Below are 67,925 nucleotides of genomic sequence, written 5' to 3'. Positions count from 1 at the left end.
CATAACTGCCCAACTCGCTAACTGATGAGTTAGGAGGATACTGATCGATAATGGGAGTTCGGTGAACCTGATATTTCGGTTTACGCTGGAGAAGATGGGGTTATCAGTCACCGAGTTGAAGGCCACCTCCATGATGCTGTATGGATTTTCTGGAGAAGGGTCGGCAGCGATAGGAACAATCAAGCTAGTAATTACCTTGGGGGAGGGGCCCGAACTGTCTCCAAACTCCTCGAATTCGTGGTCATCGATTGTCCCACCGCATACAACGCCATTCTGGGCCGACCTACATTGATAGCATTTGAGGCCATAACCTTCATCCTCCATCTCGCAGTCAAATTCCCCTCCTCCACGAGAATATGCACGGTCTGAGGTGATCAGTTCGCTGCCAGGGAATGCTATAGCATTTCCATGAAGGGAAAGTCACGACCCGGGGAACAGACGATGACCATTCAGGGCGGGGATGAGGAATCTCAGGAAGTAGGACCTATTCCTGAGATAGAAAAACCTCAGAATGCCAATGGGGAGGGTATCACCTTGAATGATGATATCGACCCCAGGATAGGCGAAGATAGATTCGAGCTCCAGGCCATCGAAGAGCTCGAGGAGGTGAACATCGACCCACAAGACCCCTCGAAGGTGGTGAAGCTCGAAAAAAACCTGTGTAGTAAAATGAAGACGGAGCTACTGATATTTCTACAAGAGAATCTAGATGTGTTCGCCTGGTCTCATGAGGACATGATAGGGATCAGCTCGGGCGTCATCATGCACACCATCAACTTGGACAAGAACGTGCCTGCAAAATCCTAGAAACAAAGGCGCTTGGGCACGACCTAAGCTGAGGCCCTAGAGGAGGAAGTAGCTCGGCTCTTAAAGTGCGGCATTATTCGTGAGGCAAAGTACCCGATCTGGGTCGCCAATCCTGTTTTGGTCCCGAAACCCAACAGGAAGTGGCGGACATGCATTGACTTTTCCGATCTGAATAAAGCCTGCCCCAAAGATTGCTTCCCCTTACCAAGGATTGATCAATTGGTAGATGCCACGGTGGGGCACGAGCTCATGTCCTTTATGGATGCATACTCGGGCTACAACCAGATCGCCATGAACTCGGCCGACCAGGAACACACTAGCTTCATGACCCCAACTAACGTTTATTGTTACAAGGTCATGCCCTTCGGGCTGAAGAATGCAGGAGCTACATACCAGAGGTTGGTCAACAGGATGTTTACTAATCAGATCAGGAAAAACATGAAAGTGTATGTTGACGACATGTTGGTCAAGTAAAAAACTGCCGATAACCATGTCCCCGATCTGAAGGAATGCTTTAAGATTTTAAGACAGTACGACATGAGGCTAAATCCCCAAAAGTGTACTTTCGGCGTTGCGTCAGGAAAATTTCTGGGTTTCATAGTCAACACCAGAGGAATAGAGGCGAACCCCGATAAAATCAAGTCGCTACTCGAGATGCCATCACCCCGGTCACAAAAAGACGTCCAAAGTCTGACAGGAGGGGTGGCAGCCCTTAATCGGTTCATTTCCAAATCTACCGACAAGTGTTTGCCATTCTACAACTTGCTTTGGGGAAATAAAAAATTCGAGTGGACCGAAGAATGCGAATGTGCCTTCCTCGACCTGAAAGCACATTTAGCCGAGCCGCCCGTGTTGTCCAAGCCAATAGCAGGAGAGCCTCTTTTTCTTTACCTGGCTGTCACAGAAGATGTGGCTAGCGCAGTACTGGTCCGGGAAGAAGACCGGTCTCAGAAGCCAGTCTATTACATTAGCAAGAGGCTTCTCGGAGCTGAATCTCGATACCCGTTGATAAAAAAATGGCTTTCTGCCTTATTACGGCCTCCAGAAAGCTCAGGCCGTGTTTCTAGTCCCATTCAATCCACGTCATAACCAATGAACCTTTAAGACAGGTTTTGCAGAAACCTAAGGCATCAGGGCGTCTTTTGAAATGGGCTATCGAGCTCAGCCAATTTGAGAAAATGTACGCGCCATGAACTGCAATCAAAAGCCAAGCTCTGGCTGATTTTGTGGCAAAGTGCACGGGATTCCAAGAAGAACTAGTGGAAAAACCGGTGCAAGCCTCGTGGAAAGTCTTTGTAGACGGCTCATCTAACGAGAATGGATTCGGGGCTGGGATCATCTTGATATCCTCGAAGGGACATCGTTTGCACTCCGCGTTCCGATTCGGATTCGAAGCATCCAACAACGAAGCCGAATACGAAGCTTTATTGGCTGGGCTAAGGGTAGCCCATGAGCTGAAGGCCAGCTCCATCCAGTGCTACAACGATTCCCAACTCGTGGTAAACCAAGTATCAGGATAATACCAAGCGCGGGGAACCAAGATGGCTGCCTACCTTGCCAAGGTAAAGGAGGAGCTGCCTGCATTTGAGCACAACCTAGTTGAACAGATACCTCAGGGGCAGAATGCCAATGATGACGCCCTAGCAAAGCTCACCACCTCCAGGGAGGCTGAAACTTTGGGCCTGGTACCGGTAGAATTCTTGGAAAGGCCAAGCATAGAGGAATCCGAGAAGGAGGTCAAAATGATCGGCACCAGGCCGACTTGGATGACTCCCATAATTGAGTACCTCGCAACAGGAAAGTTACCGAAAGAGCAAAACGACGCAAGGAGGGTACTTTACCAAGCTTCGAGGTACACAATGATAGACGGGATGTTGTACCGGCGTGGTCTCTCTTTACCTCTTTTGCGGTGTGTTCTGCCAGGCGAAGCATAAGCCATTCTACAGGAGGTGCATGAGGGATTTTGTGGAGATCACACTTGGGGGCAAAACCTGGCCTTGAAGGTATTGAGGCAAGGATATTATTGGCCCACTCTATCGAAGGACTCGATCTCTTATGTCAAAAAGTGTGACAGGTGCCAACGGTTCGCCACGGTCACCCGAGTTTCTCCAGTCGAGCTAAAGATGATCTCGTCCCTGTGGTCGTTCGCGGTCTGGGGGATTGATTTAGTTGGTGCCCTTCCCACGGGAAAAAGGAGAAGTTTGCTATGCGGTGGTGGCTATTGACTACTTCCCAAAATGGGCAGAAGTAGAGCCCCTAGTGATGATTACATCAAAGAGGGTCCTCGACTTTACGATCAAGAATATTATCTACAGATTCGGGCTGCTGAAGAAGATTGTGTCGGATAACGGAACCCAGTTCGATAGCAATCTCTTCGCTGAATTCTGCGAGAAGCACGACATAGTTAAAAGCTTTTCCTCTGTGGCCTACCCCCAAGCTAATGGACAAGTCGAGGCTGTGAACAAGACACTAAAAGCAAGCCTTAAGAAGAGGTTGGATGAAGCCAAGGGAGTTTGTCCTGAACAGCTCCCCCAGGTGTTGTGGGTGTACCAGACCTCGCACCGAACTTCAACGGGTCACACTCCTTTCTCCCTGGCTTTCGGGAGCGAGGCCGTCCTTCCTGTCGAAACAAAGATAGCCTCACATAGAGTCCGGGCATTTGACCAAGACCAGAATGATAAATTGCTCTGCGCGTCCCTCGACCTAATTGACGAAAAACGAGAAGCTTCACAGCTGCAACTCACGCATTATCAACAAAAAATCACTCGTTATTTCAACTCAAAGGTCAAGAGACACACCTTTAACTTAGGCGATCTGGTGATTCGAAGAGTCTTCTTAGCCGGTAAGGACCCCAAGGACAGAGTGTTGGGACCAAACTGGGAAGGACCCTATCAAATAATAGAGGTTGTGAAGGAAGGGTCCTTTAAACTAGCTCGGCCTAATGGAGAGGAAGTCCCACGGACTTGGAACGCTATACACCTAAAGAAATATTATCAGTAATACTTTTGTAAGGCTTAGTTATGAAAGCCGCCTTGTTTTATTAAATAATGAGAAGTAGATTATTCGTATCATTGAATGTTTTCGTGAGTGTAATGTTAGAAGAGCATGTTCCAAGTAACCAAGAAAGATCCCTTCCTGGTTACTTGGGGGGCATATATCCTAGATACAACCAGGTCCTAAAACTTAGAAGTTGGGTTAAATTGACTAACCAGTGTTTTTCTTAAAAAGCGCGAGGTGTCAATAAAACCAACATGAACTAAGTTTTTAAAATCAATGTCCTAGATACAACCAGGTCCTAAAACTTAGAAGTTGATTTAAATTAACTAACCGGTGTTTTTCTTAAAAAGCGCGAGGTGTCAATAAAACCAACACGAACTAAGTTTTTAAAATCAATGTCCTAGATACAACCAGGTCCTAAAACTTAGAAGTTGATTTAAATTGACTAACCGATGTTTTTCTTAAAAAGCGCGAGGTGTCAATAAAACCAACACGAACTAAGTTTTTAAAATCAATGTCCTGGATACAACCAGGTCCTAAAACTTAGAAGTTGATTCAAATGGGTTAATCGATGTTTTTCTTAAAAAGCACGAGATATCAATAAAAAAATCAACGCGAACTAAGTTTTTAAAATCAATGTCCTGGATACAACCAGGTCCTAAAACTTAGAAGTTGATTCAAATTGGTTAATCGATGTTTTTCTTAAAAAGCACGAGATGTCAATAAAAAATTAACGCGAACTAAGTTTTTAGAAAGTTAACCGTCTTGGATACAACCAGGTCCGAAACTTAGAAGTTAGTTAAAATTGACTGGCAGTGCTTGGTGGTTTTGAAGAAAAAAGTCAATAAACTAACGCAAACTAAGTTTTTACCAAACACGCTGAAAATAAATAACAACAACAATAATAAAAATAGATTAAAATGAAGTTCAGGGAAACCAATTGTCTCGAGGAGAAAAAACCTCATGGTAAAAGATTACAAGTAAATAAAAAAAAATAACAAAAGTCCTAGGCCCCCCCAGGCTGCTCCGATGAGGTCACCCCTTCGGTCTCCTGCTTGCCTGCAATGGAAGTCTCCCCAGTCTCAGAGGGAGGCTCCTGTTGAAGACGAACCTTGAACTTCTCGAGGAAGGGATCCCACACCTCAGGCGCCAGGAAGGAGAAGTCGCCATCTTGGTTTAAGGCCCAGCAGTGATAAAGCATGGCCTCCATGGAGGAGCCGGAAGATGCCCTCTCTGCCACGAGGGCGGCCTTGGCCTCCTTGAGCTCGGTCTTCGCAGCGGCCAAGGCGACCTGTGCAGCCTCGGCCTCCAGTTGCTTGACCCTGGCCGCCTCCAGTTCAGTCTTCGCCGCGGCTAAGGCAACCTGTGCGGCCTGTTTGTTTTCTTTGGCAGCCGTCAGGGCAGCCTTGGCACTTTGCTCTTGCTGTTGGGCAGATGCGAGAGCGGCCTGGGCAGCCTGGAGCTCACTCTTGAGCTCACCTATCCTGGCCCTGGACCGACCTATGCTACGGTGTAGTCGCCTGCAAAGACATAGATAGTAAGGCATGTGCCAGAGAGAAAGCAAAGAAAGTTAACTAAGTAAACTTACCATGAGGGTCATCCCCAGCGAAAACTCCATGACATTCTCGGGGCTCCTCGTATCGATATCCCGCAAGTCCTTCGGGGTGGCGTTGTAATAATACTCCATCGTATAGCTCGCGGTCTCGTAGACCGTCCCTCGGAAGGCCTTGGGGAGTTTCTCCAGAGCCTGAGTGTTAACCAGTATACGCACAGTGGGAGTGGGAGCTGGAGGGGTTCCAGCTGGTGCCTCCTGTTCCCGAGTAGGGACCGGAGGTCGCGAAGGAGGTGGAGGCATGTTCTTTGTGGCTGCAGGGACTTGGCCCCTCCCCTTAGCGGGAGACTTGGAGATAGTCCCGGGGAGGAGTCTTCTTGGTCAGCCGGGGTTTCTTGACTAGTGGCCCGGACGATTCAGAGGGAGGATTCCCCCCCCCCCCCCCTAGAAGATGGATCGCAGGACGTTGTCTCTGGGCTGTGCCATCTCTTCGCCTGAAACAAAAAGAAGGGAGCGTTAGTATGCATGTAAGGTTACTTGATCACAAGAAAAATCTAAAGGTGTATTGAAAAGGTCCTACCTTCCGAGCTGGAGGAGGAATCTATTGCCACGACCTCCGGCCTCAGAGCTTCTATAGGGGAGTCTAAGTTTATAACTTCGCGAATGAGAGGGGGCTCTGGGTCCGGATCCGCCTCAAGACTGGACTCCTCTACATACTGCCTAAGCCCCAGAGCGACTACACCCTCCAGAAGGGAGGGCCATGACCTAAGGTTGGTCCCGTACTCCTAAAAAAAGGCCGACCTAAAAGCCAGGGTGTCGTCTACTACTACAGTGCCCCTAGGGCAGCCCATGTCATGGCGCAACACTAGTTGATCTACACATTTGAGTAGGGTTATGTTGAGGTTTGGGTCAATTTGATGACGATGTATGAGCTGGCTTAGGTTAAACCTAACAAGCCTTAGGTCTGCGGCAGCCTTGTCTAAGTCCCTAAATAGGTATGGGTTACCTTGGCCGGAGGGGCTGGCTGCTGCCTCGGACTGGATCCGATCCGCATTGAGGCCCTGAGCAACCTCAAGAGCCCACTTCCGTCGCACGAGTGGCACCTCATCTTCTTCGTCCTGCTCGTCATTATCCGCAGCATCCCCCTCGGGGATGGGCACCAGCTCGCGAGCTACTAGGATAGTCCACAACCTTCTTAAGGCCAGGGTCTGGCCCGAAGAAATTAATTTGCACGCCAGCATCGGCTCATCAGATACGAGCTGGCGGTAGTCTTTTTTCACTTGGTGGGAGCCTCGCCAAGGTATCGTATTGACCCCCGAGGGTCACCGATTTGGCCGTCCTCGCAAAAATGGCTGCACGATGATATCAAGTTAATACGCATGAAAAGAAATAAAGCAATGTGGCGATTTTACGAGCTGAGAATAGAAAGAACTTGCAGGGACAGTTGAAGTAGTGGTGATCACAGTTGCAAAACCTCGTCGACATGAAGAACTGGTCCTTGAAGTCGTTAAGGTGGCTGTGCAGCTCGATGACTGGAGGAGAGTTGGGAAAATGGGTCAGATAGTAGAACCCGTTGCCTCGCCCCCGTTGATCCGGGTTGGCATTGAGGCAGAAGAAGAAAAGGATGTCCGCTGGTGTAGGGACCTCCCACTCATGCCTCAGGAAGAGGTACCTCAGCCCCGCTAGTAGACGGTAGGAGTTAGGAGGCAGTTGGAAGGGAGCCAGCTTCACGTAATTAAGAAAATCCACGAAGTACTGGTCCAGAGGTAGGAAGGCCCCGGCCTTGAGGTGTTTGTCGCTCCAAGCCACGAACTCCTCGTCGAGGGGCGTGCAGCTCCTCTCGCCCTTGAGGGGAGGTCAGGCAACAAGAGCGCCTGTCCCAATTTTGATGTTATGGGACAGCAGGATCTTGTTGACCCTCCCTTGGGTTGTAATCTTCGAGACTATCCTCTCTGCCTCGAAGAAGGCGTCAGGTCCCACCTCAACCTCTTTTTCCACTGTGGGACCGAAGTGGGGGATGGGAGATTCTGCAACTATCTTTTTCCCCTTGCTGGTCTGCTAGGATGATGAGCCGGCAATGCCCTTCTAAGGTATGTTCTTCCTGGGCCCCATCTGGTCGCCTAACGAACAAAGATGAAGAAAAGTTTAAATAGGTGACCTAAAAATAGAAAAGGGAATATAGCGTGAGAAGTGATTTTCGTACACAGGCTGAGGTAATCTCAGCCCGCGGTGTGTGAAGCCATGCGTTGCCACGGTCACGCACCCACGTTTCCAACAGATCCCCGATTGCTCGGGATCTATGTGTCAGGAAGGTCAGGATAATGCTTGCCTTGGAGGGAAAGTTTTAAAAAGCAAAACCGCCTAGGAAGCGTGACCCCTAAGCTACCCGGTTTTGCACCCTAGAAACCTCTCACCTTCCCTTCTCCAAACAGGCATTCCCTAAAGCTACCTAGAAAAGCTACCCAGAATAATTACCCAGAAATTATCTTGTCCTATGCATTACGCTCCTAGACATATTCTCGTATGGTCGATATTCCTAGGATAAAAACCTATGCACCAGAAACCAGTCAAAAACAACCTACAGTGTGCGACTAAGAAAGAAGTTTACCTAACAGAGAAATGGAAATATCAAAACGTGCAACAGGCAGAGGACTTACAGTGTTTTTGCTGTGTGAAAGTTGCAAAAAGCGTAGGAATCGGAGTCCTGGTGGAGCCTTTAGAACTGGATTCACGAAGAAACTCTTGTGGCAAGAGCATAGGGATCTTTGGGATGATAACCGAAAGAAGAAAGACTTCTGAGGCTAAAATGGAGAAAAGATGAGGAAAAAAATTTCAAATAAAGGGTGGCTAATGCGGAAGATGGCCAACCTTATATATACGTAAGAGACAAAGGAACGACGACCGTTCGATCGAATTAATGCGAGGTACGAGGGTCATAACTCGAGAGGCGAAACGATGGCCGAAGATAGGCTAGGCCATTTAATGCAATTCTCGGAAGCCGGACAGTTGCCAACCACGGCGCTCCACATGTCCGATACTTACGCAGTTGACGAGATGTGAAGAGTCAAATGGGAAACTTAAAAGCCCCCGCTGTGAAGGTCACATATGACGTCATGGGTCATGAGCAGGAGCTTGGGGGAAAATGTACGCCCTAAATATCCGCGCACTATTGGCGAGCTGGAACAGAGCCTAATTCGATCTGCCACGTGTAAATCGTCCACCTGGAGCTGTTGTTACGGGCTTCCATCTGTCCAGCCCGAGCTGATTAGAGAGTTAGCAGTTTACTCGAAGGCAGCGGGTGAGTGGTATGGATATCACGAGCTGGCGCTACATCAAGCTCATGATGTGGCAGAGTTCTGACACCCGAATCCTTGTAAAGACAACCACACAATATAAATGTGCATGTATCAGACATCATGTGTCAATTCCATTCCTGAATTCTCGGACACGCAGTATAAACGTGCGTATTCAGATATCCCACGCCTGGATTGGGCCATGTGGCCCACTATCCCTACTTACTTATTTATTAGACCACACTTCACTGTCGTCAGGTTTTAGGAATTAATCATCAGTGTCATAGAGATGACGTGAAGGGTAAAGAGATCACGGGATGACCCCCTTTGCCAACCCAGGTATCCTCTCCCTATAAATACCAAGACCTTGGCATTGCGAGGGGTTGGAGATTTTTTGTAAAGAAGTACTTTGTAAGGATTAACCGAGAGATATCAATAATATCGACTGGTGGGCTAGAGGGATTTTAACCTTCGAACCACCTAAAAAGAAAGGAGTGATCACCTTCCCATGTTATTAATTTCTCAAGTCTAGAATTAAACTATTTTCATATTACGGTTCACCAATCCATCCTATTTATTCGTATAATTATCTGTTGGTGAAGAACCGCATCAACAGGGGGCTATGCTGCGACATGGGTGGCTTGAGCCGCCGCCCTTAAGGGATTTTGGGATTTTAAGCATGGGAATTTTACCTAGGGTGCTTGGGATTTATTCTACTACCTTGTTTGGTGGAATTCAAGGTTCCGGAGACTAGAACTTTATCTAGAAGCCCTTTTACGATTATTAATGGTATCCTCTATCTTGGTTGTGACTAGGTATAAGCTAGGGGCTCGGGAAAAAGATCATGCTCAAGAGGCATCTCGCACAATTAGTACACTTGGAAACTAAAGGCAAGAAAACTGCACTCGATTGTGGATTTATAACGGGACTGAGAGTTCCATGTTTGTATGCTTTATGAAGGATGGTATTATGCCATGTAAATAGTAAACAAATGGCTTAAGAGTGCCGAAGTTTACACTAGCGTACAAGGCGTGGCTCGGCCACTGGTAGCTGAGGACAGCTTATTGTGCACTGAGCTTGGTTTAAGCGGGCTGGAGTTAGTGGGGTAAACAGAGGGCGCGGCCGAAGGTGTCGGCCCTAATTATCATGTGACTTGACTGTTATTAATGATTGGTGAATTTGTCATGCTGAATAACTGGGTGTTGATTGGTTGAATCTTTGGTTATGTTTACATGCTATGTGATTAATGTGGAATGTTAAGTATGCAATCCTGCTTTAAGGGTTACTCAACTTTTATCATTGTTTGTTGTGTAATGCTTAGTTTTCTTGCTGGGCCTTGGCTCATGGGTGCTACGTGGTGCAGGTAAAGGCAAGGGCAAGCTGGATCAGCCTTGATTTGGAGAGCTCTGTGAGCAGAATGTACATGATCAACTGCTCAGCCGCCACGGTTGAGGGGAGACAGGGACGGGAGAACCATAAACATCTGTTTTGCCTTTAGAATGGCTAGTGGTTGTCTGTACACTGGAATTTTGTAAATAGACTTTTAAATACTGTTTCTTTTGGGATCCCATGTATAAAATGTTTTGTATAAAAAGTATCTTTTGAGGCCAAAACCTTTTAACCCTGGCGCGTTAATGAGTTTAGCAAACATGTATTTAACTAAATGACTTGATTAGCAAGTCCTGCACCTTTATAAGTACACAGTGTAGCAGTCTTGGCTATCCAGGGTGTTACAACAATATCTAGAATCTACACAAAATTATGCTTGACAGAGACCAAAGAAAGATTGAGAAAGATGATTCAAACCCCAATTGTAGAACAATCTTCTTAAACCTTGATGAACCTTCAAAACCCTTGTTGAAACACCACTTTGAACTTCTTATTCTTCAATACAAAAACACAACAAAAGAATTACACACGACTTGTATCGTTGTCCTAATTCTCTATTTCCTAGCCCACCATTGATGCTTGAGGATTTTTCTAAGAGGAAATGAGAATTGAGATTGAACAAGAGTTAAACTCACAAAGTCAAACACTTTCTTTATGAGTTTTTTTTTGGAGAAAACTTGATTTCTTGAAAGCTAGAGAGAGAAAGAGAGAGGTTCGAGAGAGATTTGAGAGAGTGATCAAGTCTTCCAAAACTCTATGATGACCCTTTTATAGTGTAGGCACCGTCATTAGGTCTAACCAATAGTATTAGAGCCAAAGATCTCATCATTTGGAGCTTCAAACTTGTGTCTGTACAGATACGTCAGATGAAGCATCACCTGCCTGTAGGCGATGCGTCGCCTACTAGGGCTTTTGAGCCCTTTTGTGTTTAGGCGATACAATGCCTCCTAATAGACGATACATCACCTCCCCCTCTGACTTGCGATGCCTCCAATGGGCCTAAAATTGCTACAATGCTACCAAACTTTTTGGGTACCCTTATATACCTCCATGTATCACTTTTGACCCAAAAACACAATTTTTAAGCGCCAATAATTGAAACTCAAATTTCACATCTTCACTATGTGAAATTCATTAAGTTTTTATACCTAGCTTGTATAACAACACTTATTCCTTGTATTTAACCGATCATAACATTCCCCCACTTGGTTAAATACAAGCCTTAACCTTTAGCTCAAACATTTTTGGTGCCTAAAATAAAGTTTCTTTCGACTTGAACTTTACCGTAGTGAAAATACCAATAAATTCTTATCGAAATCATTGGTAGCTTAAAAGCTTGAACCAAGTATTCCTTGTGATAAAACCAGTAATACCTCACACACCTCCACTAGATCTTTTGTTTTTCCACTTTCTCTCTTCGCACTCATATGGTCATGTGCTCATCCCTTCATGAACATTCCAGGGAGAAACTCCAATTCCCATGAGAGGCGGCACCAACTCTAACTTCTTACAACATCTTTGCTAGATTCTTGTTGCCCTCAACCGGACCTCATTAAAAGCCCTAGGATTAACCCTTACTTGGTAGCAACCAACACTAACAATCTTGGATGGAACTCACAAAAGTTTTAGTGTTGACCATTCACTTATCAATGACTTGTTCTTACCCATTGAACTCTTTCCCTTGATGTTCACAAGTTTAGAGTTGGGTTGCCATCATCGATGAATTTTTTGTTCTAGGAGTTTTAGTCTCATCCCTTTTGAAGTGGAACTCACTAACCTCTTCACAAGAGGTTTTGAAAATGAATCTGCTAAGTTCTCACTTGTCTTCTCATATGAGATCGATATGATTCCATCTTGAATCAATTGTCTCACATATTCATGTCTTAGACTAACATGTGTAGACTTTCCATTATACACACTATTATATGCTCTAGCAAGTGCGGATTGGCTATCATAATGTATTGAAATTGTTGATACAATATCCGTGGTAAAAGTGATATCCAACATGAGATCCCTAAGCCATTCGACCTCTTTTCCGATTGTCGCTAGAGATATAAATTATGCTTCCATGGTTGAGTGTGATATACAAGTTTGCTTCTTGGAACCCCATGAGATTGCACCTCCACCAAGAGTAAATACCCATCCAGTGGTGGAGAGATTATCTCCAGCTCCCGATATCCAACTTGCGTCAGAATATCCTTCAAGTATCCTTGGGAAGTTTGTATAGTGAAGGCTATATTCTCTGGTACTCTTAAAGCAACCAAGACTCCTCTCAATAGCCTTCAAATGCTTGATAATTGGATTGCTAGTAAACCTACTAAGTTTACTAACCACATATGCAATATCTGCTCCTTCGCAATGAGTAGCACACATTAGGCTTCCTATTGCACTTGCATATTCCAATTGAGCCACTGCGCTTCCCTCGTTCTTTTCAAACTTCATGTTTTAATTGAATGGTGTATTTGCCTCCTTGATTTTGAGATGACTAAATTTGTCAAGTACTTTCTTAACATAGTGGGTTTGACTCAATACAAAACCCCTACTATTCATTCTAACTTTGATACCTAGAATGGTATCCACCTCTCCAAAGTCTTTCATTTTAAAGTTAGAAGATAGAAACCTCTTCATTTCTATAATTCCTCTCATGTCATTACTCAAAATAAACATAACATCTACATATAGACACACTAATATGACATTGTCATCACAAGTGTTAGAGTATAAGCATGTCTGCATTATTTTGTCTAAATCCATTTGAAACAATGACTCTATCAAACTTCTGATGTCATTTTTTTGGAGCTTGTTTCAGACCATATAATGATTTGACAAGTCTACACAATTTATGTTCACTTCCTTAAAGAACAAAGCCCTTCAGTTGTTCCATATAGACCTCATCCTCGAGATCCCCATTTAGGAATATCGTTTTGACATCCATTTGGTGAACATAAAGGTTATATATAGATGATAAGACAAATAACAATCTTATAGGAGTAGTTCTTGCTACCAGAGCCTAAGTGTCAAAATAATCTATTCCCTTCTATATACACATTTACACCCAATTGTTTTAGACCATTTTGGAAGGTCAACCAATTCCCAAGTGTGGTTTGACATACTCGAATCCATTTCATCATTAATTTCCTCCTTCCAAAAAGCAGAGTCCCTTGAGGACATAGCTTCTTTGAAAGTTTTGGGATCATCCTTTATTTGAATTACTATTGGATATTGCAAAGTGACTTCCTTATTATTACATTCTACAAGGTACAATATCTCTATTTGAGAACACTTCTCACTTGATCCCAAGTCTTTGAGTCTTTGTATCCCTCTAGGCAATTGAGGCTGCTCACCAACCATTTTAGAAGACTCCTCTTGAGGCTCTCTAATTTGAGTTGTAACTATTAACTTGTTGTCATTGCATGGCATGTTCTCAATTATTACATTAGACTCCAAGTATAATAATCTATAAGCTTTCTTATTTTGGGCATAACCCACAAATGCACATCTTATAGCCATTCAGCCCAACTTGTTCCTTTTGGGATCAGTGTTCTTGTAATAATCAAGATGCCCCCACACTTTAAGATAACCAATGGTTGGTTTATTTCCTTTCCATAAATCAGATGCAAAGATATTGTTTTTCTTCATGGGAATATGATTCAAAATATGTCAAGCGGATAGCAAGGCTTCACCCCACAACTAAAACTCAATTTTGAATGTAATAGAATAATATTAATCACCTAAAGAACTGTTCTATTTTCCTTTATGCTATACCATTTTGTTGTGGAGTATAAGGGGTTGTACATTCATGTGTTATTCCATACTCTTTGTTGACCCTGGTTTTGGTCAACGATACGAAGTCTAGAAAATGACAGGAAAGTAATATAAAGCTTGAGAAAATGATATAACAGAAAAATAAAGAACATAGATATTTATAGTGGTTCGGCCCCAGTGATTGGTAATGACCTACGTCCACTTGATACTATTATTAGTATTGAGCTCCAAAGGTGTGATCAAAGAACTTGGGTTCCTGAGTTTCACAGACCTTGGAAGAAGAAAGCAATACAAATGATGGATAATAGTACTATAATTCCGAAAGAAAAAGATTGATCCCCCTCCTTGAGCTATTTCGTTTGTATTTATAGGCTCAAGAAGGATTACATGAATTAGGAAATAATATCTATCCTTAATAAATGGATCTGCAGGTCATAATGAAGAGATATTCTCGGATATCATTACAACTATACAGATCTTTACACAAATGAACGGAGTATACGACCAGGCTGGTCGTATGTAAAACTTGATCTTTTCATGTGGAAATAATGCTGGTCGATAGGCGAGCCATATCTCTGCTACGTGTCTGCCACGTGTCGAAAATCCTTGCCACGTCATCAGCAGCTGATTTATGGATAAACACTCTTCACAAAACAAGTTGAAATCATTTGAAAAATACTCACCACCCCTATCACTTCTAAGCACTTTAATTTTCCTTTCCAATTGATTTCAACTTTTGTTTTATAAGCTTTAAATACATTAAATTCTTCATCTTTATTCTTAAGCAAATATACATGTGTAAACCTAGAGTAATCATCTATGAAAGTAATAAAATATCTACTTCCTCCTTTAGTCAACATTCTATTTAGTTCATGTAAGTCACTATGTATTAAATCTAACAACTTAGAATACTTTCAACACTTGGAAAAGATTTCTTTACCATCTTATATTTAACACACAATTCACATATATCAAGCTCAACATTATTGCAATCAATCAATCCACATTTAAATTCTTTTTTAATTGTGCTAAATCATAAATGTGCAAGTCTAACATGCCACAAATTAATAGAATTTGAGTCAAGCATATAATAAAAAAAAGAGGAAGCTTTATTGTTCATATTATCAATAGATGTACAAAGTTTGAACATGCCATCACAAGCATATCCCTTTCCCACAAATACATCCCCCTTGGACAAAGTAAACTTGTCGAAATCTTTCACAACCTTGATTCTCAGTTTGCCAAGCAAATTACCACTCACTAGGTTTCTACTCATTTCTGGTACGTACAAAACATTTGTGAGTAGAACATCCTTTCTAGATGTGAAGAACAAATCAATAGTCCCCTTTCCTTCAACATTGGACCTTTTCTCATTGCCCATTTGAATCTTATGCCCTTTGTTTGATGCTTCAAAGGTCTTGAAAATATCTATCATAGGTAACACGAATGGTGACACAAGTATCATACCACCACTCATTCACCTTTCCATGAATGGCATTGACTTCGCTTAGTTTTGCCACTAGCTCTTCTTTGGTTTAGTTAACCCTTGCTTCATTGTTATGGTTCCACTTGAACCTACAATCTCTAGCAAAATGGTAATTCTTGCCACACATAAAGCAAGGTCCCTTGGAAATTTTGAATTTTCCCTCTTTCTTCTTGGGTCCTAAGGGTATTTTACCCTTGCCCTTGTTCTTCCCAATTCCTTTGCCCTTGTTAGGAGGATTGGCCACCACATTGGCCTTTGAAGTTTCTCCATTAGATTCCTCCTCATTCTTATCTCAAGAATGAGATTCTTCCTCAATCCTCAAGTGTTTGAGTATTTCCTCCAATGAAATTTCCTCATTCTTATGGATGCTCTTCTTCTTATAGCCCCTCCATGATGGAGGCAACTTGGCTATTATGACACCCACAAGCAGTTGTTCCGGCAACACAATATTAAGTGCAGACAACTTATTTACAATAATTGGAAACTCATGTATTTGGGGGAGAAGGGGTTTCATATCATAAAACTTAAATTCCATATTTTTATTAATAAGGAATTTCTTTGTACCTTATTCTTCCGCTTTGTACTTTTTCTCCAAAGCTTCGCATATCTCCTTGACAGTCTTGGTGTTGGTGTAGAGATTATACAATCGTTCTGATAGCACATTAAGGATGTGACCTATACATATTAGCTCATCTTATTTGTGCCTTTTCCTTTCTTTAATGACTTCTTGGGTGTCATCTTCCTTGGTGGGTTCCATGGGCTTTAGGTCTAACAAAGTCTTGGGTCATGAACGTCAAAGATAGAAATGAGTTAGATTCTTCCATGATATTGTATCTCAGATAATAGAGAATTATAATGTTGGGGGAGAATGAGATTACACCACCACAATATCTAGAATCTACACAAATTTATGCTTGACAGAGACCAAAGAAAGATTGAGAAAGATGATGCAAGCCCTAGTTGTAGAACAATCTTCTTCAATCTTGATGAACCTTCATAACCGTTGTTGAACCACCACTTTGAACTTTTTCTTCTTCAATGAAAAAACACAACCAAAGGCTTATACATGATTTGTATCGCTGTCTTAATTCTCTATTTCCTAGCCCACCATTGATGCTTGAGGCTTTTTCTAAAAGGAAATGGGAACTGGGAATGAACAAGCCTTAAACTCACAAAGTCAAGCACTTTCTTTATGAGTTTTTTGGAGAAAACTTAAAATTCTTAACGGCTAGAGAGAGTTTTGAGAGAGTGATAAGTCTTCCAAAACTCTATGATGACCCTTTTTGTAACACCCTGGATAGCCAAGACCATTACACTGTGTATTTAAAATAGTGTTGGACTTGCTAATCAAGTCGTTTGAATATAAACGTGTTACTAAGAACAATTAATGGATTAGGGTTAAAAGATGTTGATCATAAGAATAGTTTTTTTCCATTAAAAACTGTGAGGTTGTACATGGGATCCAAAAAAAACTATTTACAAGGATTTTACAACCCTCAAAATAATTACAACTGAAGCCACCGTAAGTGGCAAAATAAAATTTGGCTCTAGCCCCTGTTGATCCCTCGGCCGGCCTTGTTGATCCAACTCACGGATAGTCAAGCTTTCACTTTCACTTTCCCTTACCTGCACCACACAGCACCCGTGAGCCAAGGCTCAGCAAGAAAACTTAAATCAACGAATACGATAAGCAACAACATATAAGCAGTAAACTTGAATCAACAATTCAAAAAATAATGGGATATATGCAACAAGCTTTGCAGTGATAATCTACACAATCAATTACTCATTTCAATCTCGACAATCAATACAGTTAGTTAAGTGCAATCGACACTTCTATTTATTTAAGTGACATTCAGACCTGGAGTCCTTAGGCCGAGTCCTCTGGTATTATGGCCGACCTCGACTCGCTTAGGCCGGGCTGCGTTCTGCACGCTTAATGTCAACCCCGACTCCCTTAGGCAAGACTTTCAGCATAGATATAACCACAAATATATATATATATCATAATATGAAGCCAAATACAGCATATGCAAGCATGCCTAATTGAGCAATCCCAATTATAATCATAGTTAAATCCATTTACAGGGGGTCCAAGCCCCGATCGCTACCAGGGTGCAGTTTTCTTACCTCGAGTTCTGTGAGATAGACTATATGGCCTTAAGTGGGATCCTAACCCCGAGCCTTACAATAATCTAGTCACAACGTAAATTGTGACAGTCAGAATCCCGTGATACGCAGGGGAAAGACTGGGTAAAAGTTGTACAATCCCACATCGCCTGGGTAAGGTCAAGTGTGATGATTATAAGACTGTGTAGGTATGGGACTACATAGTTGAAGATGGCTTAAATGAATTGATGAGTACTACCTATGCCAACAAGATGCATCTTCTCATCGGTAGCCCATCACTTGAGAACTCCAAAGTTAAGCGTGCTTGACCTGGAGTAGTCTCATGATGGGTGACCTCCTGGGAAGTTTTTCCAGGAAACGTGTGAGTGAAGACAAAGCACGCTGGAAAGACTCGTGTTTGTTTGTAGGGCCAGTCATCATTCCAGGAAGCAACCATAGTGATGTGGGCCATAATAAATGGTATTAGAGCCTTGACCTAGTTGGAAGTGTGGCCAACAGGGACGTCAGACCCTTAAGGGTGGGTGATTGTGACAGTCACAATCCCATGATCCACAGGGGGAAAGACCGGGTAAAAGCTGTGCAATCCCACATTGCCTGGGGAAGGTCTAGTGTGATGATTCTAAGACTGTGTAGGTATGGGACTACACAGTTGAAGATGGCTTAAATGGATTGATGGGAACTACCTATGCCAACAAGATGCATCTTCTTTTCGGTAGCCCATCACTTGAGAAATCCAAAGTTAAGCATGCTTGACCTGGAGTAGTCTCATGATGGGTGACCTCCTGGGAAGTTTTTCCAGGAAGCGTGCGAGTGAGGACAAAGCATGCTGCAAAGACTCGTGTTGGTTTGTAGGGCTAGTAGTCATTCCAGGAAGCAGCCATAGTGATGTGGGGTGTCACATAAACATATTCTTATTAATGATTGACTTTAAATCCTGAGCCTCACTCTAAATCCTATCCTTTGATTACTATTCTCAATTGTCGGGATGTTAGAAACTCTCATCGAGTCCCCAAGTGGGCCACCAAATGAATTCCCGGAATCCATGAGCCCTAATTCTAAAACCAGAAAAACCGTGATTCGAGGCACCTAGCGTGGTTGCGCCTGTAGAAAGTTTAGGCTTTCTGGAGTACTGGCGCGGTCGCACCACAACCAAGCCGGTCACGCTAGGTCACCTAAAACCCAAAAATTACCCAGAAACTAACATGTTCTTCCCCAAAGCCAAAACTGCGATTCTTCTGCATACCAGAGCCAAAAATTCGACCCTAAACAGATTCTACAGCTAGTTTACAACCACAAAACACCCCATACAACCCCAACAACCCAATACCAAATTGAATATACCACAAAAACTCATTCAAACTCATCAAAACAACAAAGCACCAAAGATTGGACAAATTGAGCTAAAGGTTTAAAAACTTACCCAAATTCGAAAATTCAAGCCTGAAAATGTGAAATCTAAGTGCAATCCAAGCTTTGTTCGGCCACCAACACAAAACTCTTCAATAATAATAGCCTCAAATCACCAAGAAACCCCAAACCACACAATTCAAATCAAGAGTTTATAAACTTCAAAACATGGGGAACACCTAAGTAAACCTGAGAATTCCTCACCTTAGTTGCACCAAAATTCAAAAGTCAAGGTGCATTCCTAGTTGGTTATTGCTTCAAGTCTCTGCACCTTCCCACTTTGCATTTGAATCCTTCAAAGATAGCCTTCCAATTCACAAAATCTCCTTCACTTCAAGGGTTCTCCTTAGAATACAAGAGTAATTAGAGCAAGGGAAGCGAGAGTGTAGCGTCCCAAATTACCTAATAAGGCTTAGGACCTTGATTAGGGGGCCAGTATGGAAAATTATGTGTTTATGTGATATATATGTGTATCATTATATGATTATGTGAGTTATATTATAATATGACTTGATATGCATGTTTAGGTGTATTAAATGTGCACGTGGGCCTATTTCTGATTAAAAGGGAAATTTTCGTAATTTGGCCCGTTACGGATATATTTGGATTATATGTGCATACATGTGATATATGTGCTAGACCATATTATTATGTGGATATATTTGGGTTACTCGGCACGAGGCAATCTTAGGGAGAAAGTTAGTGGGAAAGTCACAACGTGGTCAAATAGCGGGCTCGGGGTGAGCCTAGAGGTAATTTGGTAATTTAGTACATTACCGAGATTGATTGGGTAATGGGGAATTATTTGAAGATATTGGAAGTAAAGGGAGTTATAAGGCATTAATTATGATTAATGGGATGTGTGGCAAATGAAAAATTTGCCCTTGGGGGCATAAGGACACAAGCCAAGGGCAAGGGGCATTTTAGTCAATTTCAGCCTAAGGAGAGATATACTCAGCCTTACCCTCAATAGTAGGAAACCAAAACAGAGTATCCACTTAACTTTCAAGCAACTCTCTCTCTCTCTCTCACTCGGTTCCTGTCTCTCTCATATACCTCGGGGGATTTTTTTTATTTTGGAGGAAGGTTGAAACAAGAGTTTGGCTAAGGGACAACTTAGGCTTGCAGAGCAATAGTTTGAGGTAAGAATTCTTTGTGTTCCCCTATAATTCTTCATATTTTATAGTGATAACCCAAAAACAGACTACCTGATGACATGGCAGGATTGGTCTACACGTGGGATGCATGTGGCAGTTTTAAGTGAGTATAATCTGCTCGACCCTCGACCAGAAGATCATTGGCTTATCAGGCATCATAATTGTGCACGACCAGCCTGATCGCATATATTCATTTATTTCCTTTAGATATGTGATCTTGTAATTACATATTGATTGTAATTTCCATTATTATTTAGATACGTCTGCATTATATGTAATTAAGGCCCATTGGCCCATGTTGAACTCTTTGAGCCTATAAATAAGAATGGAAGGGCTTAAGAGAGGGGACTTTTGGACCATTGGCTTTAGTACGCTTAAGCTTAGAGATTCTAAGAGAGAAAAAGAGTGTTGTTATCCACGACAATTGTATTCATCTGAGAGCTAGTGAAACTCGTGAACCCTAGTTCATTGATCATTGTTCTTGGAATTCTACATTAATAAGAACACTAAGTGGACGTAGGTCATTACCATTCAATTGGGGCCGAACCACTATAAATTATTTGTGTCGTTTATCTTTTCATCTTGATTTTCATCTCATTTTCATCTTATTTTCAATCGTTTTATCTGACTCCGTGTCGTTGACCATTTCGAGGGTCAACATTTTGGTGCTTTCATTGAGAGCGAAACTCAAGACTTCCAATAAGATCAGATGGCGAAAACATCCAGAAAAATGGGACAAACTTCTGGTGCCGCACCAACCCAGTCTCTTCCACCAAACGTGGCTAAGGATGAGCCACAAATGGAGTTTGAAGAGGAGGAAATGGATTTTGAGACCATGAGGACAACACTGATTGTGTTGAAGGAGGAGTTAGCCAATCTGACGGCTAATCAAGAGAATGTGGGAGAAACAATGGCGTTGCAGCAGAGAGAAATTGACTGGCAATGTCAGGAGTTGAATAGCGGCAGGCCGACATGGACCGCCGACAGAGAGATGCCACTGCTGCCCTGGAGGCAGCCATTCAATTAGCACGAGGACAACCTGCGCCAACCTCTCAACCGGATCAGCCACCAAGTGCACCACCATAACAAGGTCCACATCCAAATCATCCACAACATCACCACACTCCACCTCAACCGGCAAGCCTTCAGAGGCCGGAGCAACCTCCTCCTGCTCAACAGGATATGCCATTTCAAGATCCTGAGCAGCAGCCACCTTCTCGTGCTGGTCGAGATAATCCCCAGCATCAAAGGCAGAATAAGGCCGGGCAGCCTCCCTAAAGCCCTAGACGCCAAATTGGATAGGAGCATAGTCCACCGAACAGGGGACAACATCCTTCTGCTAGCAGAAGACAAGTCGAGTCAGGCTCTGCGGTCAGGGGACCCCCACAACATAATAATGCTCGGGGACCCACCAACCAATGCAGGCCTCCCCCTGATGCTCGAGACATGCCAGCAAGAGGAGGAAATAATGCGATTAGTCGGTCGCGCCATAGCCAGTCACATTTTAAGGACGGCCATGACTACAATGAAGTCGATTCGGGCAGAGGAAATGCTGGTCGAAGGCAAGGAGAGAGTGGTGGAGAAAACTCTCCCACCAAGAGAAAATAGGTTGACGAGCCAGAATTTTGGGAGGCAGCCTAGGCAACCTAACGTCTTTGATCGACTGGTCGCTAGCAAGCAAAGGCATAGGGATGACGACCTGAGGGACGTGCTCAATGATAGGTGAGAAAGGCATGACAAGTACACTCCTCCAGCACCGATCGCCCCAACGATACCAGATGCTGTACATGCCTAGATCGATGCGCTGAATCAAGTCGTCCAGCAGTTAGTGGGGAGCCGAACATCCAACATTGAATATGATCGGAGAAGAGGCACTTCGTTCATACAAAGAATAGCGATGGCCGAAACCCCAAGCAAATTTAAAATGCCGGTCTTGCCCAACTTCGATGGATTTGGAGACCCAGTATCTTATGTGAATAAATTCGAGATACAAATGGACATCCAGAAAGTGTCGGATGATGCCCGCTGTAGGATCTTTCCCGCCACCTTATCTGATACTACTCAGGAGTGGTTTTTCAAATTCCCTCCTGCTAGCATAGTGTCATGTGAAATGCTCGTGAAAGAGTTCTACGGGCAGTTTTACGCTGGTCGAATACATCCGACCGAAGCCAACCAACTGGTCGAGATACGCCAGAAGGAGGGAGAATCCTTGAAGGAATATGTCCAACATTTCATGTGAGCCGTAGCTGGAGCTAAGATAGTTGGTGATGAAGGGAAAATGATGGCACTTACTACTGGAGTACGGCGCCACTCACCTCTCTGGAACAATTTAAGGAAGAATGGGGTGAAGAGCACCCAAGAATTTCTGGACCGAGCAAACCGGTACATCAAGCTCGAAGAGGCGATTGCTAATGAAGGGAAGGCGCCTGCAGACGACAAGGGGCTGAAGGAAGTTCCTGCCAAAGCCGCCAATGGGTCGGATAAACCTAATGGCAACAATAAAAACAACGGGAAAAACAGTGGAAAAATGGCGAACCACGAGCCGTCGACGTCTGAGAATAAACGCTCTAAAAGTAACAAATACGAGCCAAGGTTCACCAACTACATGACCCTAGTCAAAAGCAGAGCAGAAGTGTACTAGGCGACCAACACCACTGTACCTTACAAGCGACCAACGCCGATCAGGAAAGATATCTCCAAGAGAGATACAACCAAGTTTTGTCGTTTTCACAACGACTATGGTCATGACACCAACGAGTGCATCCAGCTTAAAGATGAGATTGAGTTCCTTATTAGACAAGGACACCTGAGAAGATATGTACAAGCCACTGGATGTTCTCAGCGAGAGGCTCAAGGAGGCAACGAGCAAGAACCTGTACGCCAACGCTCTCCCCTTTTACAGCTAGCTCCAGTGGCGGGTACATTGCTGACCATCTGTAGCGGCCCACACCTAGCAGGTGATAGTGGGAAGGCAAGGGAGTGATACGCCCGAACCTTACGCCATGACCAAGATATTGAAATGTTGAATGTAGAGGAGTGAAGTCCCAAGAAAGCTCGAACATAAGAAGAAATGATAACTTTCTCTGAGCTTGACGCTCAGCATGTCCGGTTTCCTTATTCAGACCCTCTGGTCGTGGACGTCCAAATCGCCAATATGATGGTTAAGCGGGTGTTAGTGGGCATAGGGAGCTCTGTAAAAATTTTGTACAAGTTTTGGCTGGAAAGGATGAAGAAGTCAGTGAAGGATTTGGAGCCATGCAACCAAACCATTTATGGTTTTTCTGGTGAAGGGCTCGCGCCAACGGGATCGATCAGACATCCAGTCACAGCAGGAACTGAACCTGTGAGCAAGACATTACTCACTACTTTTTTAGTAGTTGATTTTCCTTCTGCATATAATGTTGTGATTGAAGGCCTATTCTAGTCGACCTACGAGCGGTAACCTCGGTCTGACACCTCGCCATGAAGTTTCCAACTGACGCAGGGGTAAGATGCATGTTGGGAAACCAATGAGAAGGGTAGGAATGCTATAATTCCTCGATTACCAAGGCGAAAAGGGGTGGATCGAGAGAATGAGACGAAATAGGGTTGCTATTGGCCAATGAAATACAAGCCCAATCAGGTGAGCAGGTCACCAAATAGGGTGTTGCCCAAAGTGAGGATAGGGATTTAGATCCTCGCTTTGGGGATTTTGAGGAAGATGTAGGACCAGTCGAGGACCTCGAGGAGGTCTAACTTGATGAGGAAGATCTGACCAGGGTTGTGAAAGTCGGTAAAAACTTAGAGACAACAACAAAACAAAAACTGGTGGAATTTTTGAAGAAGAGCCAGGAGGTGTTTTCTTGGTTGCATAAAGATATGGTTGGGATTGACCCAGCAGTTATCAGCCATGTCTTGAACATACATAAAAGTTTTCCACCAATACACCAAAAGAGGAGGCTACTCGACAAAGATAGATCAAAAGCATTAAAAGAAGAAGTCGAGAAGCTAAAGGAGAATGGGTTCATCAAGGTAGTGCTTTATCCATCTTGGGTCTCTAATCCTGTGCTGGTTCCCAAGTTGAATGGCAAGTGGAGAACATGTGTAGATTTCACAGACCTCAATAAAGTCTGGCCAAAGGATTGTTTCCCACTCCCAAGGATCGACCAGTTGGTTAATGCCACCTCGGGGCATGAGATTCTATCATTCACGGATGCATACTCTGGATACAATTAGATCAATGTGCACCCACCTGATGAGGATCACACTAGCTTTCAGACTGATACAGGGCTTTACTATTACAAAGTAATGCCTTTCGATGAGGATCACACTAGCTTTCAGACTGATACAGGGCTTTACTGTTACAAAGTAATGCCTTTCGGTTTGAAAAACGCTGCTGCAACATACTAGCGATTAGCCAATCACATGTTCATAGATCTGATCGGTGTAAACATGGAGGTATATGTGGATGACATGCTGGTTAAGTCGAAGAAGGCAGAAGAGCACATCGGGGACCTGCAAGAATGCTTCAACATCTTAAATAAATATCACATGAAGCTGAATCCCCTTAAGTGTTCCTTTTGACTTGGATCAAGGAAATTTTTGGGATTTATAGTAAACTCATGAGGTATCGAAGCTAATCCCAAAAATATCAAGGCCCTGATCGAGATGAAGTCACCAAAAAAAAAAAAAAAAGATGTTCAAAGTTTAACTGGGAGGATTGCTGCTTTAAGTAGATTTATCTCCAAAGAACCGGACAAATGCGTGGCAATAAGAAATTGGAGTGGACGGAAGAGTGCGAGCAGGCTTTTCAGGCTCTAAAGTCTCATATGTCGCAACCACCAATTTTGTCCAAGCCGGTCGAGAAATAAACTTTGTTCATCTATTTGGCAGTCACCGAGTATGCTGCTAGTGGTGTCCTGATTAGAGAGGAGGAACATGTGCAAAAGGTTCTGTATTATATAAGCAAGAGGCTAATAGGAGTAGAACTGCGATATCCGTCCATTGAGAAATTAGCCTATTGCTTGATCTTAGCCTCCAGAAAGCTACGACCATACTTCCTAGCTCACCCCATTGTAGTACTCTCCGATCAACCACTACGGCAAGTCCTACAGAAACCAGAAGCCGCCGGTCGATTGTTGAAATGGGTAGTTGAACTTGGACAGTTCGATATTTCTTACTCACCACAAGCAGCTATGAAGGGACGGGCTCTAGCAGACTTTGTCACAGAACTTACTGGGCTCCGGGATACCAAGCCGATAGAAGAGCTTGAACTCCAAAGCCAAACTCCTTCCTGGAAGTTGTTTGTAGATGGCTCTTCCAATGAACATAATGCTGGAGCAAGGTTGATCTTAGTCACGCCTGAAGGACATCGATTCCACTACGCAATCAGATTCGACTTCACAGCGTCCAATAATGAAGCTGAATACAAAGCTCTTCTTGCAGGATTAAGATTAGCCAAGGACATGGATATAAAGTCACTTGAAATCTACAGCGACTCTTAGTTAGTGGTTAATCAAATCATTGGAGAATATCAAGCCCGGGGTCAGAAGATGGTTGCTTATTTAAACAAAGCAAAGGACTTATTGGAACAGTTTGAAAAATATACTCTCCAGCAAGTACCTCGCAACCAGAACTCAAACGCTGATGCTTTGGCCAAATTAGCAAGTGCGAATGATGTTGACACCTTAAATATAGTGCCTGTTGAATGTTTTTCCACACCAAGCATCCAAGCAGAAGAGTCCTCCCTGGTAATTCAAGCAACAAATACAGGGATGACACCTTTCATTGAATACTTTGAGCATGGAGTACTGTCAATGGACATAAACAAAGCAAGAGCCCTCCAGAGGCAATCAGCTCGGTTCATCCTGGTTGACAAAGCTTTATACAGAAGGGGGTACTCAATGCCACTTCTAAGGTGTGTTTCAAAGGAAAAGGCCAAAGAATTAATGTGAGAAGTCCATGAAGGCTTCTGCGGGGATCATGCTAGGGGGAAGAGTTTATCGAAAAAGATCCTAAGGCAAAAATACTTCTGGCCAACGATGAATGAAGACTCTGTGGATTTTGTTTGAAAGTGCGACAAGTGCCAAAGATTTTCCAAAATACCACGAGCAGCCCCCCAATGAGCTAAAACAAATGCAAAGCTCGTGGCCATTCACAGTATGGGGGATAGATTTGATCGGGTCTTTGCCCACGGGAAAAGGCAACGTCAAGTATGATGTGGTTTCTATTGACTACTTCACAAAGTGAGCCTAAGCTGAGCCACTTGCAACAATAACGAACAAGAAAGTGTTGGATTTTGTGGTCAAGAACATCGTGTGTCGCTATGGGTTGCCAAGAAAGATCGTCTCAGATAATGGCACACAGTTTGACAGCGATCTGTTCACAGATTTTTGCGAAAGGCACAGGATTGTCAAGAGTTTTTCTTCAGTAGCTCATCCACAGGCAAACGGACAGGTTGAAGCTATCAACAAGACATTGAAGGATACCCTGAAGAAAAGGCTTGAAGAAGCAAATAGGGCATGGCCAGAACAGCTACCTGAAGTACTTTTCTCGTATAGAGCATTCCATCGAACATCAACGGGCCATACTCCATTTTCTTTGGCATATGGATATGAAGCCATGTTGCCTGTTGAATTAGATCCACCATCGCATAGAAGGTTTGCATACGATTAGAGTGTTAATAGAAATTTATTAATGGAATCTTTGGATTTGGTCGATGAAAGGCGCGAGCAAGCTCAACTCCGAGTAGCAGCTTATCAGCAAAAGGTCGCTCGGTATTTCAACTCTAAAGTACGCGAAAGAAAATTTAGCGTGGGAGATTTGGTACTTAGAAGAGTTTTTCTTAACACCCGCGATCAAGCTGCTGGAGTGCTCGGACCTAACTGGGAAGGTCCGTACCAAATCGATGAAGTCCTTCAACCAGGCACCTATAAACTTGCTTGCTTAAGTGGAGATCTCATTCCTCGCTATTGGAATGGAGAACACCTGCACAAGTATTATCATTAAACAGTTATTTTTAAAGAATTGGCTTGTATTAATTTTACTTTCTACAAGTTTATGAACAAGGGTTAGTCAGTCATATGACTAATCGCTTATAAGTGTAAGATCAAATCTTTGATCACTCGTATAGACACGATTGTCCATTTATTATGGGAAATAAAAGGAACTGTGCGCAGCTAGTTATTCTTGCCAATTATTGAATTATTACAAGTATTCGCACGTTACGTGTGTTGTTTTGCTATATTTTTATAAGTATTTATCACAAGCAGTAATGTTCGAACAGGTCTTGGTCAAGGCAAGTTACCGAGGACCTTAAGCTCCTCAATCACTTGGGGGGCATATAAGGTACTAAGTAAGCAAAGCATATCATCAAGTATATGTAAACACACGAGCAAAATAAGGGAAAGCATACTACGGTACTTAGAGTATTTTTCAAAATTTTGTTTAAATTTTGCAAATCAAAACAAAGTGCTATGCTAAGTTCGGTCATGCGAACAAGATGTTATAATAAATTGAAAATATTATAATATCAAAAGAAAATTGTTTTACACCGCAAGCAGTTGCTGCTCAGATGTAATTGTTAATTAAAAGGAAAAGCTGCTCACACAGCAAAAAATTGTCTTGACATCACGAACTGTGGTTCGTGTGTCCTAAGTTACAAAATAAAATAGTTAAAATTATGGAGCAGTCGGAGGATCTCGTGGGATCTGCTGGTCGATGGAGGCCCCAACCTCTTCGTCGACGTCGTCGATACCCGTTGCCAAAGAGATTTCAGGAGATTTTCTCCTCCTCTTCAAGGCGAGCAATGCATCTGGTCAGCTCAAACTGTTTCATATGCTCTGGTAAATAGTCAAAGTTTGCCTCGCGGTTGTGTTTCCAGAACATATAAAAGTAGTTAAATGTTGCTCCCCTGAACCTCTCTAAGTCACTGCCGTTGGTTTCTTCGAGCAATTTAACTCGCTCCTCCAACTCTGCAGCTTCTTTCCTGCTGATAACCAACTCATCTTGGAGTTTGGAGGCCTCTTTATAGTTCAACAATGAAGACTCCTTGTACCTCTCTTTAGATTCCGTGACATTGACCAGGGTCTTCTTATGTTATTTTAGCTCCTTGCCTAGATTCGCAATCTTCTCCTCAACAACTCTTAGTTGTTCGACATTTTTCTCCTCGGCTGCCTTGAGCTACTCGACGTATTTTTCCTCGGCTGCTTTGAGCTGCTCACCAAGTTTCTCCTCAAACTCTTTGGCATATTTAGCAGCCATCGCCTCCGAACGGCGCCAACCAGTACTCATGGTTAGAACTCCCTACGATAAAAAAAAAGATAAAGTTGTTAGTGGAAATAAAAGGACAAGGCAAACAAATAAAGCACAACAAAAATGGTAACTTACGCTGAGTACTTCGTTCAGCGCACGACTGAAGATTTGGTTAACTTTCAGGGAGCTAGTGTTGCTGATGGCTTCTCGGTTGCGCCGGTGACTTGATAGCTTCTTCAGCTTATCGTTGGCTAAGTTGAAAGCTATGTTCATGAAGGCCTCTCCTTGAGTATTTCCTGTCTAATCAGGAAGAGTCTGGTCGGCGGGAGATGGGGGAGGATTCTGGTCGACGGGTGTTGGCGGAGAAGTCTGGTCGACGGGAGCTGGAGGAGATGTCGTTTCCTTGGAAGGAATAGGAATAGGAGGATCCTCGGTCCGAGTCCTTTTCCTTGAGGGATTGCTGCTGCTTTCCCCAGGGTGCTGCCTGCTCTCCTTCTTTCTGCTCGCAGGAGCAGTAGTTTTGGGCTGGCTGTACAGATGAAATGGGTCTTCGGCAGACATGACTACAGGATAGAAACAAACAATCAAGCAATATAAATTGAGGCACTTACTACAGCAAGGAAGTAAGAGTAAGGAAAATTCTAAGTAATATACCCGAGCACTTATTACTGGTCGATACATTATCTATACAACTGCTACACTCACTCTCTGCCTTGAAGAAGTCTGAATTTAAACTAGTTGCGTATTTAAAGTTGTCGTCCCTGTCAAATAAATGACAGGGAATTTGGAAACTATCTAAGAGTGAGAATTTAGTACTGTTGTCATCCGAGGACTCAAGTATGGGCTTGGGGTGTTCAGGAAGCTTCTGCTTGCCCTTCCCATGTTGAACAAGGACAGCAGCTACTCACGGAGTGCTAGAAGGTTCCCTGATGGTCACTCATGTGGCTCGCCTCCTCGGGGGATGGGGTACATCCTGGTGCTGCTCAGGGATCTCTCCCCCAGTAGCACTTCCCGATGTTGATTCCCTCACATCTTGGTGAGGTGCAAGAAGGCCGACCAGCCTTAGGTTGTTCTCCGTGACCAGCTCTTTGACACTCTTCTTAATGTTTGTCATGCTCGCTAGGGCTGCTGCCCTTATCTCCATTTCTGGAGTAGGTTCTGGTCGATACCATGGACCTGAACAACACCAAAGTTCTAAAGAATGTATAGAAAAGCTGAAAGAAATCAAGCGACTAGTGAATAAAAGATTTACCTCCTTGAGTGAAGGCCAGGTTATTAATGACCAGATTTGTTGTAAGAAAGTACTCCTGGAAGTACTTCCCTACATTGGACTTGTGGGTGATTTCGCTTAGGAAGGTGCGAGCAGACTCCTGGTGGTAGAAGTGGAAGAACCCTGTGTTGTTGTGGTTGGGGTTAGACTTGAGATCGAACAGGTAGTTGATCTCATCTGGCGTAGGAACGGGCCACTTCTTGTGGTTATAGAGGATATAGAGTGCAGAAAGTACTCTATATCTGTTTGGCATGATTTGAAAAGGGGCGACCTCGAAATAATTGGCCACCCCCTGGAAGAATGGATGCAGAGGCAAGGTTGCCCCTGCATCTATGTGATACCTCGACCAGGCGCTGAAGGCACCCCCAGGCACATTTGCCCACTGGTCGGGTAAGGGTTTGATGAGGGTTATCGTAGGAAGGCCATACTTTCTAAGATTGTTGTTTACCATCCTAGTTGAAATAATGCTTGGAGGCGCTACATACCATTCGACCTCTGGCCTAAGGCCATCGCAAGGTCGGGCTTTAGGTTGAAATTCTAGTGGTGAAGTGTTTACAGGTTGAGGGTTGGTAGGAAGAGCCTTAGTGCGAGAGGCATACTGATTAGCAGAAGGCTTGGCTGTTTTCTTTTTTCTTTGAGAAATGGCCTTTATGCGACCCATATTTGTTGGGCTGGTCGGAGGTCTATTTGTGGGGTTGTATTGAGAAAAAGGAACTTCTGAGAATGGCAACGACGGCTGTTCTTGATCTTCGAACAATAGTGCGAGCAAGTCGTCGTTAATCAGTCTCTCACCTCCCCACAGGCTGTGCATGAAAATCTGCGAACAGAAAAGGGGAGATGAGAATCTACGACCAAAAGACAGAGGAAATGGAAACGTTGGGATAACGTTGCTCATGTATAAAAGTTAAGCTTTTATACAACCAGCAGCATTCTAACAAAAACACTTAAATTTTGCAAACAGTTTGGAAAAAAGGATTAAAAAGCAGAAGTGAAAAGTTTTTTCAAGGAAAATGTTTCGGCTCTAAGAAAGGGTGAGAGAAACCCAGGTTTTTCCGAGTGCCTAAAAATCGAATTTTTACTTTGATTTTGCGCCCTAAATAAGTAGTCCTAACTCACAAGCCAATTTCTAAGCCTCATTTGGTGTTTTTTCCATATCGTAGCATGCTACTACCTACGAGCCTGATTACCCCCAATCAAATTTTCTCAAGAACATTTGGAGACTCAGATACCAAAATACAAAAAAACTCAAGAGATAATTATTGCATGGCATATCAGAAACAACGAAGCTCGGGAAACTTACTTGGATAAAAAAAATTGGAACGAATTCACAGGCGTTGATGCATCGGTTGGACAAATACTCCACGGATCACCAAAGTTGTCTGAGTTCTTTATGCTTCATTCTTCAGTGTTCTTGAGGAAAAGAGGAAGAGTAAAAAGTGAAAATGAAGGATTATTTATATTGATCGAGGCACAGATAAAAAGGTAATAATGGGGGATGAGTTTCCGAAACATGGGGAAATATGTTAGCCGTCAAAAAGCTTTTTGGGAAACTGCAACGACGTGATTGGTTACCTTTTTTGAAAAGGCACTGACAGAGCTGACAGGTCACACGGAGGGTCAGTCGGTTAAGTTTACTTTATGTTGGCCGCAGTAAAATAAACTTAGGGGGCAAATGTTTACCCAAAAATGGACTACTTGATGATGTGGCATGATTGGTCTACATGTGGGATGCACGTGGCAGTTTTAAGTGAGTATAATCTGCTCGACCCTCGATCAGAAGATCATTGGCTTATCAGGCATCATAATTGTGGACGACCAGCCTGGTCGCATATATTCATTTATTTCCTTCAGATATGTGATCTTGTAATTATGTATTAATTCTAATTTTCATTATTATTTAGATATGAATGCATTAAATGTAATTAAGGACCATTGGCCCATATTGAACTCCTTGAACCTATAAATAAGAATGGAAGGGCTCAAGAGAGGGGACTTTTGGCTTTAGTATGCTTGAGCTTAGAGATTCTAAGAGAGAAAAAGAGTGCTGTTATCCACGACAATTGTATTCATTTGAGAGCTAGTGAAACTCGTGAACCCTAGTTCATTGATCACTGTACTTGGAATTCTACATTAATAAGAACACTAAGTGGACGTTGGTCATTACCATTCGATTGGGGTCGAACCACTATAAATTGTTTGCGTCGTTTATCTTTTCATCTTGATTTTCATCTTATTTTCTATTGTTTTATCTGACTTCGTGATGTTGACCATTTCGAGGGTCAACATATAGTGTTCTTGAGCTAGTGGTTCAAGGTGTTAAGTTAGAGTTTAGGTGGAGGTTTTGTGTGAGCTAAGCTTGGGTTTTGATGTTGTTAATGTGCTGATAATATTTGGGGGCTCGAATTATGGTTTTGGGATTTGTTTGGGATGATTTTGGTAAGTTTTGGCTGAGGAAAACAGGGGAAAACCTAGGTTCAAGGGGTCGCACTGCGGCCCTAATGAATCCAGGAGCCCACGAGGTTCCATGATTCGCCCTTGCACTACGGCCCATGTTCAGAGAAAAGAGAGAGTTGGGCTTTCTAACTTGAAAACAGTTGCGATGCCAGTGAGGGACGTCGCAGCTCAAAATGGGAATTTTTGCCAAAGTGGGTTTTGGGTTACAGAAGCTCGAATCTAAGGGCTCTGAAAGGATTATACTACCTAGTTTAGTAGAATTCGAGGTCCAGGAGGCTAGGACTCCGTCCAGAAGCCTTTATTCGCTCATTATTGATGGGATTCTATATTATGGTTGTGACTAGGTTATCGCTAGGCGCTTGGAACTGGGATCGTGCTCGAGGGTCGTTCGTTCTTAACTTGTGCTTGGACCAAAGGTGAGAAAACTACACCCAATACGCGATGTGCGTGATTAGAGCTTGACCCGAATGTTGAATATAGATTTGATCAGGGCTTGAGCATCTAAGAAAGTTCATGATTATGATTATGCTTGTGATTGTTGATTAAGCATGTTGAATGCTCTGTATCTGCATATTTGCGTGATGATATATGCTTGTCTGCATTATCTCATTGAAAAGACATGACTTATAAGTCAAGAACGAAAATAATGCGCTGAGCGCTGGTTGAAAGCATTGACTCATAAGCCAAGGGCGGAAATAACGCACTGAGCACTGGTCGAAATGGTTAGGCTAATCAGGAGCACATCATACGCTTGTCCGACCCCTTGGTCGTGGAAAATTCAGCGCCAGGTACATTGGGCCAACTCCAAGGCTGGTTATACAGAGGAAAGGGCAATGGGCCCCGGGGTGAATTATTAGTCCTATATCCTAGGGCTGGGCCTCGAACATGACTTATAAGTCTAAAATGGCATTAGTGCGCTGAACGTTGGTTGATATGGTTACACCTAATCAAGAGCGCATCATACCTTTGTCCAACCTAATGGGCTAGCTCTAAGGCTGGTTATACAAAGGATAGGGCAAATGGCCCCAGGTTGACTCATTAGTCCCATATCCTAGGGCATTGAGCCCTTGTAGGATTCATTAATCATGTATTTTGGGCAACGAGCCCCAGTATGATTCATTAATCATTTAATTAGGGCAGCTGGCCCCATTTGACGCTGTAGTCATTTATATGAATGGTATGCATGCATGAGTAGTGTTATTACTACTAGGCATGCTTAATATGATTTGGTAACGTGTTATTAACTACTTATGAGCATGATTAAATTTTCTTATCGAGCCTTGGCTCATGAGTGCTATGTAGTGCAGGTAAGGGAAAAAGGAAGTTGGACCATCCATGAGTCGAAGAGCTTCGCTAACGATGTGTACATATGCGGCTGCTCGACAACCACGGCCGGAGTTTCTCAAAGGAACTAGGGTCAAACCCTATTTTGCTACTTAGGCCAGTTGGTTGTAACTTTTCAATTGTAATTAATTCTTTAAATGTTAGTTTGGGATCCCACGTATGGAAGTAAACATTTTAGTGAAACAGTTATACCTTTTTACAAAAATTTATAACCGTAAACCATTAATCACTTTTAGTTACACGGTTATGGCCAAATGACTCATTTAACGAGTCTAGCACTATTTAAAATACACAATGTAACGATACTTGATTAGGAGGATGTTACAGAGAGTAACGTGGGGAGGGGCTGCAGCTACCTTCGACCTAAACCAATGGTCATGTAACGCCTTACTACCTAGGGACCATTACGTTGTGCATTTAAACAGTGCTAAACTCGCTAACAAAGTCATTTGGCCATAATCGTGTAACTAAGTGTGATTAACGGTTTAGGGTTAAAAAATTTGGTCAAAGATACAACGTTTCACTAAAATATTTACTTTATACATTGGGATCCCAAAAATATATTATAAAGGTTAATTACAATAAAATATTTACAACCAGCTGACCTAAGTGGCAAAATAGGGTTTAACACTAGTTCCTCTTTAAACCCTTGACTGTGGTGATCGAGCAGCCGCATATGTACACATTGTCACCTAAGCTCTCCAACTCAAGGATGGTCCAACTTTATTTTGCCTTTACATGCACCACATAGCACCCATGAGCCGAGGCTCAGCAAGGAAACTCAATATGCTCATGAACAGGTAATAACAGTTCACTGAATCATAATAGCATGCCTAGCAATAATAGCCCTATCCATGCATGCAAGTAAGTTCAAGTAAATGATTGTGGGCCCTGCCCTTCTGTATGGATGACTATCAAGTCAATCCTAAGTGAATATCACTAATGATTCTGGTGATCATACCGGGGCTTGCAGCCCATTCAGATGAGTGAATATTAGTAATGATTTTGGTAATCATGCTGGGGCTTACAGCCCAATCAGATAAGTGACTAAGGAGTCATGAACTTGAACCAGATAAGTGACTATGGAGTCACGAACTTGAACTAGATAAGTGACTATGGAGTCACAAACTTGGGTTCCACACCCTAATTAGATAAGTGACTATGGAGTCACACACTTGAACCAGATAAGTCAACCAGTATATCTGTTGCTATTATCTGCTCTTAGGTTGTTGCTCTTTGAGTTCTCTAACTTTGGAGTCACGAACTTGGGTTCCACACCCTAACCAGATAAGTGACTATGGAGTCATGCACTCTAGCTCTGCACCCTAAGCCATGTGACGTTATAGTCACCTGAGCCTTTTGGCCCTGGCTCTAAGTAACTAGCCTTTAGACTAGACAATCGCTTTTGTTTTCATCGAACTTAAGGTCGGTCAAGCATTTCATGCTTATGTCGATTAGATCTAATATTTTCAGCTTTTTTTAAACATGTTAATACCATTCTTGAATCATAGGTCAATTCCATACAATCAGTGCTCAGTACTACTGCCGAACTTGACTAATAAGTCAACTTTACAGTCAATACTGACAACATTGCCGATTCTGACTAATAAGTCAGTACCACTCACAAGTAAGCAAGACTACTAAGCATTTAATATGCAATCAATGTCCACATATAGAGCACTCAACATGCCTCATCAATAACCATGTAGGTCACATACTGGGTGTAGTTTTCTTACCTCTGGTTCGAGCGTGAAATAATAAAAGAATGACCCTTTAAGAATTATCAATCCTTTGGTCCCATAGCGGTCACCTAGTCATAACCAAATATGGAAGCTCATTAATAAAATAAATGATAAAAGGTTCATGGTCTAAAACCCCGCTTCCCGCTTCCGGGACCACTCCCGTGCTCTTGGGACTTCCAATCCATCCAACGAGGTGGTGGAATCATCCCCTGAGCCCCCAAAGTACTCCCAAGCCCTAAAAATAGGTCTTGCTGAAACAAACCTAGCATTGAGGCACTCATGGGTAGCGCTGGGGCACTGCCCAAAGTCAGAGAGCGTTGGGGTGCCAGTTGACAGACCATAATACTCAGGGAAACTTCAAAACCTCATCAATACCTCAACCTCATCAAAACCCAAGTCCAAACACAATCAAAACGCCCCTAAAACTCAAAATCACTAGTTGAGTTTTGAGACTCAAGAACAACCCAAGAATACCACCAGAAAAACTCAAAAACTCAGGGCATCAAAGGTTAGAATCATTACCATAATAGTTGTAATGGCCTCCTAGCTTCATCCAAATAGTTTCCTAGCTTAAATCCTTCAAAAAGCCAAACTTTCAATCAAAACTTCCAATAGATAGAGAGAGAGAAAGCTAACCGAGAGGGAGAGGGAGAAAGGAGCTACTTGAGGTGATGCTCTATTTTCTAAGGTTACCTTCAGCTGAGGGAAAAGGTGACTAAATAACTAATTTTGGCTCAAAATGACCACTATGCCCCTAGGGTCAAAACACTCTCCCAAAGCCCGCCAAGGGTAGTTTCATCATTTGCCACTTACCCCGTTAATCATAATTAACGTCCTCCAATTATCGTTATTCCTAATATCCTCAAATAATTACCAAATAATTTCCCCCATTACCGGATCCCGGTAATGTACTAAATTACCCCTAGGCTCGCCCCTAGCCCGGTATTTGACCCCGTTATGACCAAACCGCTAACTTGTATTCTAAGATCATTTCATGCTGAAGAACATATCCACAGAATAATGTGGCCTCATCCATATCTCACCAACATGCGTGAAAATATACAAATATGCCCTCAACGGGCCAAATTACCAAAATACCCTTGCAATGAAAACTGGACCCACATGCATGCAATTGTCATCATATAATCATGTGTTTAATCACATAATGATACACATAAACATCACATAATCATATAATTATGAAATTTTCCATCCCGACCCCCTAATCAAGGCCCTAAGCCTTATTAGGAAAATTTGGGTCGTTACAGGTCAACTGACCATTCTACCCTTTGTCCCACTAAAAATAAATGCCTTGCCCTAAGGGCAAATCAGTCATTTCGTCACTAATCCCACTAAACCTCAATTAACGTCCTAAGTTTCCTATTAAGTTACTAACCCTCCAAATTCAAGTATTTCCTCCAATAATGTCCCACTAATTCCTCACCTACGCAAAATTACCAAAAATACCCCTTGGCTTACCCCGAGTCGGGTATAAATCCTCGTTGTGACTTTTTCGCTAAATCGCTCTAAAGGATCGACCTAAGCCTGTCATATAAAATATATCAAAAATAATAATGTGGTTCCAATCATATGGCACATAAAATTACAATTATACCCTTAATGGGCAAAAATTACGAAAAATGTTTTTTTCTTCATAAAAACGGGTCCACAATTACATTTGATACACCTAAGCATGCATAAATAGTTATATCTTAATATATCTCATATATTTCACATAATCACACATATATACAATTAAATCCACATACATATCCATTTATGCTCTCCTGTCACACTAATCGAGGCACTAAGCCATATTAGCAAATTCGGGATGTTACAACTATCCCCTCCTACTGAAAATTTTGTCCTGGAAAGTTACCTGAATAACTCGAGATGCTGATCCCGCATAACTACCTCTAGCTCCCAGGTCACTTCCTCTACCTTGCTATTCCTCCATAAAACCTTAACTAGAGGAATCGTCTTGTTCCTCAGAACCTTGTCCTTTATGTCTAGGATTTGCACTGGATGATCCTCAGAAGACAAGTCTATTTGTAGTTCCAAATCCTCATATCCCAATACATGGGTCATGTCTGACACATACTTCCGAAACATCGAGATGTGAAATACATCATGAACTCTTGATAATGAAGGGGGCAAAGAAAATCTATAGGCTACCTGCCCGATCCTTTTGAGGATCTCAAAAGGTCCTACGAACCTAGGGCTCAAATTGCCCTTCTTTCCAAACCTTTTCACTCCCCGTAGTTGGCAAAACCCGCAGAAACACATGGTCCCCTACCTAGAACTCCACGTCCCTATGCTTAGGGTCAGCATAGCTTTTCTGTCTACTTTATGAGGTAAGCATTCGAGCTCGGGTCTTCACAATAGCTTCATTAGTCTTCTAAACCATCTTTGGACCCAAATACTTCCTCTCCCCCATCTCATCCTAATGAATGGGGGACCTACACTTCCTTCCATACAACATCTCATATGGAGCTACTCCAATTGTCGATTGATAACTGTTATTGTATGAAAATTCAATCAACGGAAGATACTTACTCCATGACCCCTCGAAATCCAGTACACATGCCCTAAGCATGTCCTCCAGTATCTGAATCGTCCTCTCAGATTGCCCATCTGTCTAAAGAAGAAAGGTTGTACAATCTCCCTCACATTCAACTCTACATACTGATCCACATTATAGTTTGTCCTCACGGGCAGAAAATGAGATGACTTAGTATATCTGTTCACTATCACCCATACTGCATCATGTTTCCCCAATGTTCTGGGCAAGCCTCCCACAAAATTCATAGTAATATCTTCCCATTTCTGCTCGGGAACACCTAAAGGCTATAACAACCCCGCTGCCCATTGGTGCTCATCATTTACCTGCTGACAGGTTAAACACTTCGCTACACAGTCGACCACATCCTTCTTCATCCCAGACCACCAGTACAACGACCGTAGATCTTGATACATCTTTGTGGTGCCTGGATGCAATGAATATGGTATGATATGAGATTCATAAAGGATCTCTCGTCTAATACCCATGTCCATCGGAACACAAATCTAGCCCTTGCATCTCAGCAAACCCATCTCTGAAACGGAATTGTCCTTAGCTACTCCAGCTAATACATCATCCCTAAGCTTCGTCATCTGTGTATCACTCATCTGACCCTCTTTTATTCTCTCCAAGAGGGTGAACTATAATGTAATATTGGCCAACTGGCCCACTACCAATCCTGTCTTTGCTCTGGTCATGTCTTCTGCCAATTCCTTCGATATCTACTTCTAGCTAAACAACTATCCTGGGCCCTTCCGACTCAAGGCGTCCGCCACCACATTGGCTTTTCCTGTATGTTAAAGGATTTCACAGTCATAATCCTTCACCAACTCTAGCCAACATCTTTATCTCATGTTTAGGTCCTTCAGGGGGAAGAAATACTTCAAGCTTTTGTGATCGGTATATATTTCACACTTCTCTCCATATAAATAGTGTCGCCACACTTTCAATGCAAATAGCACTGCTGCTAATTCCAAATCATGAGTAGGGTACCATTGCTCATACTCCTTTAGCTGTCGTGATGCCTAGGCAATGACCTTCCCACTCTGCATCAACACACATCCTAATCCCAGTCTCGACATGTCACAATATACCACAAACTTATCCCCATATGAAGGAAGAATCAGAACCGAAGCAGAGATCAATCATCGCTTCAGCTCCTAGAAACTATTCTCACATCTATCTGACCACACGAACTTCAGATTCTTCCACGTAAACTCAGTCAATGGTGTGGCAATCTTTGAGAATCCTTCCATGAATCACCTGTAATACCACACCAACCCAAGGAAACTCTTAACTTTCAAGGCGTTCCTTGGCCTCGGCCAATCTCTAACTGCTTCTACCTTGACTGAATCTACCTTAATCCCGTCTCCATTGACAATGTGACCTAGGAATGTCACCTGCAGTAGCCAAAAATCACACTTCTTAAAATTGGCATACAGTCGATGCTCCCTCAACCTCTGCAGAACCAACCAGAGATACTGCTCATGCTCTACCTCTGAACGAGAGTTAACCAAGATGTTGTCGCTGAAGAAAATTACGAACTGATTCAGATAATCCTTGAACACCTTGTTCATCAGATGCATGTATGTTGTTGGGGCATTAGTCAATCCAAATTACATGACCAGGAACTCACAATGCCCGTACCTCGTGTGAAAGACTGTCTTTGGGATATCCTAATCCTTGATCCTTAGCTAGAGATAACCAGATCGAAGATCAATCTTTGAGAATACTTTCTTACCCTGCAATTGATCGAACAAGTCATCTATCCTTGGTATTGGGTACTTACTCTTGATAGTTAACTTGTTCAATTCTCTGTAGTCTATACACATCCTCAGGTCCCGTCCTTCTTCACAAACAAAACCATAGCGCCCCACAGTGAAAAGGTAAGTCTAATAAATCCCAGGTCCAATAACTCATATAACTATACCTTCAACTCTGCCAGAACCATTCTGTATGGTGCCCTCGACACTGGATCTGTACCTAGTGCTAACTCAATGACAAACTCGATCTCTCGGTGCGGTGGTAGTCCCAGTAAGTCCTCAAAGAACACATCTAAGAACTCACATACTAATCTGGTCTCCTCTGGTCCCACTGGCATGACCCTAGTGGTGTTCACCACACTTGCTAGGAATCCTATACAACCTCCTTGTAATAGGTCTCTAGCCCTCAATACTGATATCATGGGAATGCGAGGTCAATGCATAGTACCGACAAAGACGAAGAGGTCCTCTCCCTCAGGCTCAAAACTTACCATCTTCTTGTTGCAGTCGATCGTCACCCCATACCTGACCAGCCAATCAATCCCCAAAATCATGTCGAAGTCATCCATGCCCAGCTCAATCAAATCCACCGATAGTTCTTTTTGTCCACTACTACTGGCAGTGACCTAACCCATCTCCTAGAAACTACCAGTTCCCCTATAGGCAATATAGTCCCAAACCCCGCAGTATAATAATGACAAGGCCTACATAATATATCAATCAGTTTGCTAGAAACAAACGAGTGGGTAGCACCAGAGCCAATCAATACAAATATATGAAGTGCCAATGCTAGAAAGCTGACCCGTCACCACCGAGGGACTAGCCTCAGCCTCTGCCTGAATCAAGGTGAACACTCGAGCTGGAGTCAAGCTGTCCTCCTTCATTGGTTCTTCCTTCTTCAAAGTCTGGAAGTCTTTCTTGAGATGCCAAATAAACCTGCACAAGTAACATGCTTTTTCCTAACATTCGCCCAGATGGCACTTCCTACACCGAGCACACTCTAGGTAACTTCTCCATGCCTCACTACCACCCTGGACACCCCGACCCCTCCTATCAGTATAACAGTGGTCGTGGTGTCAGGGGTCTTCCTCTTGCGATCACTAGGGCCTCTGCCCCTACCAGATCCCACAAATGGAGGCATTGCCCTAAACTCCTACCAGATGACACTTCCTACACCGAGCACTCTCCCTCCAAATCTTGTTTTCTGCCTCCTCAGATGTAACGCCCTAAACTCCAGGGACCGTTACGGTGTGCCTTGTAAATAGTGCTAAACTCTCTAATCGAGTCATTTGGCCAAAATCGTGTAACTAAGTATGATTAGCGGTTTAGGGATTAAAAAATTGGGCTAAGATGTAACGTTTCATTAGAACGTTTATTATATACATTGGGATCCCAAAAATATAATTTAAAGGTTTATTACAAGAAAATATTTACAAGCAGCCGATCTAGGTGGCAAAACAGGGTTTAAACCTAGTTCCTTTTCAAACCTCGGCCGTGGTGGTCGAGCAGCTGCATATGTACACTTCATCACCTAAGCTCTCCAACTCAAGGATGGTCCAGCTTTCTTTTGCCTTTACCTGCACCACATAGCACCCATGAGCCAAAGCCCAGCAAGAAAACTTAATATGCTCATGAACAGTTATAATATGTCATCAAATCATAAGGCACACACCTAGCAGATATAGCCCTATTCAAGCAGGCAAATGAGTTCACGTAATGTTGAGTATAACACATCAACCAATGATCATAATAATCCTCCAAGGCTTTTAGCCCAATATAGAAGAGTGATAGTGGTACAGTTACTAAGGTAGGTTCCGTTCCCAATAGCCATGTGACATTAGGGTCACCGGGGCTTATAGATAAGTGATCCTTTCACTAGCTTAAACAAGATAGGTATCTGGTGAAATAGTCACCAACATAAACCTGTCGAGTAGATAAGTGATCCTTTCACTAGCTTAGATAGGATAGGTGCATGATGACTAGTCACCAACATAACCTTCCTCATGACCATAGAGTCATAACCTTGGAACATCGTTCCCTAGCCATGTGACAAGTAGTCACCTAGGCCTTAGGCCTTGGCTCTGAGTAACTAGTCTTAGACTAGCCAAGCGCTTATAAGTTCATCGACCTTAGGGTCGGTCCAGTGTTAATTCCTTAGAGCCATTCAACGCTGATATCGATTAGATCTAATCTTCATTCGGCCCTGCGTTCAGGACGCTTATGCCGGTTCTGACGCTCAGGTCAGTATCCCTGACTAGTGAGTACCATAAACAAGTAAGCAATGCCACCAAACATATACCATATATCCAATATTCGAATATAGGGCATTTAGCATGCTTACTCAACAATTACTAGCATAATTAGGACCATGCATAAACACAGAGGCTCAAGCTCTGAACATTCTCATATTCAATAATCATAGCATGCCCTAATCACATATTTCTCCTGCATCACATGCATCGTATTTAACCACTTGACATGCCTCAACAATAATCATGCATGCCACATTTAATAATCCAACATGCATCACTAATAACCATGCATGTCATACATACATAGGGTGCAGTTTTCTTACCTCAGATTCGAGCTAGAATGAATAAAAGAACGACCCTTGAGAACGATCAACTTTTAGTCCTTTAGCGATCACCTAGTCATAACCAAATACGGGACACCATCTATAAAATGATAATCAAGGGTTCCCAAACCAAGATCTAGCCTCCGGGATATCAATCCCCACTAATCTGGGTAGTAGGAACGATCCCGAGGCCTAAAACCATGTTCCCGGGGCCAAAAAACACAAGCGGACTCAACCTTGCTCAAGGGCTGCGGCCCTAGCACTTTGGGCCGCGGCCCCCAGCCACTCCAGAAGCAAGGGCCGCGACGCCCAACAAGCACAAAACTGCTCCACCTGCTTCTTTGAGCTAAGGTCGCGGCCCCCAACCCAGAGCCATCCCCAAACACGATTTTCAACATCCCAAAGCCTCCAAAATCATGCCTAAACATTACCAAATCATAAAATCAAAGTTCCCAAGCTTCCCAATGGTCCAAAACCATCAAAACCCAAGGCTCAATCGAACCAAAAACTCAACAATTCACAAAAGCCAATTCAAAGCTTAGAAACTCTAAAATCTCAAAACTTAAAGTTTGATTACCTTCGATTGGGTTGTTTCTCATCAAATACTTCGGTCAAGAAGCTTCTAATCTTTCCTAGGATCGTTATTCCTCGATCCTCGCTTGATTCCGACTCATAGAACTCGAGATTTCTTCAAAAAGGCTTCGGACGGTAAAATGAGCTAACGAAGGAGAGAGGAAATGTTTTATAACGTACGTTCTATCTGACAAGCTACTTCAAGCTTAAGTAACCTCAAATAAAACCTAGTGCTCGGGGTCCCGAAAACACCCCCGAGGACATTATAGTCAAAATTTCCAGAATTTCCTCCTGACCTCAAATACTCCCAATTTATCATCAAATAAACATTCTTATTACCCAATAATTGACCCCGTTATGAAAAAACCGCTAACTCATAATATAAGATCGTCTCATGCCGAATAGCTCGAATATATCTCCATAATAATGAAATCTCATTCATAAATTACAATATGCACCCAAATATACAAATATGCCCTCAACAAGCCAAACTACCAAAATGCCCTTATAATTATAAATACACCCATATGCATGCATTTATCATCATATAATAATATTATTCACATTAACATGCATATGATCATTTAATATCATAATAAATCAATTATGGTCCTCCCGGCCTCCTAATCAAGGTCCTAACCCTCATTAGGAAATTCGGGGCATTACATCAGCTGTAAGGGCCTTCTCAACCACCTGGGCATAAGTAGTATCCCCAGGTACTGAGGTAATCAGAACATCCCTGGCTATCATAGCATTCAGCCCCTAGACGAACCTATCTTGCCTGGCTGCATCTATAGGCACTAGATTAGGTGCAAACATTGCTAGCCTATCAAAATTTAGGGCGTACTCAGTAACTGTCATGCTGCCCTGTAGCAAACCGGTGAACTCGTTCACCTTCGCCACCCTAACGACACTACTGTAGTACTTTTGGTTGAACAAGTCTCTGAACTCATCCCAACCCATAATAGAAACATCTCAAGTCTGAAATGCCACCTCCCACCAAATGCAGGCATCATCTCGAAACATATAAGTGGTGTAAGCCACCCTATCATTACCTACCACCATCATGAAGTCCAGGATGGAGGTGGTCAGGCTCATCCACTATTTAGCCTTAATTGGATTTTTTCCTCCCTCAAATATTGGAGGGTGTTGCTTCCTGAACCTCTCGTACAACAACTCCACCTGTTCCCAATATCAGGCTGTTGTACGGCTGGTGCCACAATAGGTGGCAAGTCTGGTGCAGCATTCCCTGACGGAACCTGCTGTCTAGAAGGACAAATATCTTCCTCTTGACTCTGAAGTCTAGCTTGCATGTCAGCAAGCATCTGCTGCCAGTTCTCAGGGATTGGCGGAGTGTTATGGACTTGGTTATCATCTCTAGCCTCAATTTCAGCACCGGCTAGTCGAACTGATCACCTTGGAGGCATAACTTTCCAAGTTTATCTGCAATCAACCCCATGGCTGATTAGGCAATGATAACAGGTGTTTTTAAGTTACCCCACAGTCTAATACCACAATCCAGCAACAATAAGAAAACACAATGCTAACAGGCATTCAACAATTATCCACATATAGAAGCAATTCTAATAAGCATGCCTTATCATATACACATAGCAGTCAAGGGCCAGAGCCCATCAGTATATCTCACGCTTCCTATTAAACAGGCAAATAAGGCATTCATATTTCATTTGAGCAGTTAAACATATAGTCACATATATAGTTACCAAACCCTGAATCGAGCTTGTTTTTAGCGACGAGTGTACATGCCCAACCTATCTTCAGGAACCGTTAAACCTAGACCGCTTTAATACCAAGTTGTAACGCCCTTGATAGCCAATATCATTACACTGTGTATTTAAAATAGTGTTGGACTTGCTAATCAAGTCATTTGAATATAAACATGTTACTAAGGATAATTAATGGATTATGGTTAAACGAGTTTGATCATAGGAATAGTTGTTTTTCATTAAAAACTGTGAGGTTGTACATGGGATCCAAAAAAAAAAGTGTTTACAAGGAAATTACAACCCCCAAAATAATTACAACTAAAGCTAGCCTAAGTGGCAAAATAAAAATTTGACTCTAGTCCCTGTTTATCCCTCGGCCGTGGCGGTCGAGCAAATGCTGATGTACACACCGCCTCTAAAGTTGTCCAACTCACGGCTGGTCCAACTTTCTCTTTCCCTTACTTGCACCACATAGCACCCGTGAGCCAAGGCTCAACAAGAAAACTTAAATCAACAAATACGATAAGGAACAACATATAAGCAACAAGCTTTCCAGTGATAATCTGCACAATCAATTACTCATTTCAACCTCAACAATCAATACAGCTAGTTATGTGCAATTGACACTTCTATTTATTTAAGCGACGTTTAGACCCGGCACCCTTAGGCCGAGTCCTCTGGTCTTATGGCCGACCCCAACTCGCTTAGGTCGGGCTGTGTTCCGCACGCTTAATGTCATCCCCGACTCCCTTAGGCCAGACTTTCAGCATAGATATAACCAAAAATATATATATTGCACAATATGCAGCCAGATACAGCATATGCAAGCATGCCTAATTGAGCAATCCCAATTATAATAATAGTTAAATCCATTTATAGGGGGTCCATGCCCCGATCACAACCAGGGTGCAGTTTTTTTTCCTCGAGTTTTGTGAGATAGACTATACCGCCTCAAGTGCGATCCTGACCCCGAGCCTTGCAGTAATCTAGTCACAACATAAACATATTCTTATTAGGGATTGACTTCAATTCCCGAGACTCACTCCTAATCCTAAACTTAGATTACTATTCTTAGTTTTCGAGACATTAGAAACATTCCCCGAGCCTCCGCATGGGCCACCAAATGAATTCCTGGACTCCCCGAGCCCTAATTCTAAAACCAAAAAAATTGTATTTCGGGTCACCTGGCGCGGTCATGCCTGTAGAAAGTTTAGGCTTTCTGGGTTTCTGGCATTGTCGCGCCCTAGCCTAGTGCGGTCGAGCCCCTAGACTCGGTACCTGAAACCCAACCTAATTTTCTGGTTTCTGGGACACTAGCGCGGTTGCACCACAACCTAGCGCGGTTGCGCACGTCACTAGAAACCCAAAAATTGCACAGAAACTAACATGTTCTTGCCCAAAACCAAAACTGCGATTCTTGTGCATACCAGACCCGAAAATTCGACCCCCAAACAGATTCTCCAGCCAGTTTACAACCACAAAACACTCCATACAGCCCCAACAACCCAATACCAAAGTTAATATACCACAAAAACTCATTCAAACTCATCAAAATAACAAATCACCAAAGATTGGACAAATTGAGCTAAAGATTTAGAAACTTACCCAAATCCAAAAATTCAAGCCTGAAAATGTGAAATCTAAGGGCAATCCAAGCTTAGCTCAGCCACCAACACAAACCTCTTAGCCTCAAATCACCTAGAAACCCCAAACCACACAATTCAAATCAAGAGTTTATAAACTTAAAAACATGGGGATCACCTAAGTAAACCATAGAATTCCTTACCTCAGCTGCACCAAAATTAAAAAATCAAGGTGCAGTTCTAGCTGGTTATTGCTTCAAGTCTCTACACCTTCCCACTTTGCAGCTGAATCCTTCAAAGATAGCCTTCCAATTCACAAATTCTCCTTCACTTCAAGGGTTCTCCTTAGAATACAAGAGTAACTAGATCAAAGGAAGAGAGAGTGAGAGAGTAATGTGGGGAGGGGCTACATCTGCCTTATACCTAAACCAAGGGTCAATTGACCATTCTACCCTTTGTCCCACTAAAAATAAAAGCCTTGCCCCAAGGGCAAATCGATCATTTCGACACTAATCCCACTAAACCTCAATTAACATCCTAAGTTCCCTATTAAATTACTAACCCTCCAAATACTAGCATTTCCTCCAATAATGTCCCACTAATTCTTGACCTACGCAAAATTACCGAAAATACCCCTTCGCCAAATCGCTTTAAAGGATCGACCTAAGCCTATCATCGTAAATATATCCACATAATAATGTGGTTCCAATCATATGATGCATATAATTACAATTATACCCTTAACATGTCAAAATTACAAAAATGCTCCTTTTCACAAAAACAAGCCCACAATTACATTTAATACACATAAGCATGCATAAATAATTTTATCTTAATATAACATATATATTTAACATAATCACACATATATAAAATTAAATCCACATATATATATGTATATCCATTTATGCCCTCCTGTCACGCAAATCAAGGCACTAAGTCTTATTAGCAAATTCGGGACGTTACACTTTTATAGTGTAGGAACCATCATTAGGTCTAACCAATAAGATTAGAGCTAAAGATCTCATCATTTGGAGCTTAAAACGTGTATCCGTACAGACACGTCAGGTGACGCGTCGTCTGTCTGTAGGCGATGCGTTTTGAGCCCTTTTGCATCTAGGTGATGCAACACCTTCTAAGAGGCGATGCATCGCCTCCCCCTCTGACTTGTGACCCCTCCAACGAGCCTAAAATTTCTTCAAATGATACCAAACATTTTGGGGATCCATAGATACCTCCATGTATCACTTTGGACTCAAAAACACAATTTTTAAGTGCCTACAATTGAAACTCAAATTTCACATCCTCACGATGTGAAATTCACAAAGTGTTTTATACCTAGCTAGTATAACAATAGTTATTCTTTGTATTTAACCAATCATTATAGTTAGGAGGGTCTAATATTGCCCTTTGATACGATCCATGCTCGATGCCTCTTCGCCAACTCATCAGCCCTTTATTTCAATTCCCTCGGCACTTGTTTGATCTCAAAGGACTCAAACAGCTTGACCAATGATGTTACTCGATCATTATATTCTAGTTATCTGAGGTTCTTGCACTTGGAAGTTTCTATTACCTCTTCAGCTACAGGCAAGGATTCTCCCTAAACTTGGATTTTCTTTATTCTCATGCTATTATAGTGAGCTCTAATCAATATATTAATGCTTCATACTTTGTTTCATTATTGGTAGTGTGAGAGCCATGGCGTAAAGCTTCTTCAATCCACAATCTTGAAAATGCCGCTAGAACCACTCCAATCCCTACACCAAGCATGTTAAAAGACCTATCCATGCTTAGAGTCCATGCCCAATTTTTTTCAAGGTCCAACTCTTCTTCGAGGGTCAGTTTGAATGAATTGATCTCCACGAGATAGTCTACCAAAACTTGCATCTTCCAAGCCTTCTTGGGTGAGAACTTGATATCAATTGAACAAAATTATATTGCCCACTTAGAAAATCTTTCGAATAAGTCAGATTTTTCAAGGATTTGTCAGATGGGATAATCTGTAAAAATAGTCACTGTGTGTGTGTCCCAACGTGTTGTTTTAGCCTTTTCTTGGCTATGACAATGGCTAATACAAGCTTCTTCAGGGTATTGTATCCCATCCCTGCATCTACAAACATCTTGTCACTATGGATGATGGGTATCTGCTTTCTCTAATCTACCAAAAAGAGTATGGAACTTACTACAACGTCTTATATGTGATCGTGAAAATATGTATATATGCAAGTGCACACAATCGATTCAAGTAATATATGACAAGTGAAGTATCGTTCCCTTGAAGACTATCATCCAAGTACAACTAATTGTTCTTTAAGTTTCTATTTGGCAACTAAGAATTTCATTTTTTAATTTAATTTTAAATTTGAAAATAACTTTAAACAAAAATAACTAAATAAAAGAATCAAATCACTATGAAAAAGACCTAGGGTGTTAATTTCATTAACTTTTCATTTTACTAATTTTATTAATCAATTTTAGATTTCTTTCTTCTTATTCTAATAGTAGGTTAACATAAATCGATTCCTATTCATTTTTAAGATATAAGATCTCAGCCTATATGCAAGTTTTCTACAACTCTGTGATAAACTTAAACATATAGAAGACATTAAACATGGAAACCTAATTACTACACAAGCCATACCGGTACTTTCGTCCAATATGCAACCTATGTCTATATAATGATAGAATATTCAATTCTCATCTTTTGAATTTTGAATCAAAATCATTAAATCAAGCAAGTAGTGATCAAGTATTTACTAGCATTAAACACACATTATATAGATTATAATAAAGAAGAAAAATCAATAGAACATCATAATTTAATTAGATAGAAATCCAAGTGTCTACATTAAACCCTAGATAAAAATTGTTTAGTTCATATCAGTCATGACTAAATCAATAAAATAATAATTAAAGAACATAAGATCCATAAACTTAAAGAAGAAAGAAAAATATAAAACTGCAGAATTACTAGCCTAAGAAACAAAATTAGTCTCTAAAAACGTAATTAAAATCTAACCTAATGACTTAATTAAACCCTAAATACAATTTTATAGTAAAAAATTAAAAGAGCCTTTGTTTTTTCGTGTACGGGCCGCGACTTGGCCTTCTCTGGGTCGCGGCCCGGGTCTGTAAAGTCTTCAAGCGTCGCGACTCAAGATTCTCAAGTCGCGGCCCGTGTCTGAGTTTCCCTCTTGAGTCAGAACTTGTAAGCCCAAGTTGCGACTCTAACTCCATTTTTCCTCAGATTTCATCTCTTCCTCAAAAACAGTCCTTTAAGCATTCTTAGCATCATTTTTAATCCAATAGCCGCCAAGAGCCTCGTTTTTCCACCATTTTCACTTCTTTTTGCATTTTTCTCGTGATTCATCGCACCAACCTACAACAAAGATAAACAAAAGCGTAATCTTGCACAACACACACATAAAAACTCAAGATTACCACAAAAATACCTTCTAAAATGACCCTAAAATGAAGTTATCAAACTCCCCCAAACTTATTGTTTGTTCGCCCTCGAACGAAGGACTCAAAACAATCCTAGATTCTAACAACATGAACTATACCAACAACAACAATTATGCCTTAAAATCATGAATGTTAATCATATAATTCTCAGAAAACTACTCAACAGTTTATTCAATCTAGAATTTTGATCAAAACACTCCATCAACACACCTTAGTCTACTAACATTTTGGATTATCAAATCATGACCATTAAATAAATGAATTTGCAATCAATTATGCTCACTAAATTTCTTTCCAATTGATCCACTCAAACCAAATAATTTCATAAGCTTACTTACTTGATATTCTCTACTAATATAAATCATGATATGCATAAAAATCAACAGGACTTTTATAGGCTTATAACGATGACTTAGGTAAAGGTAGATGAAAAAGGAATTTTTAAGCTCATTTTCCTATAAGCACATGACCAAAACTCACCAACTTTACTTCCATAATAATACAATCTCATAATCCCCCTTCTTGTTTTTTTTTTCTTTTCCCTTTAGAGATATATATATATATTTTTCAATAATAACTACACTCCCCCAAACTTGATTTTTTCTATATATTCATATTGGGAGTGTGTGAAAAAATATATATATATATTCAATATATATACTCTCTCTCATTCTTTTTTCTTCTCGTTTTCATGTTCTAAATCCACCCAAATCACAATTACACCCCATTACATATCAATCCACAAAATATTTCTTAATCATATGCTCATATTATATCAAGGACGGATATATAACAAAGTTGCAAGTATTATGCTTAAATGATGGTTTAGAACAAAAAGGATACAAAATTAGGCTCAAAAAGGGTAAACAAAGGATTAAGTAATTTAAGGTTGGCAAGAAAAGCTCAAACGATCAAAATGATAGCCTAAATCATATTTCTAACCATTCATGATATATTATTTCGCCTCAAATAACAAGTAAGCAAGTTCTAGAATTGTTTAAAATAATTTTCACTTTCCATTCATCATTCCACTAACCAATTTCAACAAGCATAATCAATATCAAGAACATAAATTTAACATCATGACAAAATATTCAACAAATGTTATCTAAACTAAAGTGTACTAACGGAGTGTTCAATCAAGCACATAGATTTTGTTTCAGATTTTATTTTCTTTGAATTATACTCATAACATTCATTTTATTCTCATCAACAATTGTTCTCAATTTTCATTCATGTTGGTACCAAACTAAACACACTAAAACAAAAATCTAAACAATAACATAAACAAATCACACAAAACAACACTAACAGAAAAAAAATAAGCTCCCTTCCCAAAACTTAAACTAAACATTGTCTCCAATGTTTAAAAATAAGTAAAGAAAAGAGAACTTACCTAGTGCGAATCACTTCAGAATGGTGGTGGGTCTAGAAATGGATGCCAAGGCGGTGGATATGGGAAGTACTGGCGGTCCGCCTATTGGTTTGACCATTAGTAAACCAACTCATTCTGTCTATCTACTTGAGCTCTATGAAAATCATGAAGATCGCCCAAATAATTGTGCGTATGCTTGTTCTGCCGAATGATGTAATCTATTCTGGCCAAGTGTGGATCCAGTGGAGCCTCAATCTCTAGATAATGAGGGTATTCTTCTCTTCTCTCCTCCTTAGTTTCTCTCACTCCCTCTGTTTGATCATTGGCTGGTATGGGCTCCTCAGCTGCTTCTCCTTCCCTACCAACTCTTACATTTCTGGGTATCGGTACTGGTGGCTCTAAGGATGGGGCATTGAATTTATTCACTGTTGCCTGAGAAATAGCCCCCATCGCCTTCTTAAAAATATCACTAGGATATTTTGGCACCTCCCAAACCTCACACAGATCAGTAATTATGGAACCATGCCCCAACCCAGCAGTAGTGGTCAAGCAACATAAATCCCTCATGCATTGGCGAATAACTCGCCCAATGTCAATGGAGAGCCCCGTCATACTCGCATACACTAAAAGACACCTATCAGTCCCCACTTCAAACAATCGGGTGTTTGGCATAAGTCGTGCACTCACAAAAAGAGTCCAAGCTTTAGCTACGACATTCATTTGGTATCTTTTTAAATGTTTCGGCTCCCCATTCTGCATAACAGGAAGCACCAGGAATTCCTAAGGTCTCAGCCACCTCCGTCCAATCAACCTCACTATGATATGCCAATTGATAATATTCATCCTCTTCTAGAGATTACTTAGGTACATTAAATAATGCATCAATATTATCAATGGCGCATTCAACTAAAACGTCCCTAACAAACACCTTTCTATTTACAGCCCCAGGAAAATTGGCGTAAAACTCATAAACCAAGGAGAAATTGGCTTTTGGCATCTTATCGTCCACTAACAATTGCCAACCTCGATATAAAATTTTATTCCTAATAATATGATAAGTGTCATTAGGATATAGTTCTTCTTTAATGTCCATCCCACGCTCTTGAATAACTGGCCGCTGGGATAACCTTTGATAAAGATCATGGGCATCCTTGTTAACGAAGCGTGCGAGATCATATTCTAAAATTGGCTGAGGTGCTGGCGGTTTTGGCTGGGTTTGGGGTGGTTGGGAACGGGATGAGGAAGGACGACTAGTATTCTTTGAAGATGTTGCCCTAGTGGGTTGTTTCCTTTTCAATTCCTTAAATCGTTCCCATGCATCATACAAAGACTCCCCATCCAGTTGATGGAAGTTGTTAATCTCTCCTCTAATTTTGGTTGACTTGGCAGGAGGAAAATATTTACCAAGAAACTTCTGAGCCAAATCTTCCCAAGTAAGTATAGAGTTGGCTTGTAAAGAATTCAACCAAGTCTTAGCTCTGTCCCTTAGTGAAAATGGGAATAGTCTCAATCGTACAACATCATTACTCACCCCATTCATTTTAAATGTCAGACATAACTCCAAAAAGTTTGTGATATGTAGATTTGGATCCTCATTTGGTAACCCTCCAAATTGTACACAATTTTGCACCATCTGAATAATTGAGGAATTTATCTCAAAATTGTTAGCCTCAATAGTTGGAGGACGAATGCTTGAACGTATCCCATAACAGTAGGGAGTACATAAATTCCTTAATGGTGGATTTCAACTGCATTACCCATATTTGCATTATTGTTGACAATGTTATTTGCGTTCTCAGTCATGATAAAGTCCAGCCTTTTCTTTATCTTTCAATTCTTTCCACAAATTCACTCAATTTCAAGATCTATGGGTATGATTTCCTTTTGTCTACTTCCTTGCATATACCAACAATTCTTAAAACACAATATAGACTTGATCCAAATAAATGTTAAACAATAATAAAAAAAACCAATTTAGAACAAATAACAATTAACTATGATATTGGAAATTAAAGTCCCGGCAACAGCGCCAAAAACTTGATTGTGAAAATATGTATATACGCAAGTGCACGCAATCGATTCAAGTAATATATGATAAGTAAAGTATCGTTCCCTCGAAGACTATCTTCCAAGTTCCACTAAATGTTCTTTAAATTTCTATTTGGTAACTAAGAATTAGATTTTTGAATTTAATTTTAAATTTGAAAATAACTTTAAACAAAAACAACTAATTAAAATAATTAAATAACTATGAAAAAGACCTAGGATGTTAATTTCATCAACTTTTCATTCTACTAATTTTATTAATCAATTTTAGATTTCTTTCTTCCTATTCTAATAGCAAGTTAACATAAATCGATTCCTATTCTTTTTCAAGATATAAGATCTCAGCCTATATGTAGGTTTTCTACATCTCTATGATAAACTTAAACATATAGAAGGCATTAGGCATGGAAACCTAATTACTACACAAGCCATACAGGTACTTTCGTCTAATATGCAACCTATGTTTATATAATGATAGAATATTCAATTCTCATCTTTCAAATTTTGGATCAAAATCATTAAATCAAGCAAGTAGTGATCAAGTATTTACTAGCATTAAACACACATTATATAGATTAGAATAGAGAAGAAAAATCAATAGAACTTCATAATTCAATTAGATAGAAATCCAAGTGACTACATTAAACCCTAGATAAAAATTGTTTAGTTCATATCAGACATGACTAATTCAATAAAATAATAATTAAAGAACATAAGATTCATAAACTTAAAGAAGAAAGAAAAATATAAAACTGCAGAATTACTAGCCTAAGAAACAAAATTAGTCTCTAAAAACATAATTAAAAACTGACCTAATGACTTAATTAAACCCTAAATACAAATTTATAGTAAGAAAATTAAAAGAGTCTGTGTTTTTTCGTGTGCGGGCCGCGACTTGGCCTTCTCTGTGTCGCAGCTTGTGTTTGTTTTAGGGCCTTTCCTTCTCATGTAAAGTCTTCAGGCGCCGCGACTCAAGATTCTCAAGTCGCGACCCGTGTATGAGTTTCCCTATTAACTGAGCCACTGTTTCCCTCTTGAGTCGCAACTTGTAAGCCCAAGTCGCGACATTAATTCCCTCCAGCAAGCATATGCGCCTCTGACTTCACCTTGAGTCATGACTCATAAGCCCAAGTTGGGACTCTAACTCCATTTTCCCTCATATTTCTTCTTTCAACTCTTCTCTTCCTCAAAAACTATCCTTTAAGCATCCTTAGCATCATTTTTAATCCAATAGCCGCCAAGGGCCTCGTTTTTCCACCATTTTCACTTCCTTTTGCATTTTTCTCATGATTCATCGCACCAACCTACAACAAAGACAAACAAAAGCGTAATCTTGCAGAAAACACACATAAAAACTCAAGATTACCACAAAAACACCTTCTAAAATGACCCTAAAATGAAGTTATCAATATGGAAAAGTACATATATAGTTCTTCACCTTCCCTCGAGGTGGACAGGAAAATTCAAGTACTACTTTAATGTGTCAATGGCTTTGATCTATTGTTCGAATGAATTCTTGTAATGCATTAAAAGAAGGTATGACACTTGTTGGACATCCATGAGATAAACTTGCTTAGTGTAACTATCTTTCCCATGATCTTGTATACATATCTCATTGATCGAGGTTCGATAACCTTAGATAATGAACTTATCTAGGTTGGATTGGCTTCTATGCCACATTTGCTCATTATATGCCTCAAGAATTGTCTAGATACAATGAAAAAACACACTTTTTCAGATTTAGTTTCATTTGATAATATTTCCAAACCTTGAAGCATTATTCTAGATCTATTATATGGTAGGGACTTTGTTTGGTTTTGACCACCATGTCATCGAACCATGTTCTATCTGCGTTATTTGCAAAGATCTTATTCATTTGTCTTTGGTAAGTAGCTCTAACATTCTTCAGTTTGAATGAGATAATTTTATAGCAATACATGCATCTTTCGATGGTGAAGGTAGTATGTATCAAATCCTACTCCGCCATCAGGGTTTGGTTTTACCTTAAATAGGCATCTAGGAAGCTCATACTCTCGTATCACAGGTTGCATCTATCATTTGATTGATCTTTAGTAATGGATAGTTATCTTTCAGACATGCTTTGTTCAGGTTCATGAAATTAATACATACGCTCTTCTTTCCATTCTTCTTCGGTACCACCACTGAGTTAACTATCCAGAGAGGCTATTTACACTCTTATATGGCCTCAATGCTTAACACTTAGCTACCTCCTCATTTATCACTTGATATATCTTTGTTGCGAATTGCCTTCTCTTTTATATGAAGGATGGAAATCGTGGATCTAGTTTAAGTTTATAAATTATCATGGATGGATCTATGCTAGATATGTTGTCCGAGCTACATGCAAAGGTGTTGGAGTTATTTTGCAAGAGCTTGATGAGCTTTTCTCTCTTTTCCTCTGATAAAAGCGCATTTATCTCTTCTTTGGATTCGATAGATCTAGAGCAAATTCTGCAATTTGATCAAGCATCGATTGCAACTCATTTGGTTCCTCCTAGATCACCTTCATACAAGCTGGAAGCTTTTTCATCGTCCTCTTCTTTTAGATCTATCTCCATGGATGAGTTTGATTCAACTTTTATCATGACTTTCATGTTCATGTTTTCCTTAACTGAATTCCTATACAAAGAGAAAAATAGTGAAAAAAATAACTCAGCTTCCCCACAAACGCCACCAATCACTCGATCCAAAAAGTTAATGAGTAATATTATTCCATATTTAAGTTAAAGGTTGCATATGGAATAATATCACGTAGGTAGAATCAATAAAATAATATTCCAATGATGGATTCACAAAGTTTTGAAAGGATGAAAGAAACCACCAGTGAGTACAATCACAAAGGCATTCCAATGCTCAAGTTAATGATGATTGTCTCAAAGCTCTCATGAAAATATCTAAGTGTAGTGAACAATGAATCCAAGGTCCATTTTCAGGCCCCTTGAAGTGTTATTTATGGACAAAGCAAGTCGATTAAACAATATAAATACTTATTTTGATTTGTCCACATCAGTAGACTAAAGCGAAAAAGTAAGTTGCATATGTACACACTGCCCCTGAAGCTCTCTAACTCATGGCTGGTTCGACTATCCCTTTCCCTTACTTGCACCACAAAGTACCCGTGAGCCAAGACTCAGCAAGAAAACTTAAATCAATAGGCACAAATAAGCAACAATATATAAACAGTAAACTTAGATCAATAAACTCAATCAACAACAGGACATAAGCAATAAGCTTAACAATAATATTCAACTCAATTAAACACATAATCCAATCCCATCAACTAATACAATCAGCTAAGTGCAAACAACACTTATGTTTATTGTATAAAGTTCAGACCCGGCGCCCTTAGGCCGAGTCCTCTAGTCTTATAGCCAACCCCAACACACTTAGGCCGGGCTGCGTTCAACACGCTTGCTATTGGCCCCTGACGCCCTTAGGCCGGCCCTCAAAATAGATATAATTACAAATATATGTTGCACAACAAGCAATCAGAGGCAGCATATACAAGCATGCATATATAGATATTCTCAGATGCAGATATATTCACAATCAAGACATATTCATTAACTGGGATCCGAGCCCCAATCACAATCTGGGTGCAATTTTCTTACCTCAAGGCCCGAGCAGCTAGCGTATGGCAGTCCCGAGCACGATCCATATTCCTGAGTCATAGCGGTAAAACCTAGTCACAACGTAATAACGAATAATTATCAAAACCTAAATCAAGTAGAAGCTTTGGAATAATATACTAGCCTTCGGGACCTCGAATTCCACTAAACCTGGTGGTGAAATCCTTCCCAAGCCCTTAGATTTGAGTTCTCGAGCTAAATAAAATTGTTTTGGCCAATGTTCTCTATTTGAGCTGCGACACCCCTAGCAAGCGTCATGGCCCTCTACAAGTCAGAGGGCCCAACCCTCGCTTTTCCTGAACACAGGCCGCAGTGCCATAGCAGTTCAGGGAACTACCCTGGCCTTTGAGTTCATGGGGGCCGCGGCGTGACCCTGCGAACTCAGAAAAAACTACGATTTCAAAAAATGCAAACCGACCCAAAACCTTCGCAAAATAGTATTTCAACCTACATCAATCATCAAAATAGTCCCAGCAATACAGATTCATAAAATACAACCTCTAAACTAAAATTACCAACTTGAGCTTCAAACTCCATTTTCTTTCTAAATCTGAAAAAATTAAACCTTAACTCACGGATTTTCAATCCAATTCTAGTGCACGAATCAGTTGCTTAACATATTTCTAACATCACAACTCTTGGATAACCACTTAGTACTCAGAAATTAAAAAAGAATAAGCTATAACGTAAACTCCCTCAAGAAAATGAACATTAAATTCTTAGAAACCATACCTTCAAATCTCAATTTCCTAGCTTGGTGATGACCTCCACTGCTATCTAAACTCCAATCAATCTCATCTTCCCTAATGAAATCTCCAATCTTGAAGAATTAACCTCCAAATCCCAACCGTGTAATCCAAGTCTTGAGAGGAAACCCCCACATGAAGGAAAGGAAAGGAGAGAGAGTTATATGTGAAGTGTGTAGATAGCTTGGGCCATAACTGATTTTGTCTACTCAAATGGTCAAAAGACCATTTTACCCTCACACAAGCCAATGCCCATTTGGCCACACCAAGGGTATTCTAGTTGTTTTCCCAAATTCCCACTAATCCCTCAAATCACACCATAGTTTCCATTTATCTTCAACACAGCAAAATAATTACCAATTTAGTTCCAGTTACTCGATAAATCTCGAATACTCACTAGGTTTTCCAAAAATCCCTAGGCTCACTTTGAGTCGGGTATTAACCCCGTTGTGACTATTCCGCTAATCTGCTCACTAGGATCACCCCAGACCCCACATCTCAAATATATCTCAACAATATTGTGGTCTCACTCATAAAGCATATATATTACAAATATACCCTCAACTGGTCAAAGATTATGAATATGGCCCAATTTACAAAACCGGGCCCGCATGCATATTCAATACACATAAACATGCATAAATATTCACATTACCATATAAACCATTTATATGGCATAATCATACATATATTCCATTAATTCTACATATAAATCATATTATGCTCTCCTTGCATTATAATCAAGGCACTTAGCTTTAATAGCGAATTCGAGATGTTACATTATGCCATCATCCCATAAGAGGGTCAACCAAGATCAGGTCATGCTTCTCATCCAATAATCTTTTCAATACCTATCCAATGTGAGTTACTTTGAATAATATTAAGTATAAAATTGCACCACACTTGAATATTAAAGTTAAAAATTCATTAATGTTATCATCAACTAAATTCATGTTGTGACCATATTTATTAAAATGCCAACATTTTTATTTGTTTGACAAAAGTACTATATTATTAAAATTCATTTTGTAAAATACTAATAAGTTTTTGTAAATTTAAAAACACGGCGAATTTCAAATTTATTTTTATTTGTTGCTAATTCTGTTTTGTTACCATTATGAAAATTTCTGTTGCTGACCATATATGTTAAAATATAAATATTTTTATTGTTCTGCAAAAGTACAATATTATTAAAATTCATTTTGTAAAATACTAATATGTGTTTGTAAATTTAAAAACACTGGGAATTTCAAATTTGGCATTGTTCGTTACTATTTTTGTTTTTTATGTATAAAATCTATAAATAAACTGTAGGATGAATACTGAATATATGTCTATATATTGTCATTATTTTATAATAATGTTAATTAGGCCTAAACGTTATAATGTTAGGCCTTACTTTTCATGCAGTAACCTCTGGTACAGTTTTTTTTTTTTTTTTTTATCTTTACAATTATAAACATATAACATAAAATAATTACAAAAACTACTTACATATTTTTATATACAAAAATACCCTCACACATCATAAAAATATATCAGATTTCAAAAATAATATTTATGAAATTGTAATATTCATGACATTCCAAAATTTCCATTTTTTTTTTGTTTTCAAAAGTAACTTTTTGGTTACTTATAATGGTAATAAGTTACCAATTGGTTAGTTTTTCACAAAAATATTTATTTTTAGAGCATATTACTTCATATACATTTTAGGTACATCTAAAATTTATTTGTTGAAACTTTTTTATTTTAAAATACTAATTAGTTTTTTTTAGGATATATTATAGTGTCTTTAAGATACTTTTATGTTACCTTCAAACTTATTTTAGGTACTAATGAATTACAATAAAGTGTAACAAATTACTATATAGCTTATCATCAAAAATTATTTTTAGTATACTATATAGTAACTTTTTTTAATGAAAAGTTTTAATTCACTTTTTAGTCGCTAATGTAATTTATATGTAAATAATAATTTTTCTTTTATTAATCAAACAAAAAAGAAAACTAGAAGTTAATTTCATATTATAACAAAAAATACACATTTATGTTTTTTTATTATGAATCTTTGTTTAACCAAATTAAAAAGTAACTACATAGTAATTCTTTAAATACAATAAAGCAGAAAATAAAAATTTTAGTTAATCAAATATAAAAGAAACTAAAAGGTTACTTTTAATTCAGGTTATCTTATCCGGCGATGGGGGAGAAACAAATGCTTCTCACATATCAAAATGATCACATTGAAGAGTAGGTCGCAATGGTACCACCTCTGAGCCCAAACGACTAGCGATCTGATTGGAATTTTGTTTTTAAGTTTTGGAGAAGAGATAGATAGATTTAAAGAAAGAGAAAAAAACTTGTGTTAAGGTATAGATTACGGTATATGTGTAAATAATTATTTATAGGTGATTTTTGTAAATAAAATTCAAATTATGTTCAAGGATGTAACTAATCCTTTCTTTCTTCTTTTTTTAGGACTTAAATTAAAATTTAGTGTGAATGCAATACTCATGTTTAAAGTCGATTTTAAAAGTGGGATTAACAAAATTAGAAAATAACTCTGCTAAAAAGGAAAAAAAAAACCTCTAAGAAGAAAGTTGGTAGTTTTATCGCCAAAAAATGAAGCAATTTTTGAATTCATATTTTATATAAAAAAATGGTAATATTCACATTATATAATAATAATAATAATAATAATAATAATAATAATACAAAAAACTACAAATTATTATAAATGTGTGTTTAACGAAAATTGTTTTTTTTTGTCAGATATAACATTTTTTTATATTATTTTCTAACATCGGTAGTTTTAAGAGAAATTTACATTTGACACCATTTTTATCATCTTCATTTCAAAAATGTCTTGACCTATCTTAATACCCAAAATATCGTTGTTCTTACCATTTTTTGCAAATAATATAACATTATATTACTTCTCTCTCTCTCTTCTCTATCTTCTCCACAACTTTAAAATAAAATTTCCGCCACACTGCTAGTCGTTTGGCTTAAGAGTGGTACTATTGCGACCTACTCTTCAAGGTGATTATTTTGATATGTGGGAAGCATATATTTTTCTCGCCGTCACCGAAATCAAAAGCAACCATTTGGTTGCTTACGATATCAATTAGATACTTATTAGTTACCATTCTACAAAAAAAAATTGTTTTAGTTAATTAACTCCAAGTTTATTTTTGGAAATTGGTTGATAGTTTTTATTATGTATGAAAAGTAACATTCTAGATGAGTTTTTAATTTATTTAAGTAAAAATTAAATCAAAGAGTCCAAAAAATGTGCATTATTTTTGTTGGGATGAGTTTCTTGCCATCGTTAGAGGAGATGGTCGAGATAGGTCCTTTTTGTAGTGTTTGAAAAGGTACCAAAAAGTGTATTCTAATTTTACATTTAATAAATACCATATGATATTCTAAACATCTTTAAAGCTATTTTAGAAACATTTCAAGTAGCTTTTTTGAAATAGATTTCTTAGGATACTATTTGGTAACTTTTAAATAAAACATAAAAAAACTCTTTTGGTAACTCACTAAGTTAGTTGGTTGCTTTAAATTTGTGTCATACCAAAAAATTTAATCATATATCAAAAGGTGCCAAATTGGTATCTTAAATAATTTTAAAAGCAACGAAAATGCAGATTTTAAAAGTAACTATGTAGTATACTAAATAGTATCATTTTTAATAAACCATTCATGGTAACTTGGAATTATAGGAGTAACTTTTTATAATATATGATAACTAAATAGTTTCTAAATAAGGCTTGAATGTAAGGTAAGAATATCTTAAATAATAAGACATGTAAATTACATGAGTGACTAAAAAATTATATTAAAAGTTATATTCTAATATTTGAAAATGGTATTTAATTAATCTTTTAAGAATTAAAAAGAAAAAGGTTTTTCTTTTGAATTTTTGAATTTTAATATTTTATAGAAATATATATATATTTTATTTTAAGTTATACACATATGGCATAAATGTATATATATGTGATAAATTGTTGAGACCACATTATTATGTGGATATATTTGCGATCTGTGATTTGAGACGATCCTAGTGAGCAGGTTAGCGAAAAAGTCACGGCGGGAATTTATACCTGGCTCGGGGCGAGCCTGGGAGTGTAAATGGGAATTTAGAGAGTATATTGGGGTCTATTTTGATATTGAGGAATATAATTGGTGATTAATTAAGTATCGGAAAGTAAGTGGTAAATATTAGAGACACTCGAGGAATTAGCGGGAATTGGGTAAAATGACCAAAATACCCCTAGGTGGATTAAAGGAGTTAGAATTAAAGGGGAGGGTATTGTGGTCATTTGGCATATAAAGATAGGCATAACTGAGGCTTTATGCTTAGTGGAGTTTGTAGAATGAAGTAGAAGTCTGATGAAAGAAAGAAAAGGAAAGAAAGAATAGAAGGGAAAGAAGAGATGGCTATTTTGTTAAGGTCGGTCTAGGTTTTCTTCATCAGTTCTTGAGGTATTTTGGAGCAGAAACCCAGGGGAAGCCAGAGTAAGCTTGAGGCAAAAGTTCTTGGTCTGGCTTGAAGATTTGGCAAGGGTTTAGCAAGAATAAACCATTTAGGTGAGGTAAGACTTTGAAGTTTCTTCAGTTTTTGGGTTTGCCATTGAACTATGGTGTCTAAGCTGAATTTGGTGGGAACTCTAGGGAATTCAAGCCAGAGGTTTGAGGAGGAGTAAGCCAAGGAGGTGTAGAAGCTGACTTAGGGTCGAATCCCCATTTAAGGTATGAAATTCTAAGCTTTAAATTCTGAGGTTTTGACTGCTGTGCTGAAGTTTATGAGTTTGAGGTTCAACCATGGTGAATTTTGAGATTAGGGGTGCATGTGATTGGGTTTTATGTATTTGGGGTGCTTGGGATGAGTGGAGTGTGTTGATAAGCTTGTTTTTAAGTTTGTTTGAAAATTGGAAAAGGTTTGGTAAGAGTTGGCTCAGGGAAATCGCAGGAAGGAAAAATGCAGGGGTGCTGGTTCTGTGACTAGCGCTACAGCGCTAGCCTTTGGGCGCTGTAGCGCTAGGCTTGGTTGTCTGGGGGATTTTAGTTATGCTTGTAGTGCTGTAGCGCCCTCCAAAGAGCACTGTAGCGCTACCCTGTTTCCAGAAGAGGGTTTTTGAGTTATTTTCAAGGGTTTTTGCCCAGGGGTTCGGGGTTCGATTCCATCACCCCGTTTGGTGGAATTAGAGCTTCCCTAGGGCTCGGGATTGGTCCCGAGGTTAGGTTTTGGACTTGAGGTTTGGTGATGACTTTGACCCATGGTTGTGACTAGGTGTGCACTAGGGCTCAAAGGGGATCGTGCTCAAGGATCAAAGTGAACAAAGCAAGCCAATTTAAAGGTAAGAAAACTGCACCCGGTTATATGTTTGTGATGGGACTAAGTTCTCCCGATATCTATATAATGTCAATGATGGTATTATGCCATGGGACATGTGATAAACTGTTGGGGTTTTATGCCCTAATTAAAACCCAAATTCTTTGTAATCTCATTTTATTATCAATAAAAGAATAGAAATCATTTTTTGACTTGGTCAATCACTTTGCTCACATGTTTTATTTTCATGATTATTTATTTAATAGTAGCTAATCTTATTTATAGTGACGTAATCACAGTGGAATATAAATATGATTATATGTTCAAAAAAATAAGTTAGTCCTAAGATTAGTCAGTGCACCGGATTTACACTGACTTGCCAATCTACGATATGATCTACTTACACATTACAGTGTTATGTTCTTTCCAGAACATTAGCAAAGTAGATAAGATCGGATGTATTTGTTACATCGGACAGGACCGATATTGACAGTTGATAAGATAAGTAAACATACCGTTATTATCTATTCTAGTCATATCATATAGTTGACCATAGGTCAATTCAATCTCAATTCTGAGTGGTTAGTATTCTAACTGATTGTATTATTTGAGTTCTTTGACTTGTTCGTTACCAGCTTACCCTACGGACTAGCCCATACTTACATCTTGGGAACTCGGTAGTATAATTGAGTGGGAGTGTTAATCATAGATATGAACATCTATAGCTTCTGATGAAGAAGTGAAACGATGGTTTCCTTTTAGTTTGGTTCAAGGTGTTATATGATAGAGATCTCATTTCAGTAATTAAATTAGTTTACTGAAATATCATTTACAAGGAACTAAGTGTTTTAAGGATAAAATACAATGAGGGGTAAAACGGTATTTTAGTCCTATCTCATTGTAGACCGTCTATAGAGGATTGAGTGACAATTATGGTTGTAACAATGGATAATTAATAGCGTATCTATATTTGTTATAGAGCGTTCTATGAATTCAAGAGTGCAATTCCAAGTCTATAGTGGAGTCATGAGGAATTAATAAGTTAGTAAATTTATTTGTTAGATTTATGATAACTTATTGGAGCTTGGTTTCATAGGCCCATGGTCCCCATTGTACCTTGGATAAAATCATCTAGATAGTTTCAATTAATTGATTTAATCATCAATTAGAATTATCAAAGTTGACCAGGTCAATTTTGGATAGTTTCACAGAGTTGTGTAATTTTGAGAAGAAAAGAGAAATTATGGCAGATTTATTAATTAAGATAAATTGGTATCTAAATTAATAAATAAATTTAAATCAAGGTTCAAATTATAAATAATTAATTTGATAAAGGATTTAAATAATTATTTAATTAATTAAATCAATAGAAAATAATACAGGCCTTGATTTTAAGTCCAATGGGCTTATAATCAAATGGGAAATTTCACGGGCCTATAGCCCATGATAATTTCGACCTAGGGCTTCAAAATGGCTGTTATTTTATTGATTTTTTAATTAAATTAAATGGCCTAATTGAGTCTATAAAAGGAGTGCTTATAGAGAAGTTAAAAAAGGGTTTTTGATAAGTAAGATTTTCTGATAGGTTTATATTCTCTCTAAACACAAGTCCTTTTCTAAGCCTCTTTTTATTTTCTCTTCTTCTCTCTATATCTATCTCATGTGTTGAGAATTGCCCACACTAGTCTAGGTGGTTCTAAGGATACATTGGAAGATCGTGAAGAAAATAGAAGATCGGTTCAGTTTCTTGATAATACTCTGCGACAGAGAGGATACAAGAGTTAGAGAAACTGAAGGAAGGACTCTTAATTCCGCTGCGTATACTGTAAGTATTCTATTTTTGTTTCTCTTTTGAATTCAATTTTAGAAACATGTTTTAGGCTATCTCGTATTAATTTGTTTAATATTAGATATACATGAAAATAAATAAAGATCCTGTATAAGTTTTCCAACATAAACGACCTAAGGGTGCCGTACACAATAATTGCGCACAGGGCGCGGCTTGGCCACTAGTAGCCAAGGACAGCTTTATATTCACTGAGCTCGGTTTAAGTGAGCCGGAGTCAGTGGGATAAACAGAGGGTGCGGCCTGAGGGCGCTAACCCTAGTTATCACTTGTAAATTGGTGATTGATATGAGTTGACATGTTTAGTATGCTGAATACTTGATTATCATGAATGCTTATATGGTTGAGAACATGCCTATGTGATATGAAGTATTGGATTGTCTGTTGATTGCTTATGCTCTGTTATTGTGTTTTCTTGCTGGGCCTTGGCTCACGGGTGCTACGTGGTGCAGGTAAAAGCAAAGGCAAGATGGACCAACCCTGAGGTGGAGGGTTGCGGGGCAGAATGTACATAGTCAGTTGTTCGGTCGCCATGACTGAGGAGTGGATCAGGACAGGGATTGCTTAACTGTCGATTTTTCCTTAGTATGGCTAATAATGTAATCAAATCTTCAATCTTTTGTAAATGGTTTTAATTCTATTGATGTTGGGATCCTGTGTAAACAGGAAATGTTTATTTATAAGAAATGCGACTTCTAAGATCAAAATATTTTAACCCTAGTTCCATAATAGTTTCAGTAACAGGTTTTTAATTAAATGACTTGATTAGCAAGTCCAGCACTTTTATAAACACACATTGTAACGATCTTGGCTATCCAGGGATGGGGGATTGTTTTTTTGTATTACCGAAACTCAACAGAATTAGAGAGAAAAATAGTAATAATATTGACCCCTTGACTAGGTGGATTTTAACCACCGAACAGCGTAAAATTTCTGTGCTTTTCAGTGAATGCTTATTATTTCATTACGGTTTATAATCTAGCACTAATCTACCCATTTTATTTCTTAATATACTGTTGGCGAAAAACTGGGTCAATAGTTTGGTGCTTTCATTGAGAGTAAATTAGTGCTTCATAAGTTCCAATCAACTTTCATTATGGTGGTCACTCGATCAATGCATGATAATGAGATAGAACAGCCTGGTGGGCAGGAGGCCCATCATACCACTATTCCCAATGAAAGGGGCTCGGATGTTCAACAACGTCCGGGAAAACCATCGGCGGGTCAGGACGATACTGGGAGTTTGCCCTCGCTGTCGCCAAATCCTAATCTAGGGTACCTGACTGCCATCGAGATGGAAAACATCCAGTTGAGGAGCCATCTCGCTAGGGAAAACAAGCAGATTGAGGAGGTCTTGGCTCGGTTACCCCCTCTTGCAACGAACGTTAATGTCGGAAAGAGGCAAAGTGGGTCTCATAAGTCCCACAAGAATAACCGGCCTAAACCGAGTCGATCTATCAGAACTGCCACTCCGAGTTCTGTGCCTTCAGGGCGAAATCACCAGAATACTTGGCCCGCTGATCATCACAGAGGTCATCAGCATGTCAGACAGTCAGTTAGGACTGCGACCCTAAGCTCGATGCCTTCTTCACAGATTCCCAGAAATACCCATAACAATCTGTGAGGAGGGGATGGGACAAGCACACGAAGGCACAACACTCCAGCAAATCCCTCTGGGCTATGATCTAAGCACCAAGCACAAAGAACTAGGGACGTTGGATTTAGTCCATCCTGATGGAACGAGGATAGCCTCACCAATAAGGCATCCTCCGTCACCTGTTAGACATCTAACACCACCTCTTCCTCAATGAGATATTCTAGCTCGTGGGGACAGTAGGAGAAATCCTCTCCCATCCGCAAATAATTCCGTCCCATGAACGCGTGTTGAGAATCCATGCCCTCAATCTCAACCGCAAGCTGTAAGTTTCGCAAACAGAAGTTATTGGACAAAGAGCCATCATGGAGGCAGGTCCGAGAGCGACCTGAGAAATCATTTGAGTTCAGCACAAAGTCCTCAATATGATCCACAGCCCGACCTGTGCGATTATCTGAACTCACAAAAAAGGTATCCAGCTCAGGATGAGGATATTAGCTATACTCGACATGAGGGAGGTCCGTCCATAGTACACAACAACAAGAATGTCCCACATAACCAAGCTCAAGCTTAGAGGGACAATAACCCATCAAATGTGTATAATAGGATGAGAGCTATTAAATAGCCCCCAACTAACCTAGGGACTAGGGACCAAACCCTTGAGAGACTGACTCTAATGGAAGGGCAAATGAAAAGACTCTTGTCCGAAAAGGAAAAGGACGATTGCGACTCAGATGAGGAGCTCGAACCTTTAGCTCCAAACATTGCAGCGACAACATATCCTGAAGGTTTCAAGATGCCACACATGTCAAAGTTTGATGGAGATGGAGATCTGTCTGATCACCTCGGAATGTTTAACACCATGATGATGGCCCACAATGTCGGGCTCGATCTAAGGTGTATTTCTCTGCAACTCTGGTCGGGCCTGCCAGGCAATGGTTTAAACAATACAAAAGGCATTCCATAAGCTCGTGGAAGAAATTTTCCTCCGATTTCAAAAAGCATTCCGAGCTTCACAGGCAGCTCGGGTTGAGGACGATTCATTGGCCAACGTAAAAAGCAACCTGGCGAGATATTGAAGGCATATTTGAGCAGATTTGCCAATGTTGTTGCACGAGCTAGGGACGCTGATGACAGCTCCAAGCTCATTGCAATGAGAACGGGAATCCTCATCTGGGGCGACCTGTGGCAAGAACTCCAAAGAAAAGGAGTTAAAAGCATAGATGAATTCTTGGCCCGAGCTTAGGAATGGATAAACTTGGAGGAGGCACGAGCTTCTATCACAGGAACTAACCAGACCCCTGTCCAACCTGTTTCAGCTACGGCTACGACGATGTTGCAGCTATCACTACAAGAAAAAAATACTTTCAATAAGACCAAAAAAGTATTATCAAATATATACCATAACACTTTTTGATGTGTTAAGAAAAGTGGTGTTATAGTAGGTCGGAGCACTTTGGATAACACTTTTCCATAGTTATAGACATGTGCTATGGTATAGCATACGATAACACTTTTGTTGTGTTATTTTAATAGTTAGATAAGTATTTCGTTATGCTATTTATAAGTAGATTATATAACACTTTTTTGTACTTATAAAGTAGTGTTATGATACACTTTATAATAACACACTTTTTGCATTATAGAAAATAGTTTGCATAACATAATTTTATGCTTATAAACCAGTGTTATTGTAAAAGATACAATAACACATTTTTTGTATTATTCTAATATTTGGATAAGCTTGAATTATTATTATATAAACCTGTACATTATAATTATTTTTTATTTCTTTAATTCAAACCCGGTTCATTTAATATAATTAAAACACCCTTAACATTGTACAAATATATTTTTGAGTACCAATTATATGGTTCATAACACATATAACCAAATAATTGTGTCAAAATACATTCAAGATTATCTAAAAAATAATGCAAAAGTCTTAAGATATTCAACACTTCCTAATTAACGTAAAAAAAAATTCTCACAATAGTCAACAAAATAGTCTTAAACAGTTGCATATTCAAAAATAAAGGTAGGAATT

General features: G+C 40.2%; 1 protein-coding gene across 1 annotated transcript; it reads right to left on the bottom strand.

The window, feature by feature from the left end:
* Window positions 1-28,515: 28,515 nt before the first annotated feature.
* Window positions 28,516-38,178, bottom strand: LOC133796236 (lysine-rich arabinogalactan protein 18-like). The gene is made up of 2 exons (XM_062233710.1): window positions 38,115-38,178; window positions 28,516-28,778 (listed from the first exon to the last, which is right to left on the bottom strand). Exons 1-2 carry the CDS (start codon window positions 38,176-38,178, stop codon window positions 28,516-28,518), a joined length of 327 nt encoding a protein of 108 aa, XP_062089694.1.
* Window positions 38,179-67,925: the final 29,747 nt, after the last annotated feature.

The sequence above is a fragment of the Humulus lupulus genome, chromosome 8 (genome assembly GCF_963169125.1).
Source record: "Humulus lupulus chromosome 8, drHumLupu1.1, whole genome shotgun sequence".
Classification (NCBI taxonomy): domain Eukaryota; kingdom Viridiplantae; phylum Streptophyta; class Magnoliopsida; order Rosales; family Cannabaceae; genus Humulus; species Humulus lupulus.
Note: the sequence above shows the minus strand (reverse complement) of the source record. Positions and strands in the feature narration are given on the sequence as shown.

Bases quoted from the DNA above. Each gene is read 5' to 3' on its own strand.
- LOC133796236 (XM_062233710.1), bottom strand. From the start codon at position 38,178: ATGACGAAGCTTAGGGATGATGTATTAGCTGGAGTAGCTAAGGACAAT. The intron at 28,779-38,114 runs GTTTGCTGAGAT...TCTATCCTGTAG, and splicing joins CAATTCCGTTTCAGAGATGG to TCATGTCTGCCGAAGACCCA.